General features: G+C 40.4%; 1 protein-coding gene across 2 annotated transcripts; it reads right to left on the reverse strand.

The window, feature by feature from the left end:
* Nucleotides 1–12,191: 12,191 nt before the first annotated feature.
* On the reverse strand, nt 12,192–58,470 carry brinp3a.1 (bone morphogenetic protein/retinoic acid inducible neural-specific 3a, tandem duplicate 1). 2 transcript variants are annotated; one of them, XM_076727009.1, is made up of 8 exons: nt 57,889–58,470; nt 57,274–57,584; nt 42,359–42,549; nt 40,390–40,574; nt 23,217–23,322; nt 22,545–22,781; nt 19,327–19,549; nt 12,192–14,153 (listed from the first exon to the last, which is right to left on the reverse strand). In XM_076727009.1, exons 2-8 carry the CDS (start codon nt 57,525–57,527, stop codon nt 13,037–13,039), a joined length of 2,313 nt encoding a protein of 770 aa, XP_076583124.1. In that variant the 5' UTR covers nt 57,528–57,584; nt 57,889–58,470; the 3' UTR covers nt 12,192–13,036. The 2 variants fall into 2 exon arrangements, with proteins under 2 accessions (XP_076583124.1, XP_076583125.1); XM_076727010.1 differs by having other exon boundaries at nt 57,274–57,581; nt 57,889–58,027.
* Nucleotides 58,471–72,089: the final 13,619 nt, after the last annotated feature.

The raw sequence follows: 72,089 nt of genomic DNA on the forward strand, positions 1-72,089 counted from the left end.
CACATATGGCTAGTTATGGTGATAATGGTAGCGAGCAGGACCAGCAGAAGGAGGCTCCAGTGGCAGCTACCAGGTTTGTCTCTGCTTGATCTGAGTAGCCGCCCAATTGGAGTAGTTTATGCGTAAGTGGTTGGGAATTGAATAGGGTTAAGATTACCCATCAATCACAGACAAGGTTCACAGACAGGAGCAGGAGGCTGCCACAGGAGCAACTAGCTAGGTTAAACAGCAGGAGGAGGTAAGGAGCAAGTTGGGGTCATACGGAGAAGAGAGTACTTTCAACGGAGAAGATTCTAGGTCACAATGAATGGACGAGAACCCAGCAACAAAACACGAAACCAGAGGCCAACTTGAGGACCATACATTCTCTCAAGTGGGGCAGTTGCTGGATATCACTGGATGTAACAAACTTATTGAGGAGTTGATGGTGCTTTACACAATGTTGGCCCGAAGATGGAAGTGCAATATATGGAGAGACTAAAGTGGAATTGCTGTGTCAGCGCGATGACTTTGACAGCCCACGCAGTCATTAGGGCCTACAGGGAATACAGAGACTCAGATGGGAAAGACATCCCTAATGAACTGAAGGAGCTATCTGTTGCTGTCAATAGCATTCCGATATCAAGTGTTGAGTGTGAACACGGATTAACTCAATTGAACTTGCTATGCACCCCAAACCGTGCCTATCTGCACATATCCACTATAGCAAAGTTGCTCCTTCTGAATGCTGTTGGACCACTCCTGGTAACATTCAATCCAGTCCCTTACATAAGGTCGTGGGTGGCTAGAGGACATAGAATTGCCACAGACATAAACTGTACAACCAAAAACAGGGGGGGGGGGGGGGGTGGAGAACTGGGACATGGCTGTGGTGTGCAGTGGTTTGGACAGCGGTTAAGATTACATTGGTCTATTGATATTTTAGAAAGCTTTGTGGGATTCTTAATTGTGAACTGTAAATTATTGTAGTCTTACTGCATATATTAGAACAGTTAAGAAATTAATTCCTGATTGCAGTGCTGTAAGCCCAATGTGATGATGAGGGCATTTGTTTATGTTGTGCAAAGGAGGAAAAAATATTTACAAATTATTGCCGTAACTTGTGTTACGCAAAATACCTGAAATTGAGGCCTTCACAAGACTTTGTTCCCTCCACAACAAGCTCAAGGCGGAATGCAAAAGTGATTACTACTAATGTGACAGCCTTCATCCAAACCACACTGGAGGGTGCATGCTCTCTGCAAACCTGAACTAGGTTCAATCATATTCTGTTGACACTCCCAGTCAGGCAGATTGTCCTCTGCCTGAGTTGATCCCAGTCAGGACCAGCAGCAGGCCAATTGTAAAATCTATACAATTTGTTAACCATAATGGCATTCATGTAGAAAGTCTTCTTCATATTAAACCTGCTGCATCTGTCACCAATGCCTCTACATGAGCTTTAAAAATACAGTGCTCCATGTGAGACTTTAAGTTAACAAAACTGTCCTTGTTAACGATCATATGTACCAAGAAACTTTACAGTATTCTGCTCACTGAGATCTGGCTTGATAAGACAGGTAACAAAGACCTGACTGAAATAGCACCTGCTGATTTTACATTTTGACATTACTCAAGAGGCAATACAAAGGGTCGGGGGATCACTGCGCTACATGCTGACTACTTAAACTGTATAACTGTTTCTCTTGGTGATGGTTAAATGCCTTTTTCGCTGCTGATCTTTTGCATATCATTAATGGATCCCAACAGTCTGTTGTTTTCACCACTTCTCTCAAGCATGCTGTTGTTACCTCATAACTGAAAAAGAGCAATTAAGACCCATCCACAAGTAGAAATTATATACCGATGTCCAAGCTTTCTGTTATTTGTGAAGCCCTTGATAAGGTTGTTTACAAGAAATTGTTTAGGTTTATTTCCATGAATATGTGCAGTTGTAAAAATGTTCTTTCCTGCCAGCTATATACTACACAGTTGTTGATGTTCAGTATAACACACAGTCAAGACCTGAGCTATGCTCCCAAAAGCTACATATTCTTCAGCTAATGACAGTGGAGCAGGGGGGCTAAGTCTTCGAGGGCTAGTGATATTATATTACGAAGTACTGTCACTGCAGAAGGATGGGATGTTGATTAATCATTAAACCAAAAGATGGGACTAGTGACGTGCAGCTTGGTATGTGTGTAAAAGAGGAAGATCTGACATGACATCATCTAGCATGTTTCAAATTGAATGCATCATGGAGGACTCAGACAAGTGTGGATAAAAATGGATGAAAGTGCACTGAGAAGCCCAAGATGATGCTACGCAGGCATCTGCTGCTGTCATCCCTCTAAAGAGGGCCATGGATGTGTATAAGGCTCTTGTGGAGTGCGTCTTCTGCACTGTAGGCTTGTGTGATAGCATCACAGAGTCAGTGAGACAGATGCTGTTTTGACAAAGCCATGTCTTGTGTTTGCACTCTGTAATGAATGAACAGTTGCTATGTCTGCCTGTGTCACCAGGCAGAGCCAGTGAGATGCTTCTTCCACCTTGTTTCTGTGAGGCAGGGGGAAGAACCCCTTGAAAAAAAATAACTCTGGACCCAGATGAGCTTGTTAGGACTTTTTGGTATAAATTAGGGATTTGGCTAAAGTTGCTGCACTCCTGTCCTCACTAATAGAGAGACAGGATGATGAGACTGACAGTGTACATAGATCACTCACTCTCTTAGCTGACGTCAGCGCTAGGAGGGGCACTGTGAAATGATTGCTCGTTCATTACCGCCATGGGAAGGCTGTCTCGAAAGAGCCATGGTGCTGGAAAGACATAGCAGCATGAGCATTCAGCCCCTTGTGTTTGGACCCTGTTTGTGAAACAGGTCAGAGCAGGAGGACGTGACCGGACTGTGTCTGCCATACTGTGTGTGTATGTGTGTGGTGGCAAGCCTATGTTATGTGTGGGGAGCATTTCTGTGTGAAAGAAGCTGCAAAATGTTCAGTAGGAGCATAAGCGACCTGGCTGAGAGGAAACTGTTTTTTAAGGAAAAGACGTTGGCCCTCAAAAGGCCTGTTGCTTTTCCTTTGCTCGGCTGGATTGAGACACATATGCCCTACATCCCATTATTGCCACTGATATTGCCGTTATTTTTGAGGTGGCTCGACGGGCCAGGTGCACGTTGGCCACTGGTTGTTGTCAGGGAAGCATGGTGCCTGCTGAGCCACAGCTGGCTGGAACAGCTGGTGCCAGAGCAGATGCATGTGGAGGTACATAGGGAAGCACTTAGAATATGTAGTTACCAAAATTGGGCCTTCATCAAGACCACAAAAAGACACAAAACAGAGAGTGGAAAAGGACCAGAAATGGAACAATATTGTCATCCCTTACATTATGGGAGTGTCTGAAAAACTCAGAAGGCTTTTTCAACAAATAGCACATCCCTATGCACTTTACGTCCAGTAACACTCTGAGGCAGAAGATTGTTCGCCCCAAGGACAAAACACCCAGGCACAAGTAAAGTGATGCAGTGTCCATTGCAGAGAAGAATGTACAGACTTTTACAGTAAAACATTTTTCTGTGTCTTTGTGGACTCTGGTTAAAGGCTTGTACCTGGAAACTGGTGCTTTCAGTTTTCCAGGCTCAGAAAATGTTACCTCTCTGAGGGCCAGAGCTCTGTGAAGCAAGGCCAGAGTGGGGGACATTTTACAGATGGCTCCTGGTGGTAAACGTCCTCAGACTTGTTGTCAAGTCGTGGAAAACTCGATTGGCAGCCTGCGTATGGCTGACAGACTGATATGGAGAAGGAGAGTGCCGCTACTGTGATGGTGAAGACTGGATATTGGGAGCCCCATCCTTGTCCCAGTGGGGAAATGGGAAATCTGGGAAGACAGTTCAAGATGGAGGGAGCTGCGCCATCTGACTCCTGCCTGTCATCTGGGTCCCTTTCCAGGATCTGTAAAGTCGCAGTTGAAGATTAGGCGGTGGTGTCCAGAAGGACACCATCTACCTGGTGCGCCATGATAGCACCCATTCGCTGCTGGAGCTCCTCTGCAGGTGTACAGAATACTGACAGTCAGCCTGTAAAGTTAGTGGTAGCCCAGTGTGCTCAGCACGAAGCATGCCTCACAGTGTGGGTGAAGGTCTGCTGGCAGGATGTAGCTGGTTTGACAGATGAGGCGCAAGCAAACTTCTTCAATACCTGTTAACTCCCCTTTTTTTCATGGTAGTCCTCCCATTGAAATATTGTCGCATAAATTTTCTGAATTTTTAAGGATTGGCTTTTATGATGACAGGAGGTTGAACTGCCTATTTGATGGTTTGTTACATTCCCCTCCAGTAAAGCAGGTGGTAGTATGCAGAACATAAGCTGTAACGTCTAGTAAGTAGCCATTGACTCAAACAGTGGACAGTGGAAACGGTGGTAGACGCCCCAAAAATTCCCTTGTTATCAAATCCCAATGTTGACAGGTGTGACTTCTTCATCATTACTTCTGTTCTTCACTTATTGACTGCTTGACACTGAAGAAAATTTAGGAGCAGAGCTCAGGTGCTATATCGTGGTGTTATATACTGTACACGATGACCTGAGAGAGGTAAGTGTACAGTGGTATATAGAAAATCTATTTATAGCCACAGCTCTTACAGGGCAAAGCCTACATGAAATAGAATAGAGCTTTTGTGAATGGGAGTGCTGGGAGTGAACCAATAAGTTGTGGGCCATAAAATCAAAACAATTAGCTCAAAGACATTACAAAGACATCATGTTTCTGGTGGATTGAAGTACAATATCTTTATTTGATTGACTCTGAAGATGAGGCTGCTGGCTGAAAAAACAATGAGCTAAAAAGAGGCTTAACAGCTCTGTAGAGCTGACCACTGTCTGTGGGTTCATTACTCCGGCCGGCCCCTTTCACCTCAAAGAAGCTTTACAGGCAACCAACAGGACAGGGTAAACACAGCATACTAGCTGTAACTACAGGGACGTTTGCACTTGTAATTCTCTTAGCTGGTTCCAAACTTCAGAGTGAGAGTGAGAGGTTCTAAGGTTTCTACTTCATTATCCCAAATATTTTATCCACTTCAGAGCTATCTTGAAAGCTAATGATTTGACGTGCAATGCTTGCTTCAGACCCAGTTTGCACGTCACGCCTGAACAGAAGCTGATCGAGTGACACGTTTGCATTTGGTCAATCACATTACTATTTTTATAGACTGCTGTGTTAATGTTACTTTCAGATGGAATTACTTTATGTGCTCCGATGCTTGTAGTCCATTAATTTAGTTTTATTGCAGCTAAATTAGATTCACTTACCCCCTCTGGCAAGGAAGCACAATGTGCATAAAAATAACTTATACCCCTAAACATTTGTTCTCAAAATATTCAGCTCAAGTACACTGTAGGTAGGCCACATGAATGTCAATAACCTTCAAAACTCCTTCATGTTTCAGACATTTATTGTGATATGAACTGAATTACTCTCTTTTCATTTGAGTTCTTCTAAAAGTCACAGGCTGCCTCTGCCAGACTAGGACATGTCTCACCGCCTACTTTAAGTTTCTGAGGGAATGCTTTCTCTGAGGATGTGGCATTGAGATGATGATAATATTGTCACCTTCACCCACCACATTCTGTGCAGACAGCGCACTTTCATTTTCATCTTTTAGCATTATGTTTTAGTGCCACTATTAAGGCATTATGAGTTTGCATGAGTGTTTTCTTTCCGCTGGAGAAAAGGCTGCGACTCTCTGGGTCACTTTGGGAATTGTGTCTGATTGCAGCTTGTGTGGTGAACTATGAAGTACATTTTCAAAGAGCTGTACAGATTGCTCTGTGGGGAACTGCAGCTAGGACTAAGCTGAGGAGAAACAACACAATGGTGAACAATAAAAGCAAAGCACCACATGCTGATTGCAGAAATATTTTGACTGTCAAATCACAAAGCGTCTGTCTCTTAGGAGGGAAATTCTGCTACTTGAAGAGTTGTAAGTCCATTCTTTTAAAGAAAAAAGATGACCCACTCTTATTTGAGATCTACACATATTTGTTACATGGAAAAGTAGCCATAAATTAAAGATAGTTTAGATTCTCTCAGTGTTTTGAGATGTATAACTAATAATACTAATCATATTCAGAGTAAAATCTGCTTTGAGGCAAAGAGAGATTTGATTGCTTACCTGCTAGCTTTCAAACATGAATTATCACTCTTTGGAATTAAATTAGTTGTTACATTTTCAGCATTTGAACTGAAATGATCATGGTTTTTTTTGTTTGTTTGTTTTATAGTAAATATTACAATGCTACGCCAACCTAGAGTGATGATAAATCTTAAATCTAAGGTTAGCAGGCCCACCCACAGTGCCTCTCTCTGCGTGTTGCATGAGACCTGAAGATGTGACCTAAACTTCCGTGAGGGAATTTAACCTTTTCCAATTGAGGTGTGTGTATGTGGTTAACTCACAGCCAGGTCACTGTCTTGCTTCCCGTGACCAGCTCACTTGGGCCAGGTGTGTTATGATTTTGATGTTTAAAGGACCCAAAAGGCCACATGCTGACAGACAGGAGACAAGTAACAATCAATAGTTTTAATGAGTATTCAGAGAATGTGCAAAAAGATGAATCCATATGAATCACAGAGCTTGGAGAAGACTGAGGAGGAACATGTCAGATGAATGTCCAATTCTCTCAGAGGAAGCAGACAGACAGGGCATGGACAAAGACAGGCGAGGTTTAGGCATCTGACCACAGAAAAAAAACAGGAAAAAAACAGGAAAAAAAAAATACTAAAGGTAATCGTCTTGGTCTCAGTCACTATCATGCAGGCAGACTGACGATTCAAAGTATACTGGGTGGAACACCGGAGCTAATATACTGTGGCAGCAGGTGAGTCTTGATTGTCTGATTGAGAGCAGCTGTACTCAGGAGGAGAGGACGCTGGACCCAACCTGCCAGCCACGCCCCGCAGAGATATATACACACATAGGACAGACAGCGGAGAGACAGACAGGAGACAAAAGAAAAGGGAAAGACAAAGACACAATGGGAAAAAAGGAGGGGAAACTATCTTATAAGTCTTATAAATGCCTGCTCAGTGTAAAAAGCAAGGTAGGGCCCAAATCACCAGTGAGTTTATGTGGCAATGCAGCAAAAAGAGAGTGCAAGAAAAATACTGTGCACCTTCCTGATATATCATTCTAAAGGAGAGTTAAAGCAGCTCTGAATATTTTGATCTAATTGTCCCGGCTCACACTCAGGGATGGGTAGAATAACGCACATGTCTAGTACTAATCTGTGATGTTATGATGAAGTGACATTAATTCATCTTGGAGTGGTCATAATCCCAACTGCAATGTTAATGTTGCTTTCATAAATTGTATCCACAAGTGCTGCTTTTTTTCATTATTTACACTGACTGCTTACACTACTTATTTGAGAAAGGTGTCACTCTTAAATCCAAAGAGAATTATCACCAGTGTTGCATCATTATTTCCATCCATGTTTAGTAGCTTGCGGTCTTCTTCGTCCTTGTCTTTGCTGGCACCTTACTGCAATTCTTGGCACATTACAGCCCCCTGTAGATCAGTGGAATAGAGTCAAATCATTAGCAGGTAGATGTAATAGATCTAAACAGAAAGATACAAAAACAGTTTCATAGTGCTACTAGAGGTCAAAAACTCTGCAGGGAGGTTCTTATTAACATAAACATAAAGAGAATCTTCATGTTAACAAGAAGGGCCTGCTAATTTCTTGATTTTCACTTTGGGAAAACATACATTTGAACAGATCAGAGTGACACAAACATTTAAGCACCTGCAAACTGTTTGAATGTCTGTTATTAAATTATTTTGTTTTTAAAAAGTAGCTTCCAGTGCAAATGTGAGTGGAGTGAAGCCAACGCATTCTTGGAACATAATGCTTGCTTTCACTGCAGCCTAAAACACATTTTCTCATTAAGTGCCACCACAGGTGTGTTAGCCTCTCAATATTGAGGTGTAGTGGGGCATCAGATTTGATTGCTCCTTGGCCTGGAGTGGAGCTGCACATTGGAATTTCAAGTGAATTTTGGATTAGTTTTACTTAAGATTAGATCTGGAAGGGCACTGTTTTTCCTCATTGTTTTGATTTTTAATATTATGTGTTTAAATTATGATACATTCAATAATATTGTCATGTTACAGTATTTCTCTCTTTTTCAATCTTGCACCCTTGGAAATGAAACCTAGTACGATCAGTTCATTACAAATCTATTCACATATTAAAGCTGTCTTCATCAGCATTTGCTTTGAATGAAAGGTCTGTTCATTTGAATTAAAGGGGTGAGTGCATATTGGCTGTAAAGCTGGAGTGTTCTGATTTCTGTTCTCATCTCAAGGCCAAGCTCTCACCCCTCAGCGCAGACAGAAACACCACATCATTTAGTCATGTCCCAAATATCAGAGAGCTGCCATCAGCAAGCTTCTGTGTGAGCGTCAGATGATCCATATGAGAGGTTGGAGATGGGCTTTATCACCAAAGCAGCAAAAAGTCAAAGAAAATCTTATCTTTTAAATTCTTTGTGGCACAAAACATGGTTGCTTTTAAAATAAATGAATCTGCAGACACTCTAAATGGAAGTCTTTTGCTTTAGTTACCACCAACGCTGAGTTAAATGCCCCATTAACCACCTATATGTCCCATTTTTAAGATCTGGTCTTGACATTTTTCATTTTTCTTCTGTTTTGAGAGATGGATTATGATGGCTGCCAAAGCATGAAGAATTTCAATTCAAGCCAACCTCGCTGTTCCCACTTGGACCTGTCATTTAATGAAAACATCACATTTTTGGTGTGAATCCATATAAAAGTGTTGGCTTTCGCTGAGTTACATGGAGCCATAGAGCAAAACATTCCACACAGACGCCACTTTTGATTGTGGTACGGCATGGATCATTTCAAACCAAATCACGATGCAGGAAAATAACGACAAAGTAAAACAACAGACCATGTGGTGCATGATGGGGCATATGCTCTGTTACATTAAATGTTGGAAGTAGGAAATTCCCGCTGGTAGAGTGCAATTACAGTATTAGTATGCTACAGCGGTTCAGCTCAGATATGAGAACGGAATTAACCGCAACTCTGGTGCTTATGAGATATGATTAAACCATTAAAAATATGTGTTTTCCATGCAATAGCTAATGTTATTAGTTGTGGTTAGTTGTTAGTATGACAGTGTCAGCTGAATAGCACAGTGTTTTTCCAAAGTGCAGCTTTCATTCAGCCTTCCATCAGTCCAAAGTCTCTTGCGTGGACTGAGGCACATTACAATGTTATTACTAACGTTATATTCCAGATTTATAGGTCAGTAATTTATCTCACATGTTTTAGTTTTTACAGGGATTACTAAAACTCAAAGAACATTTTTAAGAAACATGTTAGAGTTTCTCTTTGTAGATGCTTTTTATGCTGATTTAATGTCACTTAACGCAATCTTTGAAAACCTGCCGTTGGAAAATCTTTCGAAATCTACTTGTAAGCCGATCTGTCCTTTCATTCCAAATCCTTGGCAGGAAGGAGATTTGCATTTTTCCGACACTTCTGGCAGTCATTGCTGTCTAAACGTGTGATGGAGAATACTCGGGGCAAGTTGAGTCTCTGAAACTGCATTCCCACATTGACTGCTTTCATCATAACAAATGGTTAAACATCAGGGAGGAGTGAGAGAATGGCTGCGTGTGGAGCAGTCAGGGATGCATACTGTACGCATATAGCACATAGCACTTGAGGGACCAGGAGTGTGATGCTTTTATTTCACGGCTTGGAGTAAGACATAAACCCCCGCAAATTACAACAGACTACAAACCAGTGGGAGAACCACCTGAGATAACGGGCTTTGATACGTTTTGTCTTCTCCACTGCCTCCAGCAGCCATCCATCAGCACACATCCAAAAGAGATCTATCAGGTTCAGAGCCCAGAATTTCCCTTCCTGTTTTGACAGAGCATTTTATGCATTGCTGCATTTCTTAGAAATAACCAAGGGTGATCAGTTGTAGCTTAAATCAGACACACAGGCGCAGAAGTACCAGACATACAGTAAATGCTCTGTAAACTGCTGTCATATTTTGTCATTTGAAGGTCTCATTGGATTGATGTCCAAAGGAAAAAAATCAGATTAAACGATACAGGTAAAGCTCATTTTACATGGGAAACACCAGCTACCAGTTCTTTTTTCTGAAATGAGTTTGGTTAGGCTGGCTGACCTCTTACCAAGCTATCCTAGAAAACTACTGCAATGTTTCACTCAAGAAATCTTTTTTGTTCTTTCTTATGGAATATGCTTTCAGAAATGTATGCTTAAAGTTTTCAATTTTATAAATGAGGGGAATAGCTCCTTATGATATTCACCAACACTGAATTTAGCATTTTTTCCAAGATGAAATGGGTTTGAATGCAGCTGTCTAAATTGTTGCATTTGCGCTTAATGTCTAGGTTTTTATGACTTGGTTTCTATGTTCAAATAACTAAATATATGTTAAATATGTAGCAGCATAAACACTGCTGTGCTGTGTTTTGTCTTCAACAGTCTGTGGCTGAGCTGCTCTCCTTTTCAACAGCTGGCCTCTACAGTGCATTTTGGTGTGAGTAATGAGAATGTGTGAATGTTAAAAAGTATTACCCAACGAGTTCTGATGCTGGCAAAATGTGCGATTTGCTCTGAAGCTAATTATCAATAGCAAAGAATTGTTCATGTACTTGCCAGTTAAAATGACAGATATCATGGGGAGCATGTCACATCAGCTGTTCATAATTGGTGTTAATTTTGTGACAAACTTGATAACCTGCCCAAATTAAACTGATCCTTTGTCAGTTTGGTGTGGTCTCTCATGCCTTGTCCACACGTACACACATATTTTTCCTACCCATATACATTTTTTCCATAACAGTCAGAGGGAAAGTCTATTTAGTTCTTAAAAAAATATCCACACAACATGCGATGGTTTTTGCCACAGTAGGATTCATACATTTGTGATCGGGTCTTGTCCAAAACCAGCAATGTTAGCAGCAGAATTGGTGTCATGGGATTGTTGGATGATGTAGCAGTGACCTCCATAGTGCATTCTGAAACCACTGTTCCTCAATGGAGTGGAAGACTAACTGTACATATATGTGTAAACGTGTAAAAAGTCATGTTAGCCTTTTTGCAGACTTAGCATCAGCACTATTTTGGCCATGTCTGCCATTGCACAAAATCGGCAGACAAAGATCAGGACTTCGATCCTGGAGAGTCTCACTAAATAGCGCTTTGCTTCGGGTTTTTCCTAACAGCAGATGTGTTCAGTTTTCATAAAGTCAATAGTCAATGACAGTTTACCTACAATGACAGTAATATCAATTTCAAATGAGTTGAATACATAAATTTTACCACTGTATATATACTTAAATTATATGGTATACGTGTGCTTCAACATTGTTAATGACAAATGGGCCTTTTTCAGAGCAGACATTATGACTTGTCATAGTAGAAAAAGCCCAGGTGTTTCTGATAACATTAACAATGTTCTATTCAAGAGTCATGGCAGTGACAGTGAGCCAGAATGTACAATATCGGGACCCTGACAGAGCAGGTATTAAATGGAGTTCAGCCATTGTTAATTTATCATTTTCCCCTGTGCTTTTCCTACTGTGACATAGCAGAGTGTTGTCTGTGGAAAAGGTCAATTCTCATCATTGTGTAATAGTTGAATATCAGTTTTCTAGTTCCTTGGTTTTAACAGTCAGAAACTTTTTCACATAGTCTTTTGTATGCCAAACTGAATTTGGATTACTTCCTTTTTTTAAGTTTAGCTATGTTCACTTGTTTTACATTTCAGCGAATGGACATATTTAATTCTTAATTATGAAAACGAAATTATGATAATTACAACAACATATAATTATAGTTTCTCAATATCCTACATGTTCTCACCTAAAATCAGTATTACATTAACATCCGTTTTTTGTATCTGGAAATATCTTGTTAATGACGCAGCTAACAGTGAATGAGCTGGTGCTCTGACAACAGCTCCAACAGCAACATTTGACACGTCCAAGCAGAAAAAGCAGTTAGCAATGAATCAAGTTCCAGGACCTCAGTGTTCTGGATGTTGACTCACTGTCACACCCAAATGTAATGGCCTCTATACATTTAAAAGGTCTATTCAGTAATAAACACCTGAATGAAAAGCACCATCTATAGACCACACATAAAAATGTATTTTATTTAGTGTATTAACAAATTGTTTTATACATTTTATAGACAGTGTTTTTTGTAACTTTTGTTTCACAAACAACAGCATTATAAAAATAAAAGCACATGTAACATATATTGTGATCGTGGTGTCATTTTTTTTCTCCGCAAATCTGAAGTAATACAGCATTTATTTATTCAGTTTGTTTATTTTGTTCATTTTTTTCAATCTTTTCTTACAAAAATGTGTAGCAGAGTTTAAAAACAGAGTGAGTTTATTGTTGTATGGAGAGCTAAAAGCAATGAGGTTCCCATCATGTATATCCCAGGTTAAAAGGTGGGTGGGGGGCATGGTAGTAAAACAAGTATTCATGTTTATTCAGAAAATAAACATGACGAAAAAAGTACTAACAAAAACACATGCTGGTCTTGAAATGCCTATATTTTGTGAGATGATTACATTGCTTGGGTAATATTTCATCAGCAAAAGCTTTTGTTTACGTATGTGTGTGACTCAAATTTGTGCAACTTACAAACGTCAGCACATTGACAACATATCAGTGGTGGTAGAGTTTTAAATGTATCTTATTAACTGACAAAGTTATTATTTTCATCAGGAGAGAGAAAAAAAAAAGCTATGAGGCAAGTATGGTGAAATCCTCCTTGATTCTACAATGTTGTACAAATTTATACGAAAAGCTGACATGAGAATCTCAAATGCACTCTTGAGATTCATGATGACAATGAAAATGTCCCCCAAATGTCCCTTGCACGGCTTCAGAATTGCTCTTAACCATCATCAGGCCTGTGTGATAACTGCTCTGCCATCTGTGCACCTGGCCGCCTGCCCACTTATTAGCTACACAATTTGGTTGTTTCGTATTCCATCGAGTTGGGCTGCTTGGCACTGAAAGTCTGCAGAGCTGTCTGGATCCTGGCAACGTCAGTGGTGGACAGTTTGAGCCGGTGCCGCAGCAGACAGGAGAAGAGGTCCAAAGGCTGAGCTCCGGGCGGGGAAAGCCTGTTGACCCGATCCCGGATCTCCAGCAGCTGCAGCAGGGCTGAGTCCTGCGATCCCTGAGTATATGGGTAGTCCAGCTGTAAAATCAAGTCTTGGATCGCTTCCGGGTCAAAGTGCATACTATAACCATATACCTGGATGCTGTTGATCTTCATGTAGCCTAGATTCCGTCCCGGTTCCAGGTACTCCAAGGGTTCATAATATACAGTTCCGTTCCCATTACTTGAGGGCCCTCTGATACGGCTCCGTAGGTAAAAGTGGACTGTCTCAAAAAATGTTTTCCACTTATTGCCCAAAGACAAAGTCCAGTTATAACAGTCATAGGGAAGGTCTAATTTAGTCCTCTCCCAGTCTGGGTAGTTATTCTGGTCTATGGGCATGATCCAACTCTCCGAGTGGCTCCCACCAAATGGATTGATATAGACAGACAGCATGGGGTCCAGAGTGCTGTTCTTGGTAAGGCAGATCTGAAGAGACATCCCCAGGAGCATGTGGACATGGTTTGACTTGTATTTATTACTCTTCAGCGTCAGCAGCATCCTCTTCCTCCATGACGGGTCGAACCAGTTATTCAGCCTGACGTCGTTGCTCACGAAGATCCCGTGGATGCTGATGCGGTTGTCACGTTTCTGCAGAAGGTATCGTAGCTCCAGGTCCTGCAGGTCCGTCTCGAAGCCGATGTAGTGGTCAGTGGAGTCTGGCACTTCGTTGCGGCACGCACCCTGGCTCAGCATGTAACCCTGGTTGCAGGTGGCACAACGGGAGCGGTTCTCGTAGGAGCACGAGGCACAGGAGGTGCCCTCTCCCACTGTGCAAGGGATCACAGCCTGGCAGGGCGGGTGCTCGTAAGGGCAGGAGCAGCTCCTGGTCTCCTCCAGGAAGGAACCAATGTGATTGTTCTCACTGCAGTACATGATGGAGAGGATGTAGTTCAGCCAGTAGCTCAAGGGCCTGCAACAGAGACAGAGGAGCATGTAAGATTACTGTAGATAATAATACATCGATATAATAAAATTACATAATTAAGAATTAAATATGTCCATTACTTGCAACATATAAATTGGAGGGAAATGATTTGTCATATGGGGAATGGCTGCGCAATGGAAATACAAGAAATAGATCAAATAGACTGTATGGGACAAAATATGAGATATCAAAGTTAAAGACCCAGTGAAATAAAAATGTATTTTTCAGTTTTTTTGCTCCTTTGTCCCTGTTTTAAATGTTCGCTTTTCTCAAGCATGAATATGACAATATAAAAAACAAAAAAAACAAAACATTTTTGAGTATCTATATCAAAATCCCTTTCTTTTCTCTTTCTGCAGAAACATGAAAATATCTTTGATGACACATCCTGCACTCACCATTTACATAAATCTATCAAATGTCATTCAGGGTGAACAACTAAACCCTCCCGTGATAGAAAATCACACTAGATTGTTGGCTCGTGGGTCGTGGTGTCAAACAGAGGGATACCATGGGTTTGAGACACGTCAGTGGCAAAAAAACAAAAACAAAACATGGCTGTTGTCTAAAGTTTCAAACACCGTGGGCGTTGGCAGCATTGGTGAAGGTCAACAGTCCTCCACGGTTCTGGATCGCTTCATATCCTCCAGAGACAACCGCCGCGCTAAGCAAGGCCCACGGTTAAGCTTTCCATCCAAATCCTTGAACGTTTTGATCAGATCCTTCTAGATCTGGCTGGAGAAATATTTGTTTCTGAAGTATGTCACAGTACAGACAACAAAAATCCTGAGTTAGAAATGTTAGTTTACCACCAAAAGGTGAGCTAATTCGCTTCAGCAGGTGACGCAATGGTACAATAAGCTAACAGCAAATATCTTAAATCAGAATATGTGTTTTTCCAACACAGTCATCCACTTTAGACCATTGAGAGGACCACAGACAGCCATGGACATGTCTCACATACAACCACCATTAATGCTCCAACCAACCGTCCTGATAAAGAAAATCTATATTCTTTAAGAACACTGTTTCATAAACCTCATAGCAGAATATCTCATTTTTAAAAGGGTGCTTTTAATACATGATTCAGTCCATAGTAATTTAGAGTCAGTGACTAGGACTATATAAGTAACAATTGCCAAATGTTTTATTTATTCGAAGACACAAACTCTAATGGTAAATCAAAATTCCTGAGATTGTTTGTGAAAAAGAGAGCAGATGGACCGCATGACAAGAATATAATGTCGTAAATCAGTCTTACACTTTCTTTGTTCCACATCTGTCACACTTCTGAATCCTCTCTTGTTCTCTAGCGGAGTTAGCAGCTCTGTTATTGTGGCCGTGTGCAGCTGCTAAATTAATTTAGGGGAAACAATGGTGCATGTATAAGTAATTTACATTCAAAAGCATATTTCTGAACGGAAAAAATAACATTTGTCCAAACAGTTGTTTGGCTAAATAATAGCTGAGCAGCATAGTGTGTGCAGCACTGCGAATTTTAACTTTAACGATGAATATTAGATCAAAGTCTGTTGAATATTCCAGCATTTCAAAATAAATGTCTACCTCAGTCTGTTTAGCGGGGCCATTTCCCATTTCCATACAGGAACAAACACTATGGCAGTGTTTGTTGCTCACCAAATGAGACAGAATGATAAATACTGAATGTATGTGCAACTTCCGCCAAAGAAGAATAGATGAAAGACCGAACTGAAGAAGATGGATACTTTGCATATGAATCCCTCTCATTTGAAAACTGCTACATATTCAGTGCAGGAAAGTCTATGTACTTTTGAGAAAGTCTGTTAGAACTATGTTCATCTTTGTTTGATCTGACACAACACATTTCAAAGCACTGTGCTTTGATTAAACATTATAACGAGACATTTTTAGATTTTAGGTAATTTGGACTCTTGGAAGTTAACGTGATAATATCAAACTAGCGGTGTTTGATGAGAATGGTAAAATCACGTCCACACAGTTAAGTTTTTCAAGGCTGTTGCCCATTGTACTTCAGCCTTCAATGCCTTTATGTTGTCAGACTCCACATAAACGTAAATGTGAGTTCTTCCTGCTTTTGTAAGCAGTATGAACATGGAGGAAATGCTGCTTTTCGTTCTACCCTAATGAAGTAAACATGTACACCTAAATTTGAAGGAAAAAAAAATAGAGCCAGTCTAAAACTGTGACAGATTGTGTGTCTTTTGTTGTTGGTGGTGGTGTTGTTGTGATGATTATGTCTTATGCATGAAATAGGTAAAAAAAAAAAACAAACATGTGGAGCCAAAGCCTATAAAAATGTTAAAAACTGTGGCGTTTGTCCATGGTAAATCAGTTTTAACACAAGAGCTTTGAACCAGCAGGTCACTCTAATACAATATTCCCACGTCACAGCGAGCGTACAGTATCACTGTGTGTAGCAGAGTGTGACGTGGAGGAAAAAGACATGTTCGCAAATCATCAAATTGAAAATCTGGTGACATTTACTCAAAAGACAGTGGATGTGATATGACAGGAGTCACAGCACATAGCTTCTCTTTACTCATCAGAGTCAGCTGTGCATGGCTCACCTCCAGAGCGGAGGCTGTGCGCCGCAAGAAACAGGAAGCTGTCCCGCCTTCGTGAAGCGCACTGTGTCAGCAGGACATGTAGACTGTCATGGCAATGCAGTGTGCAGTGCGGGCCAATGAGGAGCTGGGTGTTCAGTCTGCAATCTGTTCACTGTCTGTCAGCTCATTCCATACAGATCAATCCCACACAAAAACTTTCTCCCTCTGCCACAGATTCAATTGTCACTAGTGAGCAAAACTTCCCTCTCCACTGAAGATAACACGACATTTTTTCCATCAAAAGCGATATTTATTTACTCAGTGAACCACAAAAAACATCATCAGCTGTTTTTTTTTTTTTTTGCGGCTCCATCGCCGCTACTCTGACACCTTGTATTCTCAGGCTGTGCTGCTCAAAACCGGGAAAAAAAAAAAAAAAAAAACATACTGTCCTTATCTTCAAAGACTCTACTAAGCTACAATAGAAAGTCCAAAATGGATTTGCAGCATTGAGTGACAAAGCATATGATATTTTTGTGTTTGCCTTTTCTTCGTCTGACAAAGACCACGATGCTTCACTATGTGAATAATGGCTGCAGAGATGAATGAATATTTCTTTTATAAAAATGGAAAAAAAAAAAGAAAACCCTCTCCATGAAATAGGTCATTACACACAAGGCAATATGGAAAGACACTGTAGAATAGAGGAAATCATTGTATTCTTTAGTGCAGAAGAAGAAAATTGTTATGCAGCTAGTCAAAGTAAGCCACTAATGTCTTTTTGGGCATATGTTTTAAACACAAAATATATAAATCATATCCCACAATTAAAAGATTTCGATAAAGAGGAAAGTGCAATGTTTCAACTGAGGGAGGAACTGCATCTTTTATTTCTCACTGCTTGGCTTTCAACCCGCTGATATAAAGTGACAGACTTCTCCTTAGATCTTTTGAGAGCACTAGGTTATATCACAGCAGGATCCAAAATATCCACTTTAAGTGTTTACTTTCATCACTCCCACTATATCTCATTACTGCATTTACTGCTCTCCCTAAATTTGCTCCAGATACTGTCCAACTGAAGTGTTGAGAAATACTGAATATTAAATTCAACGCACATGTGAACGTGCCTTGTTTATGGATTGTCAATTATTATTTCATCGTGTGAATTCCTTATCATATTTCTTAGTATTGCTGTTGTACTAGCTATAAGACACAAAGGGGGATATTTACTAAGCCTGGCAGGAGGAGGCTACGGCAAAAAAAAATAGGTAAAGTTATGTGAAAGATAACAAGCTGTTACATCAGTAGCTGAGCTAAAGTAACTCTGTAATGCATCTTTTAATTTGCACCCCCGTCTCTCTCACCGTGCCTGGATAAAGTCTCTTACCCCGTGTGTGTCCGATAAGACGGTGCAGCAGATTTCACTCCTGCTTTTCCAAGAAATTACATTTCAGATGCAGTTTCCTCTGTAACAGTGGTCAGTCTACTGTGATAAATCAGGTGCAATGGCTCTTTGTATTACCATTCCCTTTTCCTATATTTTGTGCCTCTAAACGGGAAATCTTTAAAATGCGTATTGCATGAGACTAAACCTGCACTTGCATTTCACTGGTGGTAAAATCTCTGTGTAGTCTATTAGTCATAAGGAGAGATGTTATTAGGTACCTAAAAAAGGCTTAAATATGCCCTAAACGTGTGCACCAACTCTGTCGTCCGCTGGCTATTGTGCTGTGTGCAAAAACTTTAGCATCTGTGATGTTGAACAGACAAGAAAGTAGAACTTGTAGCAGCTCTGGGGTGAACAGTATGTGTATGTGTGTTCTGGTATTATTTTGTAGGTGTTTGGTAAAATGCTGGTATAAAGAATAATGTACTGTGTGAATGAACAGGGATTATAGCAAGTGAAGGTGGTGGGCGATGGGAGACTGTAGCTTCAGCTAAAAATCACATTGCAGAAGATGAATATTTGGTTTCTCACCTGAAATAGCTCCTAAAAAAACCTGCCTGTATCAGCTGCACTGACTTAATCACATTTCTTTTTCATAAACTCAGAGTCTGCAGACTATAGGACTGACTTTTTGGGAGAAAAATAATAAAATGAAAATGATGATGATGATCTCCTGTGGAGATGTTGAAAACTTTTTTGTCTATGATTTCATCACAGGCTAGTTAACCAACAGGAAAATGTCCCAAACTTAGCATATTCTTTTTAAACACAGCAAAGTTTAATTTCACAGGAGGATGCCTTTGATTTCCTGGATGTAAGGAGACCTCGGCTGGGAGTGCAGCCAAGTCATCAGGTGTGACACTATAGCTCACTTCAGTGGGACCTCAGTTGAATATCAAAGCACCAATATATTGTGTGTATTATTAGCATAATGCCTAGTTGGGGGATAACAAAGCGCTCTGCATAGAGTGGGCTGACGAAAATAAATTAGCACTGCCATCCACAGCTTGCTTGAAAGGACCTGTGATGTAGCTGCAGGCCTTGGAATTTTTGCTTATTTTCTTACATACGCAACCACTCTCACACACACACACACACACACACACTTCTACATCCGTATCAAAAGAAAGGTCAGCAGGAAAAGTTATCAGCTTCTCACCTCTCCCTCAGCATAATAATTTTGGGCTGAGTTTGACACCTCTTGCTGAGGGTGAAGAGCTTGTTGACGATGCGTCGTGCTTTGCTCAGGAGCTGCTGGGTGCTGAGCTCCAGCTGTTTGTAGCGCTGGTGAATGGTCGGCTCCATCTTCCAGAAGTACTGAATGGCGGACATGTTCAGAGCGTAGAACGTGGGAAGCCTTCGAACGAAGTTCTGAAACTCATCTGGAAGGCAGGGAGAGATGCAAGATGAGAGCTGAGCACTTTTATTTCTCCAACACAGGCCAAAATAACTCTCAATTTAGTCCGACCAAATGAGAGAATCACTTTGCTGAGGCCACATGGGCTCGAGAGCCGCAGGGCAAACTCGAAGTGATATTGTTTGACGCGTATGCTAATGGAGAAAGGCAGAGCTAAATACAGGGTTGGGGTATGACTTTTTTCTTCCATTAATGAACAGCCAGCAGCTTTTCCAGGGCTAATACTCCGGGTGTGTCTGTGAGAAAATAGCATGGACGGCGAGCACACAGAATAATATCTTCAGAGCTGATGTCTGCTGCACACACAAAACACAGAAAACAGATGGAATTTCCAAGGCGTTCAATAACAATATCATCATGTCTATAATCAGGATTGGTTGTATGGAAAATCGATGCAACGCTGATGAGAAAATGACTGCACAATTTGTAATTAGGTAACGTTATCTTGATAATACAGCATCTGATTAGAAAACCAATTAAGTGTCAATGGCTTCCCTGCTGATTATGCAAGGTGTATTACATGTTCCTGTGAAATTAATAAGTTGATTAAACAGCTTGTAATACAATATATTAAATGGGTATTTGGGGCTGCTTTCCATGGCCTACATTTTGAGATGAGAGACATTCTCCTGGGGGGGAAGAGAAGCTACATGTGGTGGCTTCCTTGTTTCTTCATTTGATTCCACAAGTTCAGTGAAGACATTGCCTTTTGACATCTTCATCTGTACTTCACCATAAAGGGAGTTTAAAGGTTTTGGAGGTCGACAAATTCCCTCCGAAAAAAACTATTTTCATTTTGATTAATTCAATGCAGTACACAAAACAGAAACTAAATCTGTTCATAGTGTCAAGTTTCTTGGGGAAGGTGGACACTGCAAGTGGCTGCTGAAGTAGACTATTATCACCAAGACAACAATACCTCATCCCTGAAAACCCACTCTCTGTCCACCATTATTATCTTGTCATCCACTGAACCCGTGAATGTAACAGTGCTTTTAAATGGAAGACACTGTCAGAGAGACACTTTCTGGGTATGGAAGTAATATGGGAGGTGGTTAATGTGTGTCAAGAGGCTTAAAATACAATAAATGAATAATGAGTTAGTAGCTGGGCTGATTTTGAGCAAATCTTATTTTTTACAGCAAGTGCAAAATATTGAAATACATTTTGACCAAAACCCATTTGACCTGGGCCTATTGTACCTCATGACTTGGTACATATTCTCCCTTCTAGTCCTCTGTCTATTTGAATATAGAGTTATTATTTCTCACTAAAAAGTGAAGATTAACAGGCAACTCTACAAAGCTGTGAAGACACTTACGACGTCACTTAAAAATTAAGATACTGATCCAGCTACAGAATATATAGTTTTCTAATTAAAGCATATCACACTCAGCGGAAGGTCGAACCAAATCATGTCTGCCATCAGATGTCTGTGGAAACTCATTTAACAATCAGTCATGATTATTAATCTCTCTGCTCTATTGCTGATATTGGTTGTTCTCTATTAGATCAAATACACAAGTGGATCTCCAGGGGTTTCGAGGGAACTTACTTACTTTCCTTTATTTAATACAGCATTGCAGCTGCGGTTCCTGGGGCACCTTGCTGCTTAAGTTATTGCCAACTGTGTGCTAATCAAGTTGCCCTTAGTACAGAAGCATGTAGCCAGTAATAGCAGCAGCAAGGTGCACAAAGAACAGCTTAAGGCAGGGCTAGAAATGACTGAAACAGCCACATGTCCTCAGAGCCTGGGGATGCAGCTCGCAGTTTCAGTAATGATGGGGACACAAAAGCAGAGTTATGCTGGAACAGTCAGTAAAATATGTGATTCCCTGTGAGGGCTGAAAGTCAGAGCTTGCTTGAACGCTTTTCTCACACTCATCCCATTTGAACACTGGCAGCACAATGGTTAGCTCATAGCTGATGTGTCTGTTTTTCCTATGTTCCCTTTTGACATTAAATAAGGTTAACTGAGGTGTCATCATGGGCTGCTAACAGATTACAGCAACTGTAGTTTATTTCTGGGGTGTGACAGCTCCTCCTACGGTACTGACAAACCTTCATTTGACTGAATCACAGTTGACCCAGTCACATTACTGTAAATGCTGCCCTTTCATTTCCTGGACACTGAGATTTGCACCATGCAATTTCTGAACACAGACAGGCTCAAATGGCAGCAGCAAGGTAGCTGTTTGAATATGGCAGAAGAGGCTGGGGACTTTTGACAACACACACTGTGAGATGACAGATTTGTCAACTGTTTTTTCAATGCTGTTTCTACTGAGTCAGCTACACCTTTAATATCTCTTGCTGTAGTAGGCCACTGAGGTACCTGTTTCCAATCAATAAGCAGGTCAGGTCTGCTTTATGGCAGTATTGAATTTTACAGGATTTTTTCATCAATGTGATGAGCCTTAATTTGTAAAATATCTGATTTTGCAGGTTGGTGAGCAAACATTTTATCTATAAACAGTCTCTCAAACAAACTTGCAGTAATGTTAGAATATCCTGTTAGCTGATAAGCCGATTAGTTTATCCATATTATTCACCCTTACTGAGGTCAAAATCATTTTAAGCAAAACCAGGAGAGAAAAAACAAAACAAAAATATGCATAAATATACCTTTATGTGACAGATTAACATTTTGTTACACATTTTTATGTAACAATTTACAGGCTATGACCACAGCTAAAACTTGGACTTTGGGGAAAATCCATCACATCTAAGTCGTTTCAAATAATAGGCATGGGATGCTCTTCTCTGTTGTTTTTGTCTAATTTTCAAAGATGTTGCTTTAACAATTGCTCCTCTGTGCACTGATGAATTCCCATTACATGGATTGGATGCAATTGTCCCTTGTTTTCTTTGCCCATCGGCTCCTCTAACAATTGGGGTCTAATTTGTTGTCAGTGGGAGGGTCACAGTCATTGAATGAGAGCAAAAAGGAAAACACTAACCAGACTCCTCAAAGTCTTGGTTGGCCATGTTCCAGGAATCTCGGATTTTCAACAAACTGGCTTCCATAGCCCTCAGATGCACCTCGGGGCAATTACAATGTGGGTAGTCCACGGCGCACTGGCACCAGCAGTCATTGTCCCGGCACACAAACTGGCCTTCCTCATTACAACCGATATAGCTGAGAGCTGCCTGCACAAACCTGGCCCTCAGGTACTCTGGCAGTATGGCCTGAAGACCTGCAGCAAGGGCAAAAACAGAACAAAGGCAAGGAAATGTCACATGAATGAATGAAGATGAGCTGTAAGTACTTTAATTATGGAAGAAAATGTGTTTAGATGGCTGTTGTGTGCTAGATCTGTAAATCACTGACGGCCGGAACTCATTTTCTCTGTTTTTTTGCCACACTTAACATATGCTTGGCGTCACATGCAATATGTTGAGATTCACTTAAAGTTTTATTTTTACTGCACAGTTCTGCTACTTTTGTTCTGAATCATTACTGTCTGGGATTCACTTCAGAACTCTGCAAGCATGCATGGCAAAAAAAGCAAAAGAGTGATTGAAGCTAAATTCGTTCTGACACTCTCATGCTGCAGTTATAAGCTTGCCAGAGAACAGACACTGTGACAATTCCATCAGAAATTGGGGGAGTTCAATTATGGATGGCCAACCTTGCAAATGAATCTTGTTTTCGGGGCTCTGAACCAAAACGGAGCTGACAGAATCGAGGTTGTCATAGTTACTGCATCCAAGAGGGCCCGTCCTTGTTTCGGTCACCTAAAGGGAGAAAAACAGGCACATAACAATAATCCGTTCTGAGAAAGAAACCCACTAATGGAATCAAATGTACAGTACACAGAGAGAGGAAGGTAAAAGAAAAAGAGAGGAACAGCGAGAGAGAGCACATGACTAAATGTCATGCAGAATAAAATTAACAACACCCTTTCCCTTCACTATCTCCTCTTCTGAGAGACACAAAACATATTACACATTATTTAGACCACTCCATTGTGCAAATCACATTTAGGAGGATGACTTTGTGAGCTAGTGGGCTGGAAATTGAGCTGTGATAAGGATCCCTGGAGTAAAGCTTAATGAGTAAGTTCTGGTGTCATCTGTCAAATTTATCTCGACATTGTGTTTACCCATTACAACGCCCACAGGCGCCCATAACATGCTAAAATCCATTGTGATGCTGGTGTAAGCATGTTCTATTAAATCATATACACACCTGAGGATTAAGTGCTTGATACAACCTTAAACATGGAGTGTGTATTACTGTTACAGGACCACACAGGCTGAAATGTGATGGGAGGCTTGGCCACAAAATAATTGCTGTCAATTGTGGACCCATTCCTTAAATGTGGCTTAAAAGACTACTCCACCGATTTAAGGATTGCACTCGAACTTTTGTCAAACCATTATTAATAAAGTAGAAGTAGACATACTATCTTTTTCTGTTTATTACATGCTTTCTTCTGGCTTGTCAGCACCTGGCACCTTTATAACCCGCAATGCAACTCTAACTGCTGAGAGTTTGATTAGGGTTTAGGGTGTGTTGTGCTAATAGTGGGCTCAAGTGGGTTTGAGCCGGCCGGCCTTGTACAGTCACTTCATTCTAACTATGCAACAGCAGATTTTTTTCATTTTCATACTTGGTGTCATGGTGGTTCAGCCTGTTCTGAAGCCTCACTGCAAGACAGCTCAGCTCTGGGTACGAACCTGGTGGCCGGCTGGGGCCTTTCTGTGTGGAGTTTGCATGCATGTAACATGAGGTTAGCTGCCCCGCAGCTAATAGCATATTATGCTTTGAAGAACATAATCAACATCATTCTAATCAAGCTTGTTCAGGTCTGCATCGTGAAATGTTAGCTATGTTAGTCTGGACTAGAATTTTTTAAATATCTCCACAGGGACAAAGCAAGAAACAAACACATCAAACTTCTAAATCAATATAACATGCTTTCTTGTGATATATCTACAGTCACTGTCACCTATAACATCATTTCAAACACTAGGTTTTGACTTTTTTATGGCTTAATCTTTTTAAATCAGTGGCACACAAAACAAAGCTCTGTCAATGGTGCAAGATGTGAACTGACCTGATGTAACAAGTGATTTTTGGTCATTTTGGTGCATCTGCGGTGAAGTTGAAAACAGATTTGCAATAGGATTATTATTGCAAGTAGGTGTGATTACTTCAATCATGACCAATCAAGTCACCTTTTTTTCATTCTCTTTACGGGAGTGCACTTTTCACAATGGCAGTCTGACCATTTGGTGATGGAGAGAACAGTGCAGAGCAGGTTTCAACACAAGAAAAACGTTTCCCAGAGGAAACTGATGTGGCTGCGTGGGAGATGTAAAGTCTCCATGAGAGAACTAAGGGTTGGAGGATATTAAATTACCGCAGCTTGAGAGGAGAAAATACATTTGGTTTGGATGAATTTCTCTCGTCCCAGGAGAACTCTTGTACAAATCTAGGAAACGGTTCAGTGACATGAAATGAGGCGCCAAGGAAGTTGGCAGAAGTTGTTGGTTTGGCGCTGAGAGAGGGTCATCTACCAGCTAGTCTATAGAAGATATAGCCACCTTATTTATCCACACTTCATGCGTCAGTATGGCATGTTGATATGGCATCTGACAATCTGTCACACAAAAGCTATGTACGTAATTAGCAATGGAAAATCTTTTGTGGTCTAAGGATTTAGCTACATGTCACATTAGACAGTTTGAATCCGCAAAAAGCACCGGAAAGAAGATCTGCTCATGAGTCCTCTGTCATGAGTGGGCGTGTTGTAAGCACCAGCTGGAGGCTGTGAGGGCACTTGGTTTTACACACCTATTCTAAGCTAGGTTAATTGACTCAGAACAGGTTAAAACACGTAGGAGTAGGAGAGGAAGATTGACGCACATACAGACACCAGACAGAATTTTCCCTGCTAATATTTGAGAAGTGAGGGTTTATTTGAGGAAAGATGTGTCCATACAGAGGTCTGTGGACAGTAAGGCAGCAAATTGTGTGTGCAAGGATTGTCAAAAAGCCGTTGTGTGTCTGAATAAACAGCCTGTGTGGTAAACAGCGGCGTGTCCTTGTGTGAGTTTTAGAAAGCCATGTGAAATAACTGTGCAATTCACTTTGTAAATCCATGAAAACAGCACCTGTGATTTGTACGCTGAGCTTTTCACCTGGTCTGTAATAGAAGCCGGATGTGGATGTTTAAGCGTTGAGTGTCCAATACCAATGTAATATTTGTGTAAACAAGAACTAAATGACAGCAGACCGAACATAGAAGACTAGATAATGTTTCTTGTATTGCTTGCTTGTATTACCTGTGAAAAAGTGGAATGAACCTGTCTTCTTGTTGTTTTTATTAAAAGCGCCTCCTCTGTGTGAGGAGAAAATGATTCTCTGGGACAAACAAAGCTTTTGAAGCTGTTCAGGCAGATAACTGATCCACAGCTCCACTCCAGCTCAATGTGTTTATTTCTATTACCAGTTGGGTGATCTATTAAAACTCACTGCTCATTCTCTGCTGGCTTAACTCCAAGACAAATGACATATTTACATTAAATTTAAATGTTGTGATCTAACGTGAGTTGACTGAATATGCTAACGCAAAGAAAGCAGCTGTTTCTATGGAGACTGTTTCAATTTTCCGCAAATTAATCAGAGACTGATGCACTGAGTTTCATTGCAGACAAAGGGGTTTTAACACACAGAAACTGTATGCAGGCATCTGTAGCTGACAGATTATACTGACAGAGCTCATCTTGAACATGGACTAAGGTGACCATGTAACCAAACAGTCTTTTAAAACATAGTCACTGTTAGTTATTCTGAATTAAAAGGCACATTATTCCCACATCATGTTCACTTCATGTGGTCATGTGGTTTTAAAATGTTGCTCTGCAATGGAAAAGTGGTCTTAAAAAGTTGGCCTTAAAAATTATTGTCTGGACTACATGTCATGCGGATTCAGGTGACTGCTCTCACAGCACCACTCCACTCCACAGCTGGAGAGGAATACATTTCAGGAGTGTTTTTTTTTTTTTCTTACTGTACTCAGTACTTGTCTGTGGTAGTTTTCATGAAGGCTATCCCACTCCCAGTGGAGCATGAGTGCGCCTAATATCATATGACTTCAAATAAGAACATGAAAACATTTGGAGAAGAGATTCTCTCTTGGAGAAAAACATTTTTTGAAGCTGCTGGTATGAGTTTCATCACACAATTTATTAAAAAAAAAATAAATAAAAAAAAGATAAAAACAGAACTAACAGCAAATATCTGCTACCATTCATGACAAAGAGGCCAACATGCACACAAACAAAGCAGACTCATGAGAGTGAGAAAGTGTTGCGTAAACAGGTACCGACCCTAATAATTGCCCCAGGTATGGAAAGTCCGCTGAATTTAGAAGAAAATAAATGGTCTTAAGATAACATGTTAACACATTACACCATGATGAGGACATATTGCATGAAAACAATGAAAAGAAACTCCACACACTGGGTGAAAACGTGGAAGCGAGAAACAAAAGTTAAGTCAAAACAGAATACCAGGCATAAAAAGATCTCCCAACTTTAGTCTTGAAAGATTCTTCTACATTCAAGGCTCAAAGACACCACAGCAGAATTGTGCTGACGATGCACACAGAACAACACTGTCAAATCTCTCCTCTCCTTTGAGCTCATGGTGAGATCGTCCACAATCTCAGCTCAATCATCCTTGACAAAAGCCTGATTTAGAGCATACGTATATCCAGGCTCCATGGACAGCAAAGATAAACTGCCAACCTGAAGGGAAATCCATCTCCTTCGCTGTCACTTGCGAATTATTTCCAAACACCATGACGGTGTCTTCTTTTAATATTTTCCCAAAGGTCCAATAAAAGTAACAACATCTCCTTGCTAGATTAATGACAGCAACCGCGGTATCCAGCCAGGAGAAAAAGGAAGACTTTTGCCGCTGTGGGCAGAAAAGTTGTTTTTCTTTTGACACCTACTTTTGACAACTGGAAGGTCAATGAGGAAACTAAATTCAGAGAAACATGAGGGTGAATAAAAGCTGGAAGCTCTGTGTGATATAAATCCAGCATCTCTTTCCATCTCCCACTAAAAATAATTAACTGAGCTCCTGTTTTTCAATTTACACTGACTTAAATATAGTCTTTTGAATAAGATATCATAATTTCAGGCAGGACAGTAGACGGAGGTAGACAGACTGTGGGAGAGAGAGAGTAACTGATTTCCATTCTTCTTTTTTTTTTTTTTTTATTACTGACGCGTTAACACAATTAATTAAAACCCGAGCAGGCTCCGTAGGGATCCGCAGATTAATTTCCAACACAGACAGATGTCCAACTTAAAGGGGAAAATTGACCAAATGCAAATCTAAAGTTGGCTTTTCTATGCATAGCAATGAGACCATCTGCAAAAAGAACCCAGTGGAGCAGAGCATGTGTGCACAGTCAGCCTTCTCCATTAGAAATCAACCCCAGAAAGAAAAATCCTTTTTATATATTTCATGACTTTCAAGACCTCACGGGGCAACATTTGCTAACAGCAAGAAAATACGAGTGATTCCAAAAATGTGATATGTAAATGACATGGATCGGTTGGGGGGGAATTATTAATGCGCCATAATTGAGTACAAGATAATTGTGCTGACTGTGTTGGAATAACTAACAGCTGCATTTAATGGAACATTTAATTGCACTTAAAGGCTTTCCTAGAATAAGCAGTTTGTGATGCTTACGCATGCTGCGGACGTGACTTGTTTATCTTATCACAATGAATTTCTCTTTGCCCTCCAGGCTTGCCTTTTTATGTCTTCTTACTGTTTAAATACTCCTTTGGAATTTATTAATCCTGAACATTTTCCTTGTATAGCACTGAAATCTTTTTCAAATATCTTAAGGTCTGACTGAAAATGAATATCCCCATAGTAACAGGAGTATGTTTTTTTTTTTATCACAATATGACAAATCAAAATCGTAAGTGGTGATGTTGTTAAGTGCGTTGTACTGTGTTCTGCTGTTATGCCTTATATTGATGCTCTGAGTCCAATCACACAAAAGCTAATGCATGTTCCATTAAGCTGTGATTTTTGTCCCTTTTTACAGTCATTTTTTCTGCTGTACTGTATCTGTCTGTGTCGTGCCAATCAGAATCCTTGAACCAGCATGCTTTTAAGACAAAGAAGAAGTGGAAAAGCCTCAGTTACCATTAGATCAGTGCAAGACATCACAAGAAGCATACATATAGTCCTAGAAAATATTGTGCCACAGCACGGAAAAGGGAGAGCAAGTTAAACTGAGCAATCCAGTTCCTGATGGCTGCCATTAATGGAAAAAGGTACCTGATCATCACGAGTTGTTACAACAGCTTCAGGACTACTTGGTATAGATTCTCCGAGTCATTTTATATTCTGAGGTGATATTCTGCCATAGCACATACGATTCTCATCATTTTCATCAAAACATTCACTGAGCTCTCTTGCCCTATATGGAAGCATGCATTTGGCATTTGTTCTGCTTTTTCCACTCATTTATTCAGGTTTCTCCTTTAATTGTCACCAGTCTGTATACACAAGCAGCAAGCAAACATTCCCAAGTGAGGCCTCAAGGCATCCTTTTTAGCTTGGTATTACACTCTGTCGGTGGAAATGTAGCTCTGCCTGCTGCCAGACACATCGCTCAGGGAAACACTGCTGCTTGGAAAGCTGACACAGTTCCACTCCCAGCAGCCCAGCGCACAAGTGCTGTGGTTCAGGACATGTCATTTCAACTTCTGGAGCAGGTGAGAGCCAGAGCCAGCATTTGGCATCGTAACTGGATTGAATGCTGCACAGCTGCTAGTTTTACTCAGCTTTTACAGCGGAGTGGGAGATATCGTCAGGCCCAGTGTTGTCACTGGAGAGGTTATGCACACGCATGCAGAAACACATACTTCTCAGTTTCTCTAGTGTTCAAATTTGCCTTATTTGCTACAAGAATGGGAAATGATAGTGTTGTTGCAAAGGCAGTATGACACAGCAAATAAAGAAAGCAGGACAATGAAAAACAAGAACTTAAAAGAAGCATTCATTCATCAACCAGAAATGTGAAACATTTCCTAAAATAATAAAATGAATGATATCGAACATGACTGAGAATGAAGTCACCACTATGTCTGATTTCACTGAGAAGCTGGAACTGAATATTTAGAGCTAATAAATTGAATTAAATGAACGTGTTAAAGGAAATGATGCTACAAGTTGGCTATTAAAATACCTATATTATCCAAATCAGATTACGCCTGTCCTGCACAGTATTTAGATGGATGATAGCCTCCGTGTTATTGGTGTGAGGCCTCTGCAGGGCAACGCAGCACTTAGCCTGTTAACATGGTCCACTGATAGAGATGACTCTGAGGCACATCCATTATTTAAAAAAGCACGGCTTTAATATCATTATCAGACCAGTTAGGTGAGAGCAATTTACTGATGAAGATTCATCGCTGCTGCAAATCCTCCATATGAATAATTCCACAAAAACAGCATAAAATGTCACTTAGTGAGCTTGTGATGTCACATTGAGCAACAATGGACTTTAAATGGCTGCACTTTCTGCTTTCTGGGGAAAAAGCACAGGATAGCATTAATGTTTCATGAAAATCATCTCTCATTTCAAAATTGCCTCATTTGCTGCACCTTCAAGAATTGTCGCTCGCTTAATCACCACGGCATAGAAGATGTGAAAATTCACATTTGCATCAGAGATACGTTTATGTCTGTTTATTCAGTCTTTGAGGATTTCAGTGCACGTTTTAAGACCACTTTGTAGAACTGGCTTACACTCTAATGTCAACCAGCGAGGGATAAGCCTATAAAATATAAGCAAGAAAAGGGGGAAGAGGAGGAATATAGCACCAGAATGAGATTATTATGTGCCCTCAAACAAAATGAAATAAATAAAAGTGCCTCCAAGCCACAGGGGAGCAGAGGAGGAACCTTTGGTAGAAGAAAGTGGAGTACAACACTGTACTGTATGTGGTGTTATGTTCACAGAGTCTCTTTAAGAGAAACTGAGCTGTTTTCTTACACAGGAAGTACCAGTCACTTGAAAACCAAGAGACCAAGAGAGCAAATTTTATTCTGTGTACTTATTTTTGCTCTCCAGGCTTCACTTATTTTAACCAGCAACAGATTAAAGAGAAATGGCCCGAGGAAATGAAAGATCTTGACATCGGAAGTCAGATATGAGCCTAAAGCCAGGAGCTATCCTCCATCTATTTATACCTTACAATTATCTGTCTAGGGCCCCTTCACCTATAACATATCAAAGAAACCCACAGGTCTTGGTAAAGGTAGGGGCTGATGACATGGTGAAAAGACAAAAATATTTACATTCCTTTCTGAATAATGAAGATCTGCCCATAATGAATTATTCATCCATGCTAGTGATAACAGAGGACACAGCGCTTTGTCTGTTTCCTTTTTGTTTGTTTTTTTTTTGTTTTGTTTTGTTTATCCTGTCATCAAAACTGCCCCCAAACACATGGAGCCGTGTTTTCTGCAGCCGTTCCTCAGCAGCCATTATCTGACTTCTGAAGCTCAAATCTTACTTGTGTTCTCTTCGACACCAACAAATGAAGCGTAACGCTGCATGACTGACTGAACACTCAAGGCTCTCACTGCAAATTGGGTCAAAACATTCTTTATCATTTCTCCTCCCTTGTCAATGATATTCTCCTCCCAACTTCAGTTTGGTGAATCTTCAGTAAGAGGGAGCCTGTGTTGCAAATCAAAGGTAGGAACATTGATTGATGCAGCATTTCCTGTGTACCTGCCGCACCTTGATCCTGGGCTAAAAGGCCTGCTAAATAAGGCCTGTCTGTCCTCGTCTCATCTCTTCTGCTCGGTCGCATATGACACCTTAACTCATGCCACAAAATGTTTGACAAATGACAGAGGCTCTCAAAGGAAATTACTGAAATGGACGGGCTGATTCATCACACTATGTAACAGCAGAGACATTTTCTCCTCACTCCTATCTCATTTTTCCCGTCTTTGATTATTTTCCAGTGCTGCTGTGCTCAGTCCTCCAGGCCTTCAGGCCAGGCATTTCTACCATTTAAAATATGTTATCTCTTAAAACCAGGGGACCAGTGCTCTTCTTAAAGGCAGCTCTGTTTTGGCATTCATCTTCATTGGGGTGAGGTAAAAACCCATGTTCTGAATTAAAGGCTGCTGATGCTGTGAATATTTTACATCAGTCACCTGAAAATGCCTCACAAACAAATGTACCCCAGAGGGCTCTTTCTCTATTCATCTCAATCAGAGGGGTTTTTAGCAGCACTTTGGTTCGGTGGCGACTGCCAAATCAGCTCAACGTCCACTTGCCAATTCACTTTAGAGAATGTACAGTTTTATCTCTGATGGACTGTATAGTGGGGGATCACTAAGGACAAGTCAATGAAAAATGGGCTGCGGCTCAGAACAAGGCAAGCAGTTTATTTATTTATTTATTTTTTTGCTACAGCTTCACAGTCAGAATGAAGGAAATACATTGTGATGTTTCTGCTTTTCCAATGGAGTTCTGTCTCTGTGACTCCTTGTTTGTTTTCTTCGTCATATAAGAAGTGACAACTCCTTCCCAGCACACCACTCCAACAATAATTATGCGCAGTCTAGACATGAAAAGTAATAGAAAATTGTGAGGTTGCATCAGATATCGTCACACAATATTATACTGCATATACTGGTGATAGACCAGGACTGTGTATGTAACTTGGGGACTTGAAAATCTAGTATGGACGGGTGTTTTTTTTTTGGTATGTTCTCATTTCATTAACAATATTAAATCAATGCAACATCAGCTGTAAAACATGTCATCACATGTTGTTGATGCAGCACTCACAACTCTTCTTACACATCTTTACCCACTTATCAGGAATGTTTTGGTAAACAGACCCTCATGAGGTGACAAATCATATTGTAATACTAGAGCAAAAATAATTAATCTTCTCATTGATCAGTCTTTTGACAAAATAAATAAATACATGATTTTGATAATGAATTCCTTTGCTTTCTTTCCCCTCTTTTTATATTATTGCAAAGTGGTCTGTTGGGCATAGAAAACAAACTATTTGAATACATTAGCCTTTTCTCTGTGATATCATAGACATTTTCAGTTTTCTGACATTCAGTAGACCAAATGGTTCACCGACAAAAATGTTTATAGTTCCACATGAAATAGGAAACAGTGCCACAGACACTAAAAGCAGACAACCAGCTAAAAACAAAAGATGCGGAACAAAAAAATAAACTAAACAAATTAAACAAAAGCAAGTCAAAACCAATGAGCTGCTTTTTAAAGGTGGCCACAGATCGTAAGTCCAATGGGAGAGAGTTCCAAAGTGTAGGAGCTACAACCTCAAAAGCGCAGTCTCCTTTTGTCTTAAGCCTGGAGCGAGGAACAGCCAACAAACCATGATCAGAGGACCTCAGATTCCTACTGGTATTATATGACTGCAGCAGCTCTTTAATGTCAGCAGGTGCCTGTCCACTCATGGCTCTAAATTACATTCTTGCATAATTACAAAAATCTTGAAATGGATTCTGAATTTTATGGAAAGTCAGTATAAAGACATCAGGATTGGTGTTATATGAGACCTTTTGGAGGACTTGGTCAGAAGCTTTGCAGCAGTATTCTGAACCACTTGTAAGTGGTTTAGGGATGCCTTGCTGAGACAGATGAAAAGGGAGTTGCAATAATCAAGATGGGCACAAATAAGCATATGTATAGTCATCTCCATCTCAGCTCTGGGCACAGTGGGCCTGAGTTTGGCAATGTTTCTCAGCTGGTAGAAACAGGAGAGAACCAAGCAATTCATGTGCTGGTCAAAACTCAAATCCTGACCCATAAAAATGCCTAGATTAAAAAGAGAAGGTTTAACAGAAGTAGATTAAGACTTTCCTTCACCTTCCAGACTAAACCATCTGGTTTGTCAGTCTTTAGATAGAGTTGAGGCAATTTAGTAGAGCAGACAACTTTGAAATTAGTGTTGTGTCGTTCGCGAACAATTCGTTCAAAAGAACGAATCTTTTAAGTGAACGTACTGAACCGAATCACTTCCTCAAGTGATTCGTTCGTTTCTCAGTCAGTTCAGTTGAACTGTCAGCAGCGCCGGGCGGGCAGCCGGCGAGCCGCTGCAGGCAGGGAGGGAGGGAGGGAGGGACCACGCGCTAGTGTTGTGTCGTTGTGTTCAAGTGTACCTTGGAGAAAACTAACTTTTTTTTAAACTCTGCTAAATTTGCCACCGCAACAACTCACGTACAGTAGGACGCAGCATGTAACAAGTAGTGTATAAAACCCGCAGTTTGAGAAAATGCGTGACTGTCTGATCATCTCGTTGTGACAATTTGCGAGGGAACGGTGCATATAGACCAGCTAAATAGCATACCATAGGATAGGACACTTAAAACATCATGATTTATAAACGAGTTTTATATTTACAAGTGTGTTTGTCAAAGCAACACAGTCACAACACTCTCGTCTCCCGGTCCTGGAAGCTGTGAACTGAACTGAAACCTGAACCGTTCAGCCGTATATCAATTCAGGAGTCGCAGGCTCCTCCTGCCAAGCACTGAATGATTCGGTGATTCGGTGAACGAATCTTTTGAACGAATCTTTTTAGTGAACTGATTCTAGAGATTCAGTACATCTAAAAGAACTGCCGTGCCCATCACTATTTGAAATGTTTTGAGGATTCAATGAAAGATTTGTTTGAATATTGTCTGTGTAACACTGGTAAGAGATACCTTTAAAATTGCTTATGATCAACCCAAGAGGAAGCAAGTACAATGCAAACAGCATCGGGCCCGCAATGGAACCTTGGGGAACACCACAGAACAAAGTTTCAGTTGATGAGGCATAATCATCAACTGTAAACTAAAAGGTCCTACTGACAGGTACAAGGAGAACGATCCAAAGCTGATCCAGAGATACCTACCCACTGCCTGAGCCTCTCAATCAAAATAAACCAGTCCACAGCATCAAAAGCAGCACAGAGATCTAATAATACCATTACAGAATATTCTCCTGCGTCACCCTGCACAAACACATCATTTGGGCTATTTCTGCTGAAAGCATCTGAAGGAAACAAGACTGAAACTTGGTGAAAACATTGTGCCCTTCTAAGACAGCTTTTTTTTCTTGAGAAGTGGAGTAGTGGCTTGTTTGAAAGAAGATGGGGCCAAACCAGATATCAATGCATTTTTGATTATATTTTGAACCAATAGAAACCAACAGTTTTTTGCAAAGAAGTAGGTATGATGTTGAGGGGACGGGAGGAGTTTTTAATAGAACTGACCAGATCCGTGAGCTTTTGTACAAAGAATTCTCCAGAATAAGGTATTAGTGAGGCATAATGTTTGCTCATATGTCATTTATCTGACCAACAAAGCAGAGAAATTTAATTACACTCATCAACTGCAAAAATAGCACCAGCAGGTGATGTCGCAGGGACAAAATTACAGATGGTATCAAACAGGATCAGGGTAACATTAACTATTTGATACAAGGTGAGAAAAGTATGATATCCTTCACCCTGTTCGAAAATCAAATAAATGTTGTTTTAGATACTGGTAGTGAAGCAAATTTGTAGATGGGTGGACACTCAATTCTTTGACAAGTTTGTTTAAAAGAGCAAATACTGCCCTTCATCCAGGGGGAGGAATTTATCAGAAGAGCCAATCTAGACTTTTTAGGGACAACTTAATTTGGGACTGAAAGGCAGTGTTCATTAGATGATTGTACCTATAACAATCACTATGATATAATAACAGGGCTGTCATAAAAGGTAGTGAAACCCCTGGTGCAGGGAGATGGTTTAGGATGTGAGAGTTCATCATCACACAATGACACACTGATGGGGTAAAATACTGAAACTTGAAGACAAGTCAAAAAAAAAACAAAAAAAACACAGTTATGATATGAAATAAAAAGCTCCTGCCCTCTGATGTGTGTCTGGTCTGTTACATGTTGAGTCAGATCAAAAGAGTCAGTGGTATTAATATAACTAGAACCAAATCCATCAGAAGCATCGTCAATATGAATATTAAAATGACCAAGAAGCACAAATTTAGATAGTTTGAGAATAGCTGATAAAAAAAATCACTACACTAATTAAAACATGAGCTGTTATAATACTGTAAAAAGGGATTAGTATGTCCAACTTTAATCATTTATTAATCCAAAAGGGTAGAAAGGCCCAGTGCTCACCAACAGAGTAGAAAAATGGTTTCTGAACACGGCAGTGTAAGTTGTCTATTATTCTGCCTGGTTTCAGTCACAAACAAAAAGCCTAACTTCTTAGGCAAGTTTTGTTAGATATAGAGTGAAAATTCACTAGCGCCACCTTGAGAGGAACAGAAATATAATGGCAGATGTGGAAATAAGAGTTATTGGAATTTAATTATTTAAGTTCCGACAATTATGCACACTATTCATTGTGGGAGATGGTCTATTAAATGTGTCAGTGATTCTGACTGACATGACCATGGGTGTGGGAGGCTTAGGTCAAAAAGCATTTTTAATGGTATGAATGCAGCGTTGGACATTTACATTTACACTTCTTAGCAGTGGCCTTTGCTATCCATTGTATTATTAAGGTAAGTAATGATAGTATCAATAGAATTAAGAGTAGGAGACAGCAGTCCAGAGTAATGATTAAGTGTAGGGTTACATACACCTAAGGAGGTGGTACTTGGCACTCCTAACCACAGAAGGGAGTGACTGTGGTTTGCTGGTCATGACCAGAAATGACCAGGAGCACATGTTGACAAGCAATGAAGGATAATCAGGGTGAAGAAGAGTTCCAGATTGAGTTGAATAAATTGTCAGTTAAAGCATGTGAGCCTCAGCCATTGGGATAAATGCCATCATGATGGGAGAGGGCTTAATGTTTCCAGAAGAGATTAAAATTGTCTTTAAAAGCTACATATCGGGCTGTGCAGGTTAATTGCAGCTGGGTGTGGCGATGAGGAGTGTGGCTGAAACAGACTGGAGATAATTATTTCTTTACTGTGGACTATGAGGGAGTCAAGGAGTTTACTGAGGGCATGCTCTGGTAATTCAGAGGACTGACGGAATATGTCATAGCGGCCCGTAGGGATGACAACATCCTGGGTGAGTGGGTGTTTGGCTAGGGTGCTGGGAGTCTTTTCCATGACATCCATTACCTTAAAAAAACAAAAAGTCACTACAGTTTTTTTTCTTAATGTTCCTCATGACTAAATCTCTAAGAATGAACATGGTTGGAGGGGGAGTATGCGGTGGAGGGGAATACATTGTGATAGTGGAATGGATGGAGAAGGATGGACGGGGGGGGGGTATGAGCCCCCTAGAATCAGCACAAGGACAGTAGTGGTGGCATCAGACTCCTGGGTACAGGTTGTGTCAGTTTGCTCTATAATGATAATGATAATGGTGAGATAATGGTGTCCCTGGATCTGGTAGAGCATGGAGTTTCTCCCTCCCAACTCCAGCAAAATGGGTGTAGCTGACACTGATGGGGAGGTGAGTGAAGCCATTGATCATAGATGAGGTAGCAATACAGGCCCATCAAGTGGACCCGCTGCAGAATTTAGGCCCTGGTTGGAAGCTGGTAGCATCTTAAGACTCGGTATCCCCCCGTTAGCTAGCTAGATCTAATGCTAACAGTAAGTCAGATTATGCTAGCAGCAAATCAAAGCAGGCTATCCCAGCGGGAAATTTAAAATCACTGAAATATTCTACCTTGTTAAAACAAGGAGATAAAACAAACAAGAACTAAAACACTAAAAAGGGCTTCAAAATTAATAACAAAATGTCTAATATGTGCTTTTAGAAATGTAAGCATTTTTGTTTTTATACCAGGCATCAGTTTTGCCAAATGATACAGCAGTGAGTCAGATCAGATGTGTTTGGGTGTGGTGTATACAGTCACAGAGCTACCACTGCAGAGGCAGGTGTAATTGCAGAATACAGCACATGACAAGCAAAATGAAGAAGCTGGCATTGTCTCAGGTGGGTGTTTTTGTAGGTTTTTTGATACTGCCCACATTGTGGCGTTAATCTCTTGTTTACCACAAGCAAGTGTAAACACATTAAAGCCATGTGAGGTAAGAGATACCTCAAAAAACATAGAGAATTCAGTCTGCCGTGTGAAGGGCAAACTCAGCCGATTCAATTCATTCTTCTTGATAAGAACTGACAGAGTGATGAATGAACACACCGCAAAGGTATTAAGCAGTAAAAGATGCAAGGTGATATTCACATATCTTGATATGCATAGCACACTGTTCCGTATACTGTATGTAAGAGCCTGTGAATACACACATACATAAAAGAGCGAAGGAAGTAAACAACACTGCTCGCTTCATCTCTTCTCTTGGTTGAACTCTCATTCGCTCATTGAGCATGCATGTGTACATGCTTACTTGAATGTCAAAACAAAGGACTATAAAGTGCACACAGTGCAAGGATACAAAGATAAAATGTATATTGTTGATCAACGGAAATAAAATAAGGAGTGTCAACTTGATCCGTCCTATGTTTCTTTTATTCATATATATATATATATGACTTAAATTTCAGTTTCATCAAGTCTTAGCGGCTACATTTGTGACCCATCAACACTGCCAGGTTGTTACTCCACTAATGGTTTCCCAGGTCCAAGCTGTTCTTTCATAATAGAGCATGGGATGCCAAAATGTGTGACGTAGGTCCAATGGTACTGCAAAATTTATTTCCATTTTGTTTACTGCATATGCTTAACCACATCAAAAAACTTAATGTCAAATTTTAAAAAGCATCAGAAGAGAGGAAAAAAAAAACAAAAACTTAAAACATTATAAATGCTGTTACACTGCAATTATGCTCCAGCTAAGACTGGCGATGACAGCCCACTCAAGGTCGCCCATTCTCATTGTAAAAAAAACACTTTCTGGAGTTTTCCAGGTGCGAAAACAGCAACTTTCAAGCTGGAGATTTGTCTCTGTAAACAGAGCTCAAAGACATGCTGATACAGACCTGAGCTGACCAAAACAACTGTACAGTAGAGGTTACTTGGCTTAAAGTTTTTCTTAGATAGAGAACGCTAGTTGTGCCACACCAGACTGTCCCAAGAGATGCCCCAAAATGACGTACGTTAACATTCAAGTGACTCAAGTCTCTAGCCACCATATGAATTACAACTCTTATCTATCGAGAACAAAGGAGGAAGTAGTCCACAGAGGCAGGAGGTCGAGGTGAATGGATGGGTCAACAAAATATTGGACTTTAATATGGGAGACTATAGCTTGTTTTCTATTTGTGAACACTGCCTGTCTTTATTGACCTCTGTAGCCAATAAAGATAAGAATAATTTGGCATTTTGAGAAATATCCTTGTTTTGTTGCTGAGAATTGCATGAGAAGCTTGATCCCATTCTCATGCCTATATGGCGACTATGAAGCTACCACCAGCAGCCAGTTAGCTTAGCTTAGCATGAAGAGTGGAAACAGAGCAGGGAAAGCGGTTCCTTGGTTTAAAAAAGTTTGGTTACAACTGCCATATTACAGCATCACAGTTTTTAGATCTAGTGTGAAGAAAATCTAACAAGTAATAAAGAGGTTTCCTCACCAAACATGTTCTCGCTGGATAATTCTCCAGCTTCCAATGGAAGCCGCTGGGTTTTTTGGCTTGAACATTAGGTGAGGTCTGAGAAGGCATTTACTATGACGGGGTCATTAATTTACAATGGCAAAAGCAGCTGAAGTTTATCAGTCCATACAGAGGGTCTGTAAATGAGGTTCTAATTTTGCCCACCAAGGATTGAAGTTGCTTTATGTCCTGTAAAATATGCTTTAATAATCTGCAGCATAATGATATTCTCTATTTGAAGCAGGCCACAGTATCCCACTGAGGGCCTATTGATTGGTCGTAAGCTGCATACAGTAATTGGTAGTAAGTTGTAAGTACTTGGCAAGCACTGACCACTCGAGAGTGTCTTAAATTGCTCCAATAGTTATGCCCAGAAGGGAGCACATGCGCCATTAATATAAAAAAAAAAAACAAGACAAAACATATAGCTATTGCTGTTGCTGTTGCACAGCAAGAAGTTTTGTATTTACTGTACAAAAGCTTTGGCACCTACTGTACTGCGCAAAAAACAACAAAGCAAAAATAAACTTGGACAGATCGTTGTGTGTTGTCCAAGGGGCTTCAATAGCGTTTCTCAAGACAATTAAGAAAGCTCAAAAATAACAAACCTGCTATACTGATCACATAGCATTCAATAGGGCTGCAGGTTTGCGGGCAACCAATAGGAACCAATATATCATAGATCATAAAGATCCCATAATATTCTGTTATCTTCACATTCTTTTTATATATACACTAGTGTCATGTACATCCGTAACTCAGTAACTCAGATATTGTAATGTTTAAAGTTAAAGTTAAAAAAAAGGGGACTTATTGAATTAATTTGTGGATTACATCCACAGAGAGAGAAAAAATGGATCCTCAGCTCTCTAGTTAAAATGAGCTAAACCTGCTGATTGTAGGGTTTCCATTAAAAGCTCCATATTGGCCATGATTTCATTAATTCTTTAGTTAGCTAGCAAAGACCGCTTGCCATGTTTTCCAAATACAACCACAACATTTATCCACTGAAACAAAATCCAATTTGAACAATGTCTTCATGAAATTGCTATAATCATACACGATAAAGATCCAACAATAAGGGCAATTCAAACCTTTGTTAGTATCTGACTGCTTTTTTATATAATTGTCATTGTGTTTGACAAAAGCTCAGAGAGCAGCAAGCATTTACCTTGATGGCAGTGGAGGCGATCTGGATGTGGTGCAGCTTGTGCAGGGTGCTCTCCCTGTCGATGAAGTAGGAGGCAGCCAGCTGGTGCAGAGCTTCCAGAGTCACAGCAGTGCCATTGGATTCAGTCACTTCAGATGTCCGACTCAACTTCCGCTTGTCCACAAAGATCATTAGTGACTCTTCCCCTGTGAGTAGACACACGCAGAAACATAAACACACACACAAAATTCATTAATGACTCATGCCCTGTGAACGTACACTCACATCATGTTCTCAGTGGTGTAGGGGTAAATATTAACCCATGGACACCTTTCATCATTATGCAACCACAGAAGCAGAACAGCAGTACTTCTAAAGGTGCAAAGCTGATGAGAAACAGCTGCCTCTGCTAATTTAATGTGGTAATAAGTCCACAGATACAGTGTGTTGAGAGGCTTCATGGAGAAAGTCGTTCAATACAAACAGAGCCAGAGCTTTCAGAGGATAGTGTATTGACAAACAGTGGAAAGTGTGGAAGATCGATTGAACAATCCTTTCTAATAGCACAGGGTTTTATGGGGAATTTTATTTTAATTTGGAGCGACATTAGAGCTAACGATACAATGCCGTACCTTACTGTTGGGTATAGACAAAGTTTAACATGTCTCCACCACAGCCTGAAAAAAACACTCCTTAGTTTTAACAACTCACTTTGTCTATTATGGGTCTTGACAATACTTTAACAACCTGAGAAAAAATCTGATGAAATTATTTCATGTGAATACAAATGAAGTTACAGGAATGTACAAGAATGATAGTGGATCATTTTCTTAGTTCTACTGCAAGGAGGTTTTTTAGTTTGTCTGCTTTCAAGGCACTGACACTTTTTTGTCAAAACTGGATTAGCTTGTAAAAAAAAAAAAAAAAAAATTGTAAAAATTTCTTTTTGTTATGATTAATTATTAATTATAACAAGGAATTGCAGTTTACTGTTACATTAAACAGCTATAAAACACTTGCAGATTGTTCAGATAAGAACTGTCCATATATTCCTTAACACTGCAACATACATTGTACATGATTGTCTTTCTAATCTATTCTAAATACTGTTAGTATTCATCATGGTTTTAAGAGTTTTAGGCACAGGAGATACAAGATGAAAAGACCCAGCGGAGGAGCTGGGAGGAGATTGTGCAGCAGATAGCCACGGGAGCTTTGCTGCGCATTACAGTATTCCGACTAACTTACATCCATTGTTATGGAAACAGAGGATTCACTGACATTTTTGTCAAACAACTCCAAACACAGACATTACATGCTTAATCAGAGAATTTGAGCTTAAACTACCACAAACAATCCCACAGTCACAGCTGAGACAATACTCTATTCAGTATTTAGTTGTATGAGTATGAGAAGCTTCAGAGATTTAAATATGTTTGACCGCTCGAGATCTTTGCTCTTTTCTGGCCATTTACTTTCATTTGATAGCTGATGGTCTACAGCAACAGTGATGGACAAGTAGAGAAAGTGGGGGATGGCAAGGTCCCAACTGTGGTTGTATTTATGCACTGACCATTTTCAACCTTAAGTTCTATTTGGGATTTCCACTGCATCTAGCGAAATAATGGAATAACTGAAAAGATTATGCTCATTTTTGTGATGCAGACTCATCATGCAGTTCTGAGTCAGTTCTGGTATGGATGTTGCAAAGGAGACATTGAGGACTCCAAAGTTGTAATCTATAGCAAAGACAACACAGTTAGATTTTTCTTGACTCACTACTAAATGCAGACTCTGGTTTCTCCAGTTGAAACTCTGATAAAGTTCATTAGGTCATTAAAAGGTTTCCTGTTCTGGAAAAGGGCCAAGTGTTCATTCTAGGTTTGGGCCACCTGGATGCCCAAGACCTCACCTTAACACTCCCTTCCTCCGATGTGTTCAGGTAGGTCAATCAAATCAAAGAAGACCACAGCCCATCTACTTTATTTACCTCCCAGTGTAGCAGAGAGCAGGAAGTGGGTTCCGTATTTTCTGATAATGTTGTCAGTGATGGCACCGAGACTGGGCCTCCTGCCCAGCTGCCTAATGGTCTGGAGGAACTCGGGGTCCAGTGGCAAGGAAAAGCCATTGTTCTCTTGTCTCTCCAGGGCCAAGCTGTTCACCTTCCAGCGGCCAAACTCCCTGCAATGTCAAACAAACACAAGCTCAATGGTAACAAAGGACACACAACATATGAATGCTGCATGCAGGCACATTCAAACCAAATCTAGTTTTTATTGCTACAAATGCAATCATAGACAGTACAACGTACAGTGAAGTTCCTTCTCTGCATTTAACCTATCATAAGCACCAGTGGGTAGCCATTGTGCAGTACCTGGGGACAAACTCCAGTTCTTAGTGGGTGCCTTGGTCAAGGGCAGGAGAATTACACCAACACATGTTTTTGATGTCGGGGGAAACCAGAGCCCCAAAACACAAGGAGAACATGCAAACTCCACAGAGGGAAGCAAGAAAAGACAAGGGTCCAACAGAAGCCATGTGTTATTTGAACTCACACACAATGAGGTCCCTGTTTGGCCACTCCATCATTGTCAGAAAGCAACAAGGATCTCCGAGCTGTTTTGAGACTCATCTCATTAGAAACACAATGCAAAGACTACATCTACCAAGTCAGTCTGAACAGCTGTTTTCTGATCCCGAAAAGAATGAAAATGGAGTCCATTGTTATCATTTTAAAGTGGACAGAACACAGTTTGCCCCTCACGAGGAGGCTCATACTCAGGTCTGTGCCTTGCCAGGCATAAAATATGATGTCTGCACGACCTCTAAGTGAATCTTGTGTGCCACTCTTTAAAAGATGAATGGTCTCATGCTGTTTCTACCTCCGGCTCGGAGAATTGCTTTGCACCATAGTGAAAAACATTGTGTTTTTCCACCGATTTTAAATAATAGCACAATCTTTTCTCATCTCAACTCACTTTTTGAGGCTCTGGACAGGCTGTAATCATGGAGTCTTGCTGCTTTCAGGGCCTCTTTTGGAGGGAACAGGCTTCATCTAAAGTCGTTTGATATTCAGCCTGGGCTTGGAGCATGCCAGCTGCCTTTATCTTCCAAGTGCAGACTGAGTGCTGCTGCTTGATGCATAGATTAGCACTATTCAAATACAGCTGGTAAAAAACATGGTTCCTAGTAGGGGAGAAATTAAAGACCTTTTCGTCACTGTTGGGCAGATGGTTGAGATGTCTATTGCGAAAAGGAACACAAATAAATTCTGACATGCATTTGAGTTTGAATGTGTTTTTGTTTTGTAAAGCTGAATGCTACACCTCCCCTCCCTCTTCAGATGAAGTACGGGAGAGTCTTTTTGAAGAATATTACCAGAAATTATGAGAAAACTGCATTCATCTGATGGCTGAACTTCTTCATCATCTCCATCCCCACCCCCCACTAACACGAAGGCATCTATGACAGTTTGCATATGAGCACAGGATGCAGAGTTTTCATTATTACGACCGAAGAAAAAAAATGTAGCATTTTTATTTTGAAAGTTAAAAACAATGGGATGTCTGTCTGTGGCTGTTAGCATCCACAGAAGTTGCCTTAACACCTGAATGCTTAATCAGTGCAGAGAGAAATGAGCATCAACGATGTAAACAATCAACAGCCATGGCTCAGACAGTCTCACAACAACTGAGACACCTTGATGAAAGAAAACAATGCAATATTTAGTTTTGACTTGATTACGGCCATTTTGGAGGGAACAGAGAATTTATTCAACATTGGAATATTCTGTTTCCTCAACCTCTCATTAAGTTCTTATTTTCTTGATTTGGTTATATGAAAATGCAGTCTGGAAGTTGCAGTAACAAGACAGACTAATTTGACCAACTGGCAGCCATCTGTATCTGCAATTTAGATATCAGCTTTACTCAACAACTTCCACAAAATCTGCTCCTGAATTTGTGGTCAGAGGCTGTTTGTGGCAGGAAAAAGAACTCTGGTTGAACACTGACCATTATTTGCAATGTCCCTGGTTTGAGTCTGGCCTTTGTTGCATGTTTTACTCCATCTCCCTCCCCTCATTTCCTGTCATCTGTCCGCTTACTGCTCTATAATTAAGGCAAAAAATGGCCCAAAAGTCAAAAAAGAAGGCTGGGATGGTGTCTCTGAGCTGTTCACCAAAATGCAGCAGCCATTAGGGTTGGTTATGACAATAACTTGTAAAATCATACAAGAAATATGATTTGTCAAGTGTTACAAATTGTATTTTACTCCAGCCACAGTAGCTATCCCTTCAAAACAGCATGAGTCCATTTTTGAACACTAATGAGAAAACAACACTTAAAAACACATCTGATGAGTTAGACTAGGCACCAGGTAGCCACAAACTTTGTGTGCCTGCTGCTGGGCAAGTAGTGCAATGGGTTTATCTGAGCTTGTTTCCTGAAAACAGCTGCTGCTGGAAGCAGGATTGATGAGGGCAGTGAGACTGAGCCATACAGTAAATGTGCTGAAAACAAACAAAAAAAATAAATGAAACAAAACAAAACAAAACAAAAAAACAAAACCTAAACAATGACCTAAAAAAACTAAAAAGACTAAAAAGCTTCAATGACTTGCAAGTGCACAATAACTCTCTGTGGATTGATTAATTAGCAGAGGTGAAATCTATCTCTGGTTATATTGGGTTGTATTTTTGCCTCAATGTGAAGTCAGATATTTGTCAGATAATTCATTCACTGGATTAGCCAAAAACAGACATCTGGTTATATAATCTATATGGAGTCTGAATTGATTTTTAAGACAATATGCCATATGACAATTACTATTCCTATTTAAATCACCATTCCTTTGTTTACATCACCAGCCCCTCGTAGCATCCCATGCAAACAATTTGCTGGTGTCAGGCAGGCAGAAACAATCTAATGTGAATGCAAACTGGCTTTCAAGAGCACAGGACTGCATAAAGAGATACTGTGGCTTCTACATTGTTTTACAGCATACTACTGACAATCACTGCCTGCCTGAAATGGCAGCTTATACAGTTTCTGGGAAGTAAAATCCGTCAGACTTTAAAAAAAATTCAACAGTTTTCTCCAAACACTGCTTGAAGAAGGGAGCAAACTGGGTGTTCTGATGTATATACAACCCCTAACACCCTGGAGACACACACCAACTCCCTCATGCAAAGACACATGCATTCACACACCCCACAGCTGCAAACATCCCAACAAAGCTGCCCTTGCCGCAACAACTTTGCTTTCACCCAGAATATCGCAGAGGCCCCCTGGGTTCCGGCATGCTGCCAATCAATTTCCCACCAATAACAATGACCCCCAGAGAAAAATACAAAACAGAAAACAGCTCATTAAGACCTGTTTCATGTCAGCGTTTCTCTATAACGAGCGTCCATTAGTGTTTCTCTCCATCCACAGGGGCCGGCTAAAGAAGGGAGCTGGAGAGAGAGAAAGAGGGAGAGTCTAACTGTGATCGACACAGTGTCTCGCTATGCTGTTCGCTGATGGACGCTTATGAATGGCGCTACAGCTAAGCTGGAGAAGAGAAGCACACATACACAGATGGGTTGACGAGTACCTCAGTTCAGCCTCACCCCTTGCACGCCACACACATGCACGTGAAAAGGTCTTGCATTTCATGGAAGACTGCAGGTTTATTTTAACTTTTTTCAGTGAGCTGAGGAACTGGAGGAGCCTATCACAGACACACACATGTATACGCACACACACAAACAGGCAGCAGGTTTATTTCACCCGCAGCTCTGTGCAGCAGGGGGCTCGCTGCACATCTAACTCTCAGCCCCTCCTCGGAGCGAGTCGGAGCGCTGTGCACCACGAGGTGACGAGCTGCAGGAGCTACAGGGGCCGCGATCAGACCAGGGGAGTCATACCCTGCTGCTTGTCCATCACAACCCAGGTGTCTCAGATCGATCACTGCATACAGGCAGCCTGAGGGTACAACGTGGTGCCCAACATAACAAATCAAGGAATCAAGCCTCCAAGTAACCCGCTGATGCAGTTGAAACACGCCAACGAGCAGAGCACTGCAAATTGTGGCAGTTCAGTACAGCAGGTGAGTGCTACTGCTGATGTTATCTCCTGAGGCATATTAACAGGGAAATTACAGAGAAAATTAAATGTTTTCAAACACAGTGTATTTTAAAAAGAGAGAGGGCACTGGGTAGAAGAAAAATCTAATTTACAGCAGCAATCTGAAGATCTAAAAACTGCCTTTAGCTCAAGTGAACCTTTTGTAAGTTGGTTGAAACTTTTTGGATTACTACTATTAAATAATCAAATTGGCCACTACTGTCTTTGTGTATTTTTTTTTTTTAATTTCTCTTCTTTATCTTTGCTGAATTTCAAGCACCAACCAGAGTTCAATCAAAATGTTATACTCGAATGTGAGATGTTGTATTATGAGTGGCCCACATATACTTTTGTTTGATCAGCCTCAATGTCATTTTTCTTTGTGAAAAATACCTAAGGGAGTGTCTATATAAAGGCTGCTGCAGGGTGAAACCCTGGCCCTCTGGTTAATAAAAAGCCCACAAGATATGTTACGGCTGCTTCATAATTCTGTTAAATGACTTGAAACCACACACGGGGGCCACGCCACGTCTTTTAAACTTTGGGCAAAAACTGGACTAAAATAGGTTATACTAATTCTTGGTCAGTTTGAAATCCTGTCAGAGGGATTTGTACATGAATTCAGGTGTTCACTCCGCAAATTATGAACTGTACGCTCATGATACTTACGGAAATTGCCAGCATCTTAAATGAAATTCCATGAGGTCAAAATTTGACACTTTGTCCTCGCTTGCACATATGCACACAATTTTCAAAACAGTGAGCAATTCATTTTAGGTGCTTTTATGATTAGAATCACTCTATGTATGCAAGTTAATTAGTCTAGCAGGAATAAGCCTAACAACTCTACAGTTCTGTTGCTGGTATCTCAATCATGCTAATTACTAATGTGCCAGGCTACACTGCATTCTCATTTCAGCTCATCATAAGAACATTTGAAAGTCACAGAGGAAGAACATGAAGAAAAAAAGGGAGTAAATATAATCTGACTTGTCTTTGCAGGTGTTCTGAATATTGCATTTTTACAGCATCTCTGACAGTAATCTAATTACCACTAAAGACTGTTTTCTTCCAACTCTCATTTTCTTGCTGTTTTACTTTAATGACTTTAGAAGCAGTTAGGTCCAGATCATTGGTCTACATGTCAAAACTCTGGATTCAAATTGTGATTTTCTGCATAATATTTAGACAGTGGAAAAACAGTGGAATGCAGTACAGGCATCTCTTTCTTCCACTACATGGTTATCAGAGCATATTATGAGCTGGAACAGTGGCAAAAGGGGAGGAGGTTAACTAAATGACTTCCTTTATTTGACAGATTACTGACTGATTTCACATCTGATTTTAATTACATATTTTCTTTCATTATAAACATTATGTTACATATTGAGTACTAAAGATAGACTGAAAATGCATGTTTTCAATAATCAGCTCTGGGAGGACTGTCTAAGGTGAAAGAAAATCTTTATATTTATTGGTAATGGGTTGGTTTCTCTAAGTGGATTCATTAATATGAAGAGAAAAAAAGAAAAAACATAATACCTACAAGCTACCCAGACATTTACCTTACCATGATAGACAAACATTTGCTTATCATCAAAGAGGCCTGAGCGAAAACACATTGTTTTGTTTTGTAGCTGGGTTACCCCAGATACCGAAATAACCCGCTGTGCAAAACAGTTGGTTGATGTAGACTCAAAGTTATTTCAAGGACCTCCCCAAAGAGACTTGTGCAAAATGGAAGAAAAGACCTTCATGCTTCACTCCGTAAGATAAACCAAATTACATTTATTTGGAAGACCTTGCAAGCAAACTTGCAACCACTCTGCTGTTTTCAATGTTGCAGATTTTTTCTTTGCTTTTTTCTTCTCTTAGTTTAATCTGATGTGACGTTGATCCTTCTCAATATGCATGCTCTATTAGCAACAGAGGAATGGTTTTAGAAGTTAAGAAGTACAAACAAAGTGCTTTTTCATTTGAGTGACATCAAAAGAGATTCTATACATGCCGGTTACAGTGAGCATTTTCCAGAAAGGCACCTTCATAAGTGGCAAACATTGTTAATTGAGCAACTGGTGATCCGGTGTTAACGAGAGGAGAGTTGGAGAGCCAAATGAGAGTGGGAGTAAGATGGAGGGAGAAAAAAAATGGAGAGACTCGTGTCTTTTAGTTATCCACCCACCGCAGAGACAAACAGGGAAGAAAAGCGAGATCAAGACAGAGGCAGAGAGTGTAATGATGTGGTTAATAGCTGCTGGTTGTGAACGCTTCACAAAATTGCCACCAACAGTTTTTTCCAACATCAAACAAACATCAGACCATTAATTTGTGAAAATCCTATTAAACCTGCTGAGAGGCCCCATAAACAAGACAGCATACTGTTTCCTGCTCATTTTGCTTTTTCATGCTTTTGAAATGTATACTTGAGTAACACTTAGCAGCATCAAACACTTGATTACCACCGAACACTGAGACATTGCCTCGGATTTTCAAAAGCTCCTGCAGAGGATCAGGATGAATCGCACTGGGGGGGCAAAATGGTGCAAAAGAAAGCAACCCAGCCCTACCTTTAGGGGTTGAAGCGGACTCCTACTTAGTGGAGATCTCATTCAGAAATAAAATTTGTACAAATGCTGTAACTACATGGATCTGACTGCTTATATGTTTCGTCTTTTTCCTGCTTTAGTGTCATCGATAAACTGTAAATTTTACTTTCAAAATAATACTCTACACATGCACCAAAGAGGATTCATTGTTGCGTATTAGATTCAGGAGACTCCCCCAGGTGCTTGGAAACAAGACTCCTTGCTCCTGGCCAGTACAAAGCCCCCAATTAAAATGAGACCCGGCTTTTTTACACTGACATTTTGGACTATAGGAACGCTAGTACTGGTGTAATGCTGCCTTGAACCATTGAGCTAATCATGCTAGCTGAGGCTACATATTTAGGATACAGACGCCACAGTGGTACCAATTTTGTCAGCTAACTTGTGTGAATAAGAAAGTGAATGAACGTATTACCCAAAATGTTCTGCTATTTTTTCAAAGGATGCTATTGGAGGAAAACGAGAATATACTGTATGCCCAGTCATCCAGCCTGATCACCATCCAAAGAGGTTTTGAGGTATTACTTCCACCTCTGCTTCTCAGAGACAACAGTATCTCCTCACCTGTGTGTGTGTGTGTGTGTGTGTGTGTGTGTGTGTGTGTGTGTGTGTGTGTGTGTGCTGAGAGGAACCGTCGTGGTTGCTCAGATTCTTTGAGACCTCCCTCAAAGAGCAGTGCCTTTTCTGCCAAATCAGGATACGGTATAACTAGTTGCTATAAATGGCCATTTCCTGGACATAAACGTCTCGGACTGAACTGATTACTTGCTTCTATTTCCCTGCCAGAACCATTTTTACTGCTTTGCACCCTTTTTTTTAGATTATAGTGGCCATCACTTTCCTTTCCTTTCTTTTAATTTTGATTTTTTGCCTTTTAGCAAAGCTTTAACATTTATATTTCTCATGAAAGAAAAGGAAAACAACAACATGCAATTTTTGACATTTTACCTTTTTTTTGCCTATTGAGCCAATTCAGAATTAGTCCAATTTTGTGACACAGTGAAATGGCACACAGTGTGAAAGAAAACAGCTACAACATTACAGGAGGGTGGGTTCTGTTTAAAAAAAGAAACAAAAAAAAACAAAAAAAACAATTGCGTTATTGATTTGTAGCCCCCACAAATATCACAACACCTCTGATAACAGAGAGCAAGGGCGAATCAGAGAAAGAACATGATTTGCAGGAGGGTTTGCTGACATGAATACTACTGATCTCTTTTGTACTGCAATTTGTCATAACACTGTTGACAAGAGACTTCTCTGCACACAACAAAACAAAGAAAGCCTGAAATCACATTGTGTACATAATGAGACATGCACATACTGTTAATGCACGTGATGCACAAACGCTCAACCTCACAAACACACGCACACACACAAGCAAATGGAACAAAAGAGCCACCAGCTACGCTAAATTCTGCTCCTCATGACACAGTCGCTTTCTGTCGATGACATGCCTGCATGTGCTTCTTGAAATTATAATCACATACTGTGGCTGCACATAATGTATCACCACATACTGCACAGTACGATACGGCACATGCACATGCACATGTACAATACTCAACCATGAAGAAGTGCTAGCTCCAGTTTTTTTGTTCACACTTGCAAATGAATAACTTTTTTTTTTTTCTGAATTCCTACTCCATTCCTATCAGTAATGATAATGTTTAGCAAAATTATCATTGGTAAGCAATGTTACCAAGCATATTGTGACATCAGGACAGGCCTAGTAACATGAATGGTGATGCAGGTTGTAAAAAAAACTACAGCCGAACCAAACTATCAGAATGACACCCAAAGTGAATGCGCCATTCTTTGTAAAACTGTCCAATACGTGTTGAGTAAAATGCATTCATAACACATGAGTGATGGTCAAGGCCATGAAAAGTGTTCTAGGTCTTAAAGTATTACTGTAGTGGCTCTGAACGGGGATGGTATATAATTGTTTGAATTCTTTTGTGTGTGAAGATGTCAAAAACAAGACAGAAATTGGCTGTGAAGAGCCTTTTATTGATGATACGTGCTCTTTTGACAGTGACTCTAGTTCACTTGAATTTCAGATTACCTACTTCCTGTGCACTGAGAAGATATCCTGCCATTGACACCAGTTTTACATTTGGACACGGTGACTTTTCACTATTAAACTTAAGGGTGGGTGGGAAATTGTTTCAGGTCCCATCTACAATGTAAGATCGTGTTGCTGTTACCATTTAGATATCAAAATCTTGATGACCTTTAGGGGACAAAACAATACCTACTGGAACTGGTATGCAGGCCCTCGACCAATGATCACAACTCAGGCCATCTGTACAAAACACAGCGAAACACTCATGCAGTCTCTCTTTCATGAAAGCTGCTTCCATGGACCTCTGGCTCTGATAACTCCCCCGTCACACACTTGTCAGAAGCCATAAGCTCTGCGCTGAATGAAGTCCTCGTCACTGCCATTGCTGCTGGTGATCAAGAGGAGGAGGCTGCTCTGCTTCTGTCCTGGAGACACATTCATCCTCTGACGGGAGGACGACACACTTGTCTCCACCACAATTCTCTCATCGAACAAGCTGCTCTGGCATTCATGCACGAGAGAAAACTGTAGTTCGATGAAAACTGTATCTCGGCACACACTTCAGCTCTCTCTGGGTCTGTTCTGCCACGTGTTTGCAAAAAATCTTTACCATAATAATTTCCAGACACTAATATATTGATTCTAAACAAACAAGACCATTGCAGTGAGGATCAACAGCTCCTTCCTGCACCTGCGTTCTACACTGTGTACAACAAGGTCAGATTTGATTTGGTTAGATATGTCAGGGAAGTGGAGAGGCAGCGAGAAAGTGCTGCTATGTATTCTGGATTTAAAGAAACACCACCAACAATAAATGAAGCGTGAAATGAACCGTCTCCAATCGTCTAAATGTTTATCATTAATCATGTCACGGCAGAGCAGTGAAGAGTTTTATTTATTTTATTTAACTTTATAACTTGCCAAGATAAGTCACAACCCTGAAATTGCTCCTATGTTTGTGATTTCATGACAACGGACATCTTGCATTCCTGCTGCTATTATCTGTCCTCTCTGTGTAGCAAAAGTTGAAGTAGTGCAACGTTGTTGCACTGCAGCCGAACCTCTAAGGAAGGAATCTCGAGTCAAGGGTTTGATGTACAGTACGTTACGTTGAACCCAGAGACCACAGTTCATGTCCCATTCCCCCTCAACACAAACCACGAAGGCAATCTTCCCAACATGTCCTCCAAACAAAAGGTCGTTCATCATTGCCTCCCAAAGTGTTTTATTGAGCTGGCAGGACAGCATTGTTTTTAGCCTTCCAAAACCAAGTGATTAATATCACAGATTGCTTTGCTTTGGCACAAACACTATTTGGTTAAAGTTAGTTCAAAGTTGATGTTACCAGTCTGGCTTGTCAAAGTCATGCTTTGCTGACTCAACCGTCCATCCTGACCTTGGTGATGAGAGCTATTGTGGTGCTGTAACAACATGCGTTGCATCTGAGAGACGACACTCAATATCTGCCTGTACTCTTTCGGTCTATGTAAACATAAAGGCCATTTGTAACATATAAGAACAGTACACATTGAGCCTTTCTCAGAGCTGCCCACTTAAAGAGTTTTCCATTTCACTCTTAAGCATTAAATCATTATTCCCCACGCACCTACTGCATTATCAGTCGTCAGGTTTACTCTAGTATTGTGTTTAATTGCAGTGCATTGTGATATTATTTTGCTTTGTGCGCACTTCTCTTCATTGCTTCATATACTCCGTGGCATTATATACCCATTTATTCCATCCCAGTTTATAATCTCTTTTAAATGTGCTGTCCCTTCTAAAGCATTCAAAACACAACGGAGGAATCATAAACATGAGACAGATAAGGCACAGCAGACTCTACTTCCCCCTAATCTAAATGACATGATTACACAGTGCAGCACAGGTACTGTAACGTCACGCCTCTGCATTCTATTCTCTCTGCAAACATGTTTGCATATAATTGAATCACTAATCACTCCATAATTACATGAGACAACTCCTTACATCAACTGAAGTCAATGTAAAAGCCTGTGGGCTGACAGGAGAAAAGAGGAGAAAGCACAGGAGATGAGGCGTGATAGAAAAGTTATGGCCCATGAAGAAGAAGAAAGGAGGAACTGACATTTTGACTAATATGCTACTGTCTGTGGATATGGCTCGGCTACACACGAGAAATAATGGCGCAAGCTTCTCACGTTCACAGAAATGATTTCACAAGACCACAAGTTTCTAAATTATTCAGTGAAACATATTTTTGTTCCTTTTACACCCATTTCTAACAGCAGCGACTGCACACAAATATCACTAAATTAAACTTGTGCTTTGAGGAAAAGAGGAGTCAAAAAAAAGAAATAAAGTTAATTGATTTGTCTTTTTCAAATATACCAGTTTGCATCTGTTAGACAAGCATCATGCAACCAGCTGACTGCTCTCAGTATAAAATCAAAGTCACAAGCTGTTATGAGATTTGCAGCCCTGGTCAGGAGCAGAGAAAGAATGAAAGGATGAATAGGTGTTTTAAACTGCCATTATACCTGACATAACAATCACTGTCGAAGTAATATTGTTAAGTGCTACTATGCCCGCTTTTTTTTTTTACAGCTTTTGAATCTGGTGAATCCATTAATTCATCACTTCCATTACTGCATTTGATCAGACCTTGAGACGAGAAAGCCTCTTTCACTCAGAAGATTTGCAGTTTTGAAAATCACATTTTACATTACACCGCCGTGACAGAAAGCTGTCTTTCTCCAAGCTCTTTAAGCCGTCCTTTTAATGCAGCCCAGACAGATGACGAAAGGTTGTTAGTGCAAAAATCAAACACTTTATAACGATTACTCTGAAGGATACTCCATTAAAATTTTTATTTTTCAAATTTATTATGATTCCAACTGGCTATATGCTGTTCTGGTGCAGTGACTGGCCAGCAGGGGGGGATAATGCTCTGGTTCCCCTCCGTTCTCAAACTCCTCCGTTCCTCCCTCTCATCCCCAACTCCCTTTCCCCTGCCCCCTGACGGGAAAGGCCAACTGAGCTCTGGAGAATATTTATGAGCAAGAGAGAGCAATTGGTTTGAGATCATTGGACAAAGGAGGGAGGGAGAGAGAGAATGGAGGATGACGAGCGGGAGGGGGAGAAAATGCGAGATGTACGTGGAGATAAAGGCAGAGGCAGAGGTTGGATTTTAATGTTTTTATTAAAACTTCTTTTAACCTGCTGGTTAATTAAAAATAATTACTCATTGCTATTCCTCCGTCTCGAAATCCGTATGCGTATGTGATTGCATACGTGCTCTGGTGGTGTGTGTCGTCGCTTTTGCGTAGTGGGACCAAAAATCTGCACAAGCATTGAGGAAAACTGCCCAAACTGAAGTCAGGCTTTCCGCTCCTCAGTCTGAGTTTTGGATTCGGATTTAGGATTTCAACACATCCCGGTGACGTTTCAAGAGGCAATAACAAGACTTTTAGTGACCCATAAAGGAGCATAATGTGTCTGCACAGAGTATAACTGTGTTGTTGATCAATACGGATGATTCAAACACTGCTTTCAAAATTCATGAGTCTGTTCTGGAAGAAAAAAACAAAACAAAACACAGTGTAGCCCATTGTGTTTTGAAGGCACTTCTGATCTCTTCAGTTCTCAGCTAACTGGCATCCTTGACTGCTCAGTGATGGATGACAGCTCCGGGTGCAAGATATTTAAAGCCTAAAAAGACTTGTTTCTCAAGACAAGGAAAGCAAATGACAATGCAGGGACATAATTCCACTTTAACATGGTGATATTCTACTTCCTCACACGAGTTTCAATTGGATTGTTGCTCTAATTAATCAGCTTACTTTTATTCTTCAAAGGAAACTGAAAAGGGCACTGGAGCTCAAGGGGAAAGGAGGGTTATGGACTCTTCAAGTTTGCATTTCTTGATATTTGCTGATAGAGGTCAACAGAAGTCACGCTGTGGGTTACAGAATGCTAAAAGAAAGATTTGGTGCTTTAGATTTGGAAAGAAAATGGTAAGACAATGCCTGTCTGCGTTTTTGTGATGTAAAACTTTGAATCTTGTGTATGCAAATATCTGTTCAATTTTCATGCAAAGGGAGGGCTAGGAAGACATAAGAAGGGAGGTATAGAGACATCCTGAGAGACAGTAAGAAGAGGCCAGCAGAGAGGCAGCGAGGGAGGATGTGATGGATGTGGGGAAGCCAACAGTGCTACATTCCCTATCTTTGCCTGGCATTGTCACCCCTGTCAGCTGCTAAATGCCAGCGTCAGTCAAACCTCTGTTCAGCTGGCATCAGCCCCTCCACTGCAGGGCTGTGGACGCTCCGACAGCATCGCTCTCATCAACATCACCTGGCACAACAAATACAGACGCTCAAGCATGTGCAATCACTCAGATATACAGTACCCAGTAAAGAACCTATTGTTGTTGTTGTCGCCAGCTGAAAACAACTGCTTGTCATTAGAAAGCCACCATTGTTTTCAGTTACTTTCAATCAAAAGTCATTTTTGAAAAGGTTCCGGGTTGATTCGAGAAATTTCTTTGCCTCTAGAGGATTATGACACTCTGAATTCAAACTGGAAATTACGCTAAAATCCACTTTCCATGGCAGTTTATAAAATAAACATGTATATATAAGACGATATATCACACTAACACACACACACACACACACACACACATTTCACACATTTCAGGTCATTTTTCATGTCAATTTTGGGGACATTATATTGACTTATATTCATTTCCAAGAGACTTGCACTAACTAACCTGAACCTGACCTTAACCTAACCCTAACCTTAACACTAACCTTAATCCCAGCCTACACCATAAAATTTAATGATTTACATTATGTGGACCTGCGTTTTGTCCCCTCAAGTAAGGCGAGTCCCAACAATGTGACTGTGCAAACAGATTTATGTCCCCACTATGTGAGTAACACACACACACACACACACACACACACACACACACACACACACACGCTTCCCCTACAGTTACACACTGTGTGTGGGTCATGCAGCCTTAAACAGATAATGATGCACTGCCCAAAAGAATTGTTTCAGTCTTGAATTTCAGTGAGTTTAAATGCTTCTGAGGCGTTTCTATCCTGAAGAGAATAAAACTCCAGGAAATACCAGCACAAACGCACATTCCCACTTGCATACATACAGACTACTAACAGATGAAGAAAGCCTGCTAGGTACAACTGAGGTTTACAGATGTTACACTGTGGTTTGCTTGTGTACTTCACCTCAATAATTCACTTTATATGGCCAGTGAACTTTGCTGGAATGTGAAATGATGGAATTGTCAAGATATAAGATTCAGAAATGCTAATATTTTTAAAAATGCTATTTTGGAATGACATATAAGACGCATTTTTTACATTATTTCATGTCTCTGACTGACAACAAAGAGGACAGCTAGCCTGCCTAATATCCTGTGATTCCCTACGTGGGAGTTCGCATCTTAAAATACTCAGTTTTTCCTTCCGTTCTCTTGTCTCGAAAAAGTGGAGAAAACTGTGAGGAAAAATGTCCTCCTGTAGCAAGCTTTCAAACAATACCCTGCTGCTTCTAAGCACACACCCACCATACTTCACACCACACACTTCTGAAGCCATCCTGTCTACCCACTGTCACACATCAACTGGCTCAGTCAGATATCGGTTACGTCCCGCTGCTTTGCCCAAACCCTCCTGCGGTATCTCCACTTTGAGTTTACAGTGATATGCAGCATTCTGACGGTTTGTATCATACTCAAACCATATGTCTCCGCTGCCCACAAGAAGGGAATCAGACAGTCGCACCCAAAGAAGCTTGCATCTACACAGAATGCATGCAAGGCTTTCATTTGCATGCAAAACTCCACTAAGTAATCGTCTCAACGTTTCATCCCACAGTTTGCCACCTACTAAATCTGCATCATTTATAGTCAAAAGAAATGTACAATGTGATCTCTCATACTTTTCTAAAGATCCTGCATAAATAACTCTTTTGTTCCAAGCAAAGCCACAAGAATTTGAGTCTAAATTATGTTTGGCTTTACTTAATAACTTCACATTTTACAAACAACCTTCCTCTCAGGTATCTCAGACCATGCAGACAGTCACCCCTCAGCCTGGCGTCCAATGTCTCTCACCTGTATATCTTGTACTTGGTGGTGAATCCTTGTTGGTAGCGCTCTGTGAAATCGACAAACTCCTGTGAGTGGTGAAAAGGACCCTTGTCTGACAGGAGCCAGCCCAGGGGCCCGGTGGAGCCGCTGAAGCCAGCCCCGGCAGGGTCCGCTGCCCAGGCCCCTACTGACACCCAGCTCTGGAGCAGGCTTAGTGTTAACCACTTCCATAGAAACATGAGGGCCACCAGTCTAATGGAGATGCACGGGCCACTCATGCTGCTTCCCCCGGCCCCGGTGACTCTTCATTCTCCCTGCAATCTGGATGAGTCCTGCTGGAAGGAGGAAGGAGAGGGAGAGGAGTTGAAGCAGGGTAGACACATAGAACAATAAGCTTGTAATTTTGGCTTGGGCTGAGTGGGATGACGATGACCTGGGAGGGCGGCATTTGTCCAGCATTGCTGGGTCAGAAATGATGGCAAACAGACACTTTAAAAAAAAAAAAAAAAAAAAAATCTACAGTTCATTTACAGTTACTACTACATAATAAAGCAAATAATAATGCGGCCTTTTAAAATGTAATTTGTATGTTAGAGGAGCTTCAACGTGTAAAATCTCGTTGTTTCACTTGCTTTTTACCTTATTCTGTAAGTACTGTGGTCCGTCACTGGTCGGAAATAATCTCCGCAAAATCCCCTGATAGGACCGTGAAGTTGGGTTCGGTTCGGCGCACAGACGGGGCGGCATTGGAAAGGGACTTTTGGGAGGATTATCGCCACAAATGCGAACAGACGCACAATTAGGGGCAGCGCAACTTGAGCGAAAGCGAAGATGACATCCAACCTCCTCAGAGCGCGCTCTTCTCCTCCTCCTCACAATAGCATATTTCCAGCGGAGAGCGTCAGACAATGCGCGGTAGGAACCGTAAGTCCAATCCAGCGGAGTAAATCGCAGCGGACACGATGCTTCAAACCGTCCAGGTAGACTAAGTATTTAAACACACCGGTGTGATTTGGATGCGGTGAGTGCGCGGGGACCAAATGACCACCCGCATATGAGAAGCGTCACCGGCTGCTGTCCTTTAACTCATTTCTGCTCTTTTTTTGGAGAGACGCGCTCGGGGCGCATGCAGGGCGCACGGAAAGCTGCTGATGCTGCTGACGGTGCCTGGACTCCCAGCGCACGGAATGTGTGAATGGCATTCGCAGCGCTCTCTCCCTCCCCTGTACCACACCGCCGCAATTTAATTTATTCCAGCAGCGAGCACATTCCCGGTTGGCTGAACGTAACTGGAGGAAGTGAGAGTAGGAGGTGTTCGGGTGGAAGGGGGTGGGAGTGGAGGGGGTCATGGTCGGAGGATTCTGATGTGCTGGAGTCATCTTAGTAGACAGTAGGAGCAGAATGGACAGAAAAGTGGGAACAATAGAAAATCGGGATAAAACTTTTCACATTTCCAGTCTTACTTTTCTTTCATTAGTGTGTTGTTCTGCTAATAAATTTAAAATTACACAATCCAGTTGCTAAATAGAGGGAAAAAAATCACCCGCCATTATCAAGAAGATTAAACTCGGACTTGAAAATATATATGACAAAAGTTGAAGTAAATATAAAGAACCAGAGAAATAGTCACCACGGTGGAATTTGATTTAATAAATTAATATTCTAGTACTCTGTGAGATCTAGAGTCAATCTACTAGAGGCAGATTGTCATAATGGATGTTATCTTAGTGCAAATGAATCCTAAAAAGAAGTTTTAATTATTTGGATAATGACTTTAATGACGGCTGTGGTGATGATGCTGACGATCGTGAGGAGGAGGAGAGGGTGTTTTCAGCCCCCTGCAGTTATTCTCGTTATCTTCTTTGCCCTCTCCCTCCCTCTCCCTTCCTCCCGCAGAATAATCATCACTTTCACCATCAGCAAACTTAATTAGATCGGCTCTATCCCCACTCTATCCGAGCGCTTGTGCGTCGGACACCGAGCGTGGATCAGAGAGGCAGAGAGCAGGCGAACGGAGGGAGGGATATGTGCTGCCTTTCAGCTTTTCTGTAGACGTTCAAAGGGAGGTTTTATGCAGGGATTGGATTAGAGAAATGAACACCATTGAGTCATGAGATTCACTGGTTCCCAAACTCAAAGAGAAGCTCAAATCCCGTGGCATAGGGACTTGCAGATTCTGGAGTGAAAGAATGAGTTGATTTGTCACGGTTTCATCATCATGTCTTGGGATTGGGTGGCTTTTCTTCTGACCCTGCCTTGCAGCCATGATGACTTGAGAAGGACAACTACCTAATAGGAACAGACATTCTTTGGTCTGTAGTGTTGTATTTGGATAAGGATTTTTTTTTCTTTCTTTCTTTTTTTTTTTTTTTACTTGTTAAGCTGTACTGTAGCTGACCATTTTAAAGTTTGTCTGCAAGCACAGGTTAAACTTTTTTTTTTTTAAACTTTTGAATAAAATATGCTTTTTGGTGGAGAGCGTGTCACGGCTCATTACTTTCATGGATTCACATTGCATTTTAGGCAGTTTTTAGAACAGTGTTTTCAGGTTTCAGAGCCCCAAAACTCAGGCAAGCAGAGTGGAAGCAAGTCCCTGCAGCTCATATTCAGCATTTCAAATAAATCATTCATCAATTTGTGTGTGTCTGTGTGTATGAGAGCGGATACGTTTACACGTGTACTGTTATGTGCACAAAAGCAAGTGTGCTTGTTTGTTTCTTTTTAGGAGAGACGGGCAAGGCAACAGAATTGATTGCCAATTCATGGAACATGAGGTTGTTCATGCGAGACCGGATGCAAAGCAACATCACAAAAAAAAAAAAAAAAAGGAAAAAAATCAAAGAGAATGTCACAGCAAAAGGCTCATTAGCTCCAGAAAGGTACAGGAAATGTGTAGGCTGCAATGGCTGAACAGTGACCTACAATAAAGAGGTCATCCATATACTGTCTGAGGCTGCTCAGTAACCAGTACTCAGTAAGCAATGATGTAAAACCGGAGCCTTGGCAGCTGCATTCGGCGAAGACGTCCTTGGAGGTTTTGAGATTTGTAAACCATGAAGAAATGTTACTTGGAATTCTGTGTACTCGTACTGTGAGGCAATGGCAAATTGTTTTGAATTGTTTTTCAATCATTCTTACCATCTTGCTCCTGCCTGTGCTTTCCTCTGTCTTGTTCCTATCATATCCAGGCTTATGATGGGTTTCAGTTTGTGTCTTGCAGGCAGGGATAGTGCAGATAAAATGCACTCAAACATAAACCTCTTATAATGTTTTTTTTTTTTTCCCCTCACTTGGGGGCAGTGGACACAACTTGTGAACACAACACTGACATATCATCACTTTTAAATTGATGTGTGAACTTGTTAGCAAACAGTCCCGCATCCACCTAATGAATGCAGTCCAATATTCACTCTCATTCGGTGCTGTTTGTGGTCTCTACAGTAGCAACTCCTGAGGGAAATATCTGGCTCTTAAACTGCTAAATGCTCCACTGTGGCCACCAACTAGTCGCTGTGCCTGTCTGCTGTTTGCTGCAAAGCAGGTAATGTACAACTGGTTTTTAGAGGCTTTTAGCTGAAAACAGCTGCCTGCTGTGGCCGAAAACAGCATTGTGAGAATGGCAAGAGTGAAACAAAACAGTGAAACTGTGAGCAGGAAAGGTAAACAATGATCTGAAACTCACCATTAAGCTCTGCAAGGCTGAAAAGATCCTCTGTTGGTTCATATGATCGACCACTTGGACGTTCTCGCATTGTTGACCAATACATTGTTATTGTAAAAATAGTGATTGATTGGAAAACATCCAAAATAATAGAATGACATGCAACATAACTGTATTAAATATATATGCTACTACTATTTATCTGGACATGCACTATACTTGAAGTTGCACTAATGAATGTTTAACATGAACAATGGATTCAATCACTGTGTGAAATGGCTCACTGCAGTAAGAAACCCAAGAAGAATTAATACCCATCAGTTCCCATGATTTGTGCTGAGCTTTTTAATGACTTTCAGGTCATTATTTAGTTTTTACGACTCGCAGCCTGAGTGTTTTCTTTGCGTCAATGTGCTCTCCAGACGAAGCAGGCAGGTAAGTGCAGCATTTAGCAGCTGAAGAGCCAGATATGTACCCTCAGGAGTTGGTGGTGACCTGACCACACTTAAAAAGAGCCTGGTGACAGAAACCTAACTCCAAATGAATGCAGATGTTATCGCAATGTGTATGAATAATATGTCAGTGTTGTGTATTTAGTTGGTTGCACTGCCCCCAAGACTGAAAAAAAGAAAGAAAGAAAGAAAGAAAGAAAGAAAAGAAAATGCAGATTTAAGTACAGTTTTGAGGTGCTTGATTATTGTTATTTTGAGCTCCTTTACATTTCATTTCGGAAGGAAATATTAAGATTTCACTCCACTGCGTGTCTATTTATTATTATTTCAAACTGTAGTTTTACATACTAAATTATAAACAGCATATAAATGAAATAATTTGATTGATTACACTACCCAAAGGCAGATACTCACTAGATGAGTAGATATAAGTGATCTTTAGGTTCTATATAACCGTGATTTTCTTTTTCTAATAGTAACATGGTATTTTTAAATTGTGGTATTTCTACTGAAAGAATGTGGATACTTAAATAAAACCCACATCTAGCCTTCACCATCTAACCTCATAACCTCAAGAGCTCACCGGTAAAGCACCATTTTTTATTATTATTATTATTTTTTAATTTCGGAAATGTATAACCTGTCCTAGCATGCATTAGGGCTGCAGGCAAGAAAACACCTCGAGCAGGTCATCAGTCTAGCACTGGGTGAACACAGATAAAGAGACATTAACATTCACATTCACGCATGCCAACAGTTCAGCTCTTTCCATCCACCTGACTTGAATTCTTTAAAGAAGCAGAAAGAGCAGACACGCAGCTCCAAGCCATCAGAACAGAGACGTGGAATCGGACCATAACTCTTCCTAATCCTTAAGCAACGCTGTGCACCACTGAGCCACCACGCTGTCCAGCAATCATTACGCTCAGCAAAACAACTACCTGCAAATAGTCTTGCGTCTACAAACAGCTGGTACACAGACCTTGGGCTGAGGTCTCGCCTCTGTGGGAGTGCATGTAACCTGAGTGGCGGTGAGGACCGAGGCAGTTGCATTTACTCAACACTGAGACAGATAGTCATTAGGGGAGGTAAACATTCACTTAAGCCTGAGCGTGCTCATTGATGCCACTCAAGGGTCTTTGTGAGGAGTGATCAGGGAACAGAGTGAAGCTGAGGTTTTAATTAGCCTGAAAACCTGACAGCCTTTGTCAGGGCTTTGTCACAGCAGTGCTGGCTTCACTTGCTTTCTCCCTGTGAGGTACAGTGTGGGAAAAATCATCTGTTTGTTTGACACTTCCAGGTGCTAGATAAAAATACACGTCTCGCTGTACTCCATGCAGATGTGTTAATGCTCAGAAATGAAATCCTCAAAGTTATCTCTGGCTATGAGCCATAATGGATAAGACATTGCATTTTCTTTGTTTGGCTAAGAGTTGCTGAGTGGTGCAGGATACCACCTAACTGCCTCTATGTCTCTATAAATTATAAATTGCTACCAGTCAATTGTAAAAAAAAAAAAAGAAAATCCTCCTCGCTTAATGTTGTCCACAGTACATATCTCAGCTGGGTCAGAGGCATACATAATGCAGTGATTAAAAGAGCCAATAACCTGACAACACTTTAATCAGAACCTGGATTACTTATTGCTCATTTGGGTCACCAAACTCACCATTAATCAACTAAAGAAAATGCTGAGCTGCTTGTCCATTCCTCTGGCTGTATCCTCATTCCACTTTTGTACTTATACAAGCAGGACTGCAACAGTGTTTTTATATATATATGTAATTTTTTTTTTTTTTTACAAGTATTTTTTTTACAGTTTTGTCTCTGGATGTTTTTTTTCTGTCATGCTATTCATGCCCCTTTGATTTCTTAAAAATGAAGTCAATCGAACAAATAATCAAACAATTGAGTTTGACTATTGACTGATCATTTTTCCATTTTTTTTTCTCCTCCCTGTCTATACACACAGTATTTCTAACAGGTTAGTGTGTGTTTGTGTGCATACTTTTCTCTTGTAGTTTATTATTTCTAAGGTTGCATATGTGTGAAAACATCTTCGGATTCCATCCTCATCTGCCATCAGCTCAGAAAGAAACCAGATGTTAGAGGAGAGCCTGTAAACCCTTTATGTATAAATGAATATGGACTGTTATCACAGCAAAACAAACAAAGCTTGTTTTTTAAGCAAACATATGAATACATGCATCTTTGTATGATTCGGTATAATCTATTTTCTGTTTCATCATCTTTAGGTCATTTAATATTTGTTTAATTTATGCTCTTGTTTCACATTTCAAGATTTGTTCTTAACCCTTTCTCTCACAAAATCAGCCCATCCACACCAGAAAAATGGGCATCTAGGTCATCTAGTAGGCTATTATGGCCGTTATTTACATTTATTGTTAGGCGGTGACCTGCAGTGTAGTCTCAATTACGGTGGAGGCAAAGGAGGAAGTCAGGTGACAGTATAAAGTGCAAGACAGTACACATATGGAGGAGATGGGGGGATCGATGGGTCGAACAAACACTGGACTTTCACCCAGGAGACCCCTGTTCTGTGTGAAACCCAAAGTCAACAATGACCTACTTCAAGGTACTTAAGTTACATCACTGGTGTAACAGTAACTTCTTTTTAAGTAAGTAGTAAGTATTTATTTTAACACAAGATCTTTCCTAAACCTAAGAGGTTTTAGTGCCAAAGCCTCAGCATGATGAGCGTTTCAGTAACAGTAACAGCTTTTGTTGCCTAAAAGTACAAAGAAGGTGCGATGAGGTCCGCCTTTGTTGTACTGGCCTGTTGTTGCTGTTACTCCCCAATGGTGATATATGTTGTTTTGGCACTGGCGATCGACCTATTCAGCCCCCCATTCAGGTTACATCTACTGAATAGGTTGGGAAAAGATTGTAATTTAATTTGAACATCAAAAGAGTCAACATGTCCTCTCTTTTTCTTCATGTGCAGTCAGTGACCAGGATTTGAGTTCTGTGTACTAGACGGTGACACAGGAGTGGATCCTGCCTCCTGTCCCATCCTGTTCCTATGTTGTGTTTTCTTTCTTGGAGTGATGGGGGTGATCTTTAGGCAATGGAATGATTTTGATTTGATGTTGTTGTTATCCTTTCCAGATTACTTTTCGACAGAGATAGAGTACTACAACATTATACTCAAGTGAAAGAACTGCTACTTTAAAGAAATGTCATCAAGTACTTGAAATTTGCTTACCTCAATTAAAGTAAAAAGTAACTCAGGTAAAATGTATTCGGAGTAAACGTTTGGAAATTAGTGGTCTAAACATCTTTGCTTGACCATTCTCAGTTCATACTCTGACCAGGCCCCTCAACCTCTCTGTCCCACTGTGCTCCTCAAAGTTTTCACACATTTTGTGCTGAAAGGGGCTCTGCACTCACAACTTGGACAGAAAGTGTCAGAAAAAGGAGAAAGGCGTCACCAGTGTTGGCAGTAATGTGCTACTGTAACTCCAAGATGTTTGGTGGGAACTAGAATTGTACCAAACTACTTTTTCAAATTAGATAATGTAATTGCCGTTGCTTAAATGTAAATGGGCTTGTTCCTCATTAGTTTTGTCATATCTGAAAATAGTGCATAATGCAGCAGATTCCCGGATTTTTCAGTTTCTGATGTAAAGTCACCTGACCTTACGGTGGCGCAAGATGGCTTTTCAGTAACTTTTACAACAATGGGCCTCACACACCTCTCTGAAGGACGAAGTTCCTCACCAATGTAGCAAACATAGAAGTCACAGCTGGAAGATCCACTCTGAGCATTTCAGCATTTAGCATTTAGCTAAATGCACTTTGCATTTATTGGTTATGCAACATCTTGGGTGTGCTTGATTTGAGTCACTTAGCATGCTTGTCTGGCGGTGCATTAAATCAGTGATTGATTAAGGTAGTTGCAACCTTTTTTAACTATGCCGACATCAATGATGACTGACAGAACAACTAATGCTATGTTCAAATTAAAATGTTTTAAATTATAATGTTTATTCATATTATTCATATGTATTATGTAGAACTGCATATTTCTGCATAAAAATAGGCACACCCTATTGTTATCAATATCAATTGCTATCAGACATTTACATTTACATTTTTACTGTTATACATTTAGGTGCTATTTCTTCATTAAGTTGACAAAAACTTGAAAAAACAGGTAACAATTCAACAACGCATATTTAGCATTTATGAGCACTTTATTGACACGTAAATGGTTAATAACACACTGCAGTATAATGTAGTTGTAAGATGAGTTAAAGACAAGTGTAGTGTACAGTATTTGTCATCAATCACAACTTCTCCAATGAAGACACATATTATGGTAACTCTGTTGTATAAACAGATGATGGTTAACAATATACTACACCGGCCTCGACTTATGGGTGGCCACAGGAGTAGTTGTTGACAAATACATATACTGCTTACAACTATTATAGGCAGCATAACTTAAATAAAAGATATGAGCACAGGAGGCAGGGTTGCTCAGAGAGAAACCATGTCTAATATTAGTCCTGTAAATTTTAACAATATTGTGCCTCCATACAGTTCATAAATACATGTATGTGTTTATATGTAATATATGTTATCCATAGGTTTCTCATGTAATTTCTGTTTTTAAATCATGTATAATATTACATATTGTAGTGTACTATAGTAAATCATACCTCTAGCTGTTTATCCTGGATATAATGTCTTACTGTTAACCTTACTCATGCTTACACCTGCAATATACAGTATAAGCTTATATCTGCACTTCCTATTGTAAAAGCTGCAGATGTTCATCCTGACCATGTGCATATCCTTGCGTATATATGTTTTTCTCATTTCATACTATTTATGCTTGTATATAAACATATTGTGTGCCTATCACTGTTTGTTTTATATATTACCATTATATGTACGATGCCGTGACAATACAGCCAAATCTAATCCAATCTATAAGTTTCATGTATATTCTTAAAGTGCTTCATTGGCATTTATATATATATATGTTGTGTTTTGACATAAACATGCTTTACAATTTCCATTACCCATTCATGCAAACAGAGCATATTTGAAGTGACACACAGAGAGAAATAATAAAATGTGTCAGTCAGTCCACAGAGGGAGAAGCTCATACCTCTCCTTACAGCCTCCCCAGATGCTCAGCCTTTCCCTGTTGCTGCCTCTTTTATTGAATGATTCTGACATTCAAATATTCATTCAAGAATGCAGTGACAGCTGGTGTGTTTGTGTGCGCTCGTGCATGCGTGCCTGCATGCGTGTGTGTATATCATATGATAAGGAGCCCGTGTGGAATCATTCCCTGCTGTTAAGGCTGGTAGACTTTTCATCAGGGAGTTGAGTTCATTTGCAGGAGCAAAATTGCTATTTGCAAATGTGGCCACTCCAGTTGAAGAACTATTAACTTTGAGATTGAAATATATATACTGTGTTGCATAGTAAAGAGTAAACATTATTTCATTTTTATTGAGTGGGAAAACACTGAGCTAACAAGCAGATGTCTAACAGCTAACAGCATGTCTGGCTTTCAAGATGTTGTACTTCTAGCAATTATACTATATTCTTGCTTTCTTGTCAGTGATTCTGGATATAATAGTGAGGCAGGTATTGACACAATCATCCAAACTGTTAAAATGATTTTCCATCACTCACTAACAACGTGCATCAGAGGTTTCTGATGCTCTTCTGTGCAAAACATAGGCTTTATTATCTCTCTCACACACACACACATACAGACATACAAACGCTACTCCCAAGTCTTTTTCCAGTGTACTTTTCCCATTATAAAAACCACACTTTTCAAAACAAAGATATAAAGAAGAGCAATTGAATGATCTTTTTTGTCATTTCACCCATGATACATTATGTGCAAGATCCCAAAAATAGAACAGGTTCTAACAAAAAACTCATAACATATCGCTTATAAGACTAAAGAGAACATACAGTAACTAAGGCCACAGTTTAAAGGTGGGTGGGTTTCTTCAGTACCTAAGTCAGCAAGAACACAGCAGCTTTCACATCACTAAAACAAACAAACAGAATATCCTCACTCACATATCCTCGTATAGTCCTACGTCACTGAGCTATGTTGTCCAAGTTGACCATACCCATTTGTGTGTGTGTGTGAAAGTGCAGGTGCCAGACCACCTGAAACACCCATGGTTGCAAAGCGCCTGGACTGCAGCATTAGTTAGGAGCTGACTCATAAAGCTGCCTTATGTAATGTGTTTGGTGTTGATTCCCCTGTATCGAATTTTTAAGAGTGAGATGCAGCTCTGCCTTTGACAACAAAGTGCTCATGACGGAGCTCTGGATTTTATCAAATGCCTCTGGTTAATGACTGTGGAGCACTCAAGCATTAAGTTTAAGTAGTAATTATGTAATTATTGTCATGGGAATTATCATTCCAAATTGTTATCACTCAGAAAGAAAAAAGAGGACTTTTGGAACACAGTCAGTCCTGAAATGTTCGAAATCAGTCATTGAGATAACCAACGATGATTAACTGATTTCCATTCATGTTCACCCGATTCAGTGCTGATCATCTGAGAACAATTGTTGAACATATGTTTAATGTCTGAGTGATTTAATGTTGTGTTTATGCGGAAATAAATAAAGTAGGACAGATACAAACGTTATTTATCTCTTTAATACAATAGCTGACTTTTTAGCTTAGCAACCAGTTTCATTTTTGTCCAGCCAGGCTGGATGTAGTTAAGGGTCTCATAAAACATGGTAAGAATGCTTATCTGACTGAGCAGATTGCTTGGCTGGCACTACCCATTGTATAAACCTTGTTAGTGTTATGTTTTCCTCTGTCTTCTGTTTTTACCTTTCCAGAGTTATTCACCCTTGATGCTGGTCTGCATTTGCAGTGGGGCCAAGGACGATTCATTCCCTCCAGGGAAAGTAAAGCAAACAATTCACCAGTGATAGAGAGACTTTTTCCAGAAAAAAAGCCAGTGTTAGTAGGACATTGTCTGGGTTTATAGAGAACATAGGTCAGGGATAGAAAGTGCCCAGCCTCTGCATGTGGCGGCTGGCTGCTGATGAATGACCTTAGCCAACAGCCTCCAGTCTTGTGCAGTGTCCAGCTGAAACACCCAAGAGCTCTACTCCAATCCTTTCCATGCAGTGCACATATACAATCATGATTTGATTGCTATTGTTCCCCCATTGTGAGTGTAACTGTCACCAGCACATGCAAATGGTCCAAATTGTTTAGTATGATTGGTCTGTTTTGCACTTTTGTGAGTCGACAGTGCTTCTAAGACGCACTTCTTTTTCCAGTTTTTCTATTACAGGAGTACTTCACCCAAAATAACACATTTTCATTATCTACTTTTCATCAGACTCATGTCAGTCTGACCACTGAATATGGTTGCATCATACTATAATAAGAGGAAAAAAGCAACCTTAAAACGACTCTGACAGCTCTGACAGCGTAAAAAATGGGAAAGTGCCGTAAAGCCAAAGAATTGAGTTTTGTGTGTTTAAAGTTCAATATTTACTTCATTATTCCCTACATTTTTAGTGCTTGCACTGCATCACACCACTGCTTGATCCATATTTTACAACTTTTAGCCACTGAATTAAGGCTGCAGCTAACAGTTATTTAGTTATTGATTCATCTGCAGTTGATAAAAAAAAAAGTTTAGTCTACAAAATGTAGAAAATAGTGAAAAATGCTGATCACAATCTCCCAAGGTGCTTGTTTTGTCAGTCCAAAACCCAAAGAGAATTAATTAAAACACATTAAAGCAGCTCATGTTGACATATGGGAAGCAGAAAATATATTCATGTTGCCTGTTAAATGAGTTCAGTCAATTATTAAAACCGTCAATCAACTGTTTCAAGTCTACACAAGAAAAATGGACGTATATTACCTACATTTACATTTATTGGTATTGTGACCTCTCCTGGCTGTTTACTTGGAGGAAGGTGGGGTGGATGGAGGGTTCAGAAAACACAGGACTTTTAACCAGGAGACTGCTGTTCCTGTCCAGTGTGAAACTGAAAGTCAAAGTTGACTTTTTTTAACTTGCATAACATACTTACGTCACGTACGTGACAGCAACATACACAACTGGTGAGGAAAGTGGCAGGATCCAGATCATTGTCCCAGGAGTTGGTGGAGACCAAAACAGTGCTCAAAAGAGAGGGAATATTAGACTTATATTCATCAGATGGCCGTAAACATGACTCCAAGTGAATGCTAATGTTGCTCCATATCTGCTAGCTGTTTTTATTTATGTATTTTTTTATATTTAGCTCTTCCTCTTAATTATGTTAACGTTGTGCTGAGCAGCTTTGCCCCACTTGGTAGCTAACAACATAAATGCCAAAGCAGCGACTTTTGTAACAGGATATGTGCCTTATCTTTAATATCTGACTACATACTAAGCACTGTATGTCATATTCATAGCTTTCTGGCTTGTAAAGAGGACATGAAGACAGCAGCGGCATTGCTTCATGTGCAGCACGGCCATGAGAGCATTGTGACTAGGGAAAAACTTGCTGATAATGAGGTAAATATTGGATTTTTGAATACTTCCACTGTGCTGCACAAGATGTTTGCACTAATTTTATGGTCATTGTTTGCTCACATTGGATCTGAAATGACCTCGTTGTGGGTCACCACTGTTTTGGGGGAGAAGCTGCACCAGCTAACTCATTATGTTATAATGACATGCAAACTTCCTCTGTGCAGAGATTTTCTTTTTTGGGTAAACTAATAACTGTCCTTGATTGCATTGAATTTAACCTTCTCTTTTCTTCTTCTTTTCTTGTCTCTTCTCTTCTCTTTTCTTCTAACACTAATTCCCCAGATAAATGAAATAATAATTTTAAAATTCCTCAGACTATTACCTTAACAAATTGTGGGTATTGCTCAGTCATTTGCTGCAGGCTATATTTGAGATAATACAGTGGCTGTGGCTGGAAATGTGTCAGAATCTTAATAGAATGGAGACATGGACTTATTAGGTTTTTTTCTTATGGTACTACATCTTAAAGCTGTAAATACTGCAACAGTATCACATGTCTTGTGTCATACTCGAATTTGTCTCACAAAATGATATCACGAGCAATTTATTGATCAACAATTCATTTACTTCATTATATACTGTAGCCTCTTAACAACACAAGGTGTGATAGGGGTCCTCAACTGCAGGTGACTGTTTAAGTGGACACTGTGGGGGCCGAACTTTCAAAATGAATGTTATTTTTATGAGCCTGTATCAGTGAGGACAGACACCTAAAAAACAAAAACTCTGTTTAAGACTCCATACAACAGTTGAGCAATGAAAATAAACCTAAGCAAAGCCTCTTGTGTCTAATAGACAAGCTTAGTGGTTCTCCGACATCTCTGCAGTTACCTTCTTTAGTTCAGCCTGTATGCTGCTGTCAGCTCCCAGAAATGGCCAGCCTGGAAGCAGGTTGGTTCGATGGTGGGTCAACGGAGTAGAGAGCATGGAGCTGTAGAATAATCTAACTCTGTAGAGTGGATAACTATGAACTACAGACTTTTTGGCTCTTTGCTAGTCAACCATCTCTTTGAGGACAGACAGCGCTTGTTCCAATGGTGAGTAATTTTAGATGCATGCATTTTCTGAATTAAGTAATATTTTGTGGGACAGATGTGGCCTGTGGGCCGCCAGTTGACAGTCACTAAGTTGTGAACTGGGGCTGTAAAGGACCTGCCGTTTGGTCCGGATGTGGCATGAGGTCTGGTCTCTGAGAAGCACTGATTTATACATGTGTATATTTGGCTGTTTTCATGTCATGTGCTTTAGTTTAGAAAGAGACATTCCTCCTCGATCCTTAGGAATTGATTTTGATTGTGCTTCTCATATGAAACGACATATCATCATTTCATCAGAGACCATATGTCCAGCAATACTGAAATTAGGCAGCAATGAGATTTAATAGAATGACTGCAGATGGACAAATGGTTGGAGCTAATGCAGCAGTGAGATGGACTCAACTGGTTAAATATAGTGTATTCAGCATGTGTGTGGCAGTTTGTATGACAGACTGTGTGTGTGTGTGTGTGTGTGTGTGTGTGTGTGTGTGTTTGGCTGTGAGGCATGGCCAGATGCTGTTTTGGGACATGCTCTCAGGAGAATAAAAGGCTTGGCTCTCTAAGACCTCATCAGCTGCCATCAACACTGGGACAGTGGAGAGAAAACCAAATTACATGTGATCACAAACACTTACCGAATAAATGGAATGTTGTGATCTGAGGGTGTTGCTGGAAAATGACTGACACAGGGGGAGACTGCAGGGACCAGAGCTGCCACAACTCAGGCCGGGGAGACGTAAAAAAAGAAAGCAAATCACGAGAAGTGCGAGACAATAAATGGATTTATATAGCACTCTACGTTAATGGAGAAAGTGCTTTATAATTTGCCTCTGATTGACCCATTCATAGACACATACCAATGCAAGGTGCAAGTCCGTCCATCAAAGGAGCACAGTGGACCTGGAGATCGAACTTGCAACCCTGGAATTAATGGATGACCCGCTCTACTCACCCATCCACAGCCGCTCCACGTGAGGATAATGTCTGAGGTATTTTCTGGGCTCGGGCCACACACACTGTGATGTAGTGGACTTGAATGCACCCAAAGTGATTTTGGGCAATAGAATCTAATTTTAAGGTTAATTTAAAGTATTCATCATTGCAAATGGTATCATGTTGA

The sequence above is a fragment of the Chaetodon auriga genome, chromosome 3 (assembly GCF_051107435.1).
Source record: "Chaetodon auriga isolate fChaAug3 chromosome 3, fChaAug3.hap1, whole genome shotgun sequence".
Taxonomy (NCBI): domain Eukaryota; kingdom Metazoa; phylum Chordata; class Actinopteri; order Chaetodontiformes; family Chaetodontidae; genus Chaetodon; species Chaetodon auriga.

Bases quoted from the DNA above. Each gene is read 5' to 3' on its own strand.
- brinp3a.1 (XM_076727009.1), bottom strand. From the start codon at position 57,527: ATGAGTGGCCCGTGCATCTCCATTAGACTGGTGGCCCTCATGTTTCTA. The intron at 40,575-42,358 runs GTAAATAAAGTA...GTCTACTCACAG, and splicing joins GCTCTCTGCTACACTGGGAG to GGGAAGAGTCACTAATGATC. The intron at 22,782-23,216 runs GTTGGCCATCCA...CCCTTGCTGCAG, and splicing joins AAACAAGATTCATTTGCAAG to GTCTTCAGGCCATACTGCCA.